This window comes from Lottia gigantea (assembly GCF_000327385.1).
Source record: "Lottia gigantea unplaced genomic scaffold LOTGIsca_156, whole genome shotgun sequence".
Taxonomy (NCBI): domain Eukaryota; kingdom Metazoa; phylum Mollusca; class Gastropoda; family Lottiidae; genus Lottia; species Lottia gigantea.
Genome location: NW_008707898.1, coordinates 184,833 through 256,921, shown reverse-complemented (window position 1 = coordinate 256,921; position 72,089 = coordinate 184,833). Strand labels below are relative to the sequence as shown.

Genomic DNA, 72,089 nt, shown 5'->3' with positions numbered 1-72,089 from the left:
ATCTTTTCAAAGCATTTCCATTTGAATTTTATTTTTTGCTATTCTGTATCAGACAGGTGGGATCCTATACATTATATACTTCATTGCACAATGTCAGAGCAGAAAATGGTAAAATTAATTGCTTCTGGAAAGCTTATCAGGAAGTCACTGGAAGTTATTTTAAGAGCAGTGCAACTCCAATGCACATTGCAGTCATCATTGAGTTAAAGGGTCTGAAATGGCAGAGTTAGGTGTAGCGTGCTTTAATAAGGGGATTATTGTTGGGTTTTAAGCATAGTTATTGAATTTCAAGCAACAAAATTAACAATTTGAAACAAATAGAAGCAATAAGGAGTACTATAAGCTATCAATTTATAGTCAATAGTTTCATTAGCCTCAAAACCCATTAACTGAGATGGCAATATTTGTTGAAGATTGTTAAATTGCTTGAAAGCCAATAAAGTAAGCATGCGAGAAGCAAAAAAGTAAAACACAACTACAAGGTTTGAGAATATAATGATAAATTTAGTATTTATTTCTAATCAGTTTGGTGTTTGACACAAAATAGAGCTACGCAGACAGACACATATAATAAAGCCATAATAATAATAAGTCATAATAATAAAAATTGTATATAGCAGCTACTAACTGTTAGTAGCCAAGCCAAGCCTTTATGCTCTAATCAATTGAGAATCCTAACTTATATTAATAATTGTTGATTTGTCTTTATAGGTCCAGACTTAATATTTCTAATAATACTTTCTATAGAATATCCAAATAAAACAGTTTTCTGAATTTTCAAATAAAATTAATAATTTCCAGTTGTATTTATTTTATGAATTGAATATCTGTGGTCCAAATGATTTTTAAATAAATCCAATTTTGTTGAGCAGAATATAGCCTGAACAATGATAACTGACTATGAAGTTTAAACGCCAACAGTGTGACTTACTCAGAGCAGGTCTGGACCTGGATACCATATTGATCGTGCACTAAGGTCAGAGGTTAAGCAGCGAGTGAATATCCTACGGTCTAATAGATTGTTCGACCAGGAGCAATAAGAATCTTGTTCAAAATTTCTGGAATTGATTTTTAAGCACTGTATCTTCAGGCACTTAATACATTTCTACTCCAACAATACAGTGTCCATCATCACATGACTATTTGATCCATCCTTTATAATGGTAGATAACATTACCCAGCTCAAAGAGATATTGAAAAAGAATTTCAAATCTATGTCCAGTACATGGTGTTTTACCAGTTTGATATCTAGTCAAATACCTCCCGATAGATTCTTATTACTCCTTAGACAACTTACAGCAGCAGAGCACAAAATCATTCAAAATGAATAGCGAACTGTTTTACAGTTTCTCATTGCAAAACGGTCTCACACAAAGCATTTCAAGCATTGGTGAAGTACATATCTTCGAAAAGGCCTGGCTGACAAAAATATCTTGAAAAAGAACATTTTATGTTCGTTTAAAAAGGTGACTGGCGTCAAAAATAAACAAATTCATTGTATATAACAATCACTCAACAAAGATGGATCCTGTGTTTTAACACCAATCCACCAATTTTTCAATTTTCAATTATTTCAAAAACAATAGATATTAACAGTATTGACTACAACACAAAATTTAAAAAAAAACCTGCCCACTCCAATTTGACTACTACTAATAAATCTAATTACAATATTACTGATGGTCTTATAGAGTTATTTACTTCAACTACAGGCTTGATAAACATTTCTCAATACTATTTAACACAATTACACTTTTCAAAAGCCAACTGTATGTTTAACCACTTGGAAGCATTTTTTCTTCTGTACCATGAATCTCACAAGAAGCTCACCATGCAAATACAGATCACCCTATTTAAGTTCCCTATGCATTTTTGACCTGCAACCAAGTGGTTATCTCAAGATATCAGTTGTCTAATGGATGTTATTAAGACTCAGCGATATCTATTTCAATTGCTAAACAGCCTGTTTGATCAATCTACAAAAATTTACAAAACATTGTTCTTTTTTTTTGTGTTGTAGCTATTCAAAATGTTCATTCAAAACAATGCCCTGCACCCATCTTACAGCACCAATTTTTAAAATATCAGGGACCGCAGTTTGAAAAAAGGGCTATAATTGAAGCGTGTCCTTTGAGGACCATTTGCAAACTACAAACATATAACAATCATAACTCTGATGACCAAATTTGTGATTTGCTAAGCTGGAGATAAGTCATTGTCCTTTTGGCAGGATATTTGTCAACTGATGTTTTAAAATAATCAAATGTTTTTAACATTGATGTATTTGTGACCATTTGATATTTTAATTTTGTCAAAATGCAAGCAATAAAAACAGAAGCAGGTTTGAAGCAGCATTGCCAGATTATCTTCTGAAACATTATATTTAATACATGTATTGTAATATAGGATCTGGCAACACTACTTAAGTCAATTAATAAAAGCTAGGCTAAAAAAAATTAAGCTATCACAAGTTTTTTGTGTATTTTTGACTAATCTCCAAGTTAGCAACCAGAAATTTGTCCATTTCATACAAGTAATATTCAATGAAGGATGGGGCAGATGATAATATATATATATATATAACATGAAAGTTTATACTTAATGTGTTACATTGATAATAACATACAATTTGTGATATACCATTCCAGAACAGCATTCAATTTGTGATATACCATTCCAGAACAGCATTCAATTTGTGATATACCATTCCAGAACAGCATTCAATTTGTGATATACCATCCCAGAACAGCATTCAATTTGTGATATACCATTCCAGAACAGCATTCAATTTGTGATATACCATCCTAGAACAGCATTCAATTTGTGATATACCATTCCAGAACAGCATTCAATTTGTGATATACCATTCCAGAACAGCATTCAATTTGTGATATACCATCCCAGAACATTCAATTTGTGACATACCATTCTATTACAGCATACAAATTGTGATATACCATTCTGGTATATACTCAGAAATCACATGACACATTTTACAAAGTCTAAAAACATGAGAATACATGGCTATTTATAGAAATATACATACAATCCTTATGGGGCAATGGAGGGACAAATAAAATAAAAAGAACACTTTTCAAATTTGAAAGAGTTGAAGGTTTATAGATTACTTGGAATTGTTTTCCAGAAACCATATTTAGAATACAATCTTGAAAGGTCTAACGTGAAATCCCAAATTGGATTGTATATATATTTTGGTATCACTAAAACTGGTGTAGTTTTTGTCAATAGTATCAACTTAAAAAATATTAACAAAATTTCAATATTCAAAACAATTTCAAACTACAATAAACCAATAAAAAACAATAATTTGTATGAGCCTAAAACTTTCATTAAAATTTCAATTGTCTAAAAGTGAATCAGAATTTTAATTCATTAACAAATTTTTACAATGAAAAAAATCTAAAATTACAAGAAAGAACATGATAAGAATAAAAACAATCAGCAGTTTCTAAAAATTGTGTCGATCTGGACAAATTCCTAAGAATGTGAATAAATGATATGGTAATTATTCATATTGAGTTTGATATTTATTTCCTCGATGACTAAACGGTATTAAGTAGGGTTTTAGGTTATCATATTTTGGTTATATTATTAATATATCATACTATAGTATGAACAGTAGAATATTGGTTTGTATCTTTTAGACTTAAAGAAAAAATATTTAAAAAATAACATAAACCATAATATACAAAGTTTGAACACAAATCTTATATAATAAATGAGACAAATTTTACAAATTTCCTTTAAAAATGAGACTTTATGATGAAATTACTATTGTATTTTTTTGAATTTTTATTCATTTTTCTAAAAGATTTAAAATCAAATTTATGACATTAAAGCTTTTTATATGGAAATAATTTGGAAAAAATTTTTGTAACTGTTAAAAATCTAAAATTGTAATTTTTCTATGAAAGTAACATAGCATACTAATAATGAACACTAAAAATTAAGTTGTTTCACAAGAAATATTGAACTATCATGTAAAGTCACTCATTTTGAAGATTCAGATTGAAAATTCAAATTCGTTTTAAAAAAATTGACCAAGATTTATATTCCAATATTACAAAACCAATTTCACATCTACCATAAAGACAACTCTCAATATAAACATAACTCTCAAATTCTAAATAAAAATGGCTATGACACTTTGAATTAAAAAACAAATGACACTTTTACATGGCACAAACTAACCATTGTCATCAGAAAAATCAAAATGATTTACATTTCCCTTGGAAGGACACTAAGAATAACAAACCTTAACAATTTTGGCTGTATATGCACCAAGACAATGCCAATAAATACATTTCTTTAAAAAGGAATTTCTATATAAAACTCTTTAAGTCTAAAATAAATTGTGTGTAGACTTTAAACAAGATGATAGCACTAATAATTTGGTAAACAATAATGTATAATAATAATAATAATAATAATATAAATATTGAATAAAAAGAACAGTAACATAACAGAGAATCCAAGGGAAATGTATACAGTGTTGTAAATAATAATCAATTTTATATTTATATCTAACAAACGTCTATATATATTATACTAGTACCTTTAACCACTATATCTTGAACTTTCCTTTTCTATGGTACTTAGATATAATTGTGAACTTGATTATGGAACTTGAATATTTTCAAACTTCCTCAAATATCTTTGTACCCACAAAATTTCATTTTCTTCGGTACTTAGATATATATTGAACTTGTCCATCAAACTTTGATCGATACTTTTATCTTCAAAATGATCATTTTTTATGGTACTTAAATATATCAAGAAGTTATCTATGGAACTTAAATTTTCCAAATAGGTTTTGAACAATTTTCACTGATGAAGTGAAATTTTATCTTCATTTGACTTTGAAGACTAAGAAATAAAGTGTACAGTACTATTCTATATAGGGTTAATAATAATATATGGCACATGGAAATTTTTTCTTAAAAAATCACCTTTAATTAGATACAAAAAATGAAGAAATAATCATCATATCTTTTTACAACATTGTCAAACAACTGTTTATATATAAATGGAACTTTTAATAAAAATGGATAATAAACTTATATATGTCATTAATCCATGATTTTGCAGTTTTTTTCTTAAAAAAACATACATTTATTAATGAGAAATATCTTGAAGCAAGGGACTCAATTAGCAAAAACATTCTGAACTTTGTTTTGATTTGAAAAGTTTTCATTATCAACTTGGAAATGCTCAAATATTTCAAATTGCCCTCCAAATTGATGATAAAGAAAGGAATCAAAACAAAGTTCATTCCTCGGCCTTTAAGCAATTGTCATATTAGGCATGGTTCAGTCATGGAAATTAGGCAAGCAAAACATTTTGTATGATAAGCGACCTATGAACTAGATTGATTCTTTTTTTAATTTCAAGCTTTGGTTTGTGCTGTGTGATATGATTTCAATTTTAGTATAACTAATAATAATAATAATAGTAATAATAATAATTATCTAGAAAAAATAAACATTTCTCATCACAGTTGAAATTATTTTGAAGTGACCATTTCATCCTTCTGTCTCACATTGTCGTAATCGCACCAACAAACGTCGAGCTTTCAGGAATGAATGGTGTGGGTGGCTTTATTTTTATCTTTGCCTTTTGACTTAGTTCTTAAGAGTTGTTTCCCTTGATGTTAAGTTGATGGTGGTAGTACAACAGGGATATGGTAATACTTGCACAGAGGGCGCTGACATTTTCCTCTGACTGAGTCACGACACACTGTAACTTTACCGTCCATTACTTCAACATGTTCTAGAAAGATGAACATTAACAATTATGGTACTTTGATGAGGAAAAAAAATACCAAACTACTAGAAACCTATTGCTGATATGTGGAGTTCACACCTTGTCAAGAGTAGCACTGTGTGTCCCAGAATGGTGAGTATGACGACCTGCCATTAGTTACTACATTTGCTTTATGGCACCTGTTGCACCAGATTATCTTGCAAGAGTTTCAAATATTTTTCAATTGCACACAGAATATGCTAAAAGATAGTCGATATCAAATAATAAAAAAACCAACATGTTGGTTTACAATCTAAAATGACACAGTACAAGGTAATTCCTGTTGTCCCAGAGAGTATACATATTCTAGCTATGAAGCTACTGCTTCAACATAAGAAAGAATTTGAGAAAATACCACTGGTATAAGGTGTAATTACGTTAAGTAATTAAATAATACATACCCTCTTGAACATGAACATACTTGCACTGAGGCCTGTCACATTGACCTGCCTTAAAATCTCTGCACACTGGGAGGGTGTCCAGCAACTGTAAAAAAATATAAATGTATCCTTTAATACGTGACTTCATTAAAACAGGTAATCTTCCACAGCTTCATTATGGTTCACAGACTTGCTTGTTTACATTATCCCCATTCCATATTATAGAATCACCTTTACAGAGACATGAAAAAACTATCAGTTTCATACTCTTGTTCTTTAATTGTGATAATTCTTTAAGATGGATTATAGATCATTCTTTTTGAGTGGAATAGAATTGTAAATATTGTGTGCAATTTATTTGTGTAAAATTCTAGTTGACTGGAATAGAATTGTAGATTTGTCGATTTGAATGAAACAGAATTGTAAATTATTCTACATGTGTGCAATGGAACTGTGGATTTATCTATTTGAGTGAAATACAATTGTAGATTTGTCTGTATGTGGGAAATACAATTGTAGATGTGTCTATTTGAATAAAATAAAATTAAAGATTTGTCTATTTGTGTAAAATACAATGTAGATTTGTCTATTTGTGTTAAATACAATTGTAGATTTGTCTATTTGTGTGAAATACAATAGTAGATTTGTCTACATGTGGGAAATACAATGTAGATTTGTCTATTTGTGTGAAATACAATTGTAGATTTTCTATTTTTGTGAAATACACTTGTAGATTTGTTTATTTGTGGGAAATGCAATTGCAGATTTGTCTATTTGTGTGAAATACAATTGTAGATTTGACTATTTGTGGGAAATACAATTGCAGATTTGTCTATTTGTGTGAAATACAATTGTAGATTTTCTATTTTTGTGAAATGCAATTGTAGATTTGTTTATTTGTGGGAAATGCAATTGTAGATTTGTCTATTTGTGTGAAATACAATTGTAGATTTGACTATTTGTGGGAAATACAATTGCAGATTTGTCTATTTGTGTGAAATAGACAAATCTATAATTCTAAATTGATTTCAAATGTTATATATGTCTTTCCAAAGATAGTCTATTGAAGTGGCTTCTAAATTACAGATCAGTCTAGTCATATGGACATTGAATTACAGATAGTTGTTTTTAATTTAAAGATTTGTCTGTTTGAGCAAAATTTAATTATAGATATGTCTATTTAACTGGATTTAAAATTATAAATCTGTCTATTCTAGTTGATTTTAAATTGCATATATGTCTCTTGAATGAAATATAATAACATAAATCTATCTGTTTAAGAGGATTTGAAATTACAGATGTGTCTATTTCAAGTAGATTTTAATAACAGAATTTTCTGTTCAAGTGGTCTTCAAATTACAGATTTGTTTATTTAAGAGGATTTAAAATTACAGATTTGTTTATTAATGAGGATTTCATTTTACAGATATTTAAGAGGAATTAAATTAAAGATGTGTCTATTGATGTTTTGTGAAACAACAGTACTTGCAGGTAATACAAGAAATATGTTTCTGATTTTGTGGAAATTGGTGGTAAAAGTTAGGAAGATATACCAATCATGAGTGGCAAGGGGTTAAAAAGGAATGAAATACAATCTTTATTGACTGGGTATATCAAGGCTCTTCAAAACAACATTCAACATTTCTATAAAAATACACAAGATAGAAGTTATTTTGTGAAAAAATAAAATTCATGCATTAAAATAAATAACTAAATAAAATAGAAATAGAAATAGAAGCATTAGCAACCCAGTAAAATCCAATAAAATAAAATACAAATATGAAATGAGGATCAAATTAAATTATTAAAAGCAACTGTTCACCATAAAAAGCTGAGGAATTAAAATTAAAAAATACAACAAATGAAATAAAAAAAATTAAATGCATACTGCTAAGGCATATTTTTTGCTGTTAGATTAAGCAAGCACTGCTCAAGGCCAGTTAGTAAGACAAAAATGCTGTTATTGTTTGTACATCAAGTTAAGGACATTCACTTCAGTTTTAGTATTTTGTTAAAAACAATCTGTTTTGTTTTTTTGAACTTTCTTGTTTGTTGTTTTAGAGTAAGAAAAGAGAAAAGAAACACTGAATTTTGGAAGATTTTAATTCAAATATTGTGACACAAATTTGAGTGGACCAATGACTTTAAAAATTTGAAACATGTTTTTGCCAAAAGGGTATTCATTGTTTCTTTTCGTGATCAACTCTACCTGTTTATTTTCATCAAAGTAATCGACACTAGTTGCGTTAGAAGGTATTGGGTAAGCGGGGGCCTTCACCAAAGTTTCAGCTGGTGCTACAACCAGCGGATCTGTCAATCAAAAGTAACCATAGTAACAAAATGCAAAATGTGCAGGTGAAGCAAACGCCATGCAGAAATGGCAACAAGCACACAGGTCAATTGTGAATTGCATGAAACAGATAGAACAAAATTATTTTGTTAAAAAGATGCAACATAAAATAAACAATATTGACAGTTTAATGTGTTTGCTTGCTAGATTCAAGATTTCAAACGTCTATTATCTTTCATCTCATGCCTAAAATAGTCCTGAGTTTAAATTTTAATATGAAAGGTCAAATATTTATTCTACAATGTATATTTCAAATTAAGCCAGAATTATTATTATTCATTATTTCAGAATATTTCTAAAATTTGCAAGCTAACACAATAAACTTTTATAAAAACAAAAATTAAATAAAGCAAATAATAAGATAACAGCACAACATGGAGAAGAAATGTCTATTCAATTTAATGAGAGTCATTACTACACAAACCCAACATTTTATTCTCTTTTCAGAATTTTGAAACAAACAAATTGAAATTTATTTATTTGTTTTGACTAGCAGAATAAAGACCTGCCTTATAGAATAATCATCAAAGAGAAACATTCTAAATCTATTTCAGATTCAGGCATTATAATTCCAACATTCAGGAGATACTTTGTGAAAAGAAATTCCCAAATCTTCAAATATATCAAGATTAGAAGTAAATGGTGATTAAACCCAACTTAAGAAATTCATGTCTTCTCCATTGTTTAAAGGAAGTGCTGTTCATCTTGGAAAAGTTCCAGAATAAGTTCCATGCCATTAATTAATAATAAAATTATTGAAAAGCACTTGCTGCAGAACTATTAATACAAATTTAATGGCTACACACAACATTCATTGAGGGGAAAATCTCGTTAAATTTTAATGTCTTCTTTAGGTAAAAACAAGTGATAGCATTATAAATACTGATTGCATAAAAGATGATCAGTTCCGGGAGAAGGCTGCTGAATTTTTTTTTCAATGATTTTGAGAAGTTTTAGTATTAAGATTGGAGAAGTTCATTTTTCTCCTATGTAAAACACTGGCCGAAGTCACAAATAAAGAGATTTGTTTTTAGTATAAGATTTTCACATCAACTTTTTTAATATAGCTGGAATGTGTCTATAATGTATGAGTTTTTAGAATGAAATTTCTATTTTTAGGCTTAAAATTCATCTTGCAAGTTTTATAATGCACCATTTGTTTAGTCTCCAAATAAACAACAGACATAAAAGTGATATAATTTCTACAAGTTTAAAAATAAAGGATGAGATTTGTAATAACATCAGATAAATAGGACTTGAGAAACATTGACTCCTTATTAGGCTCCAATGGTTATTTAAAATAAAATCAAGAATCAGAAAAAAATGTCAAAACATTAAACTTCTTTTTCTCTTTTAACTTTTTTTTATAAAGGCTCCATTGCATACAACTAGGAGTCAATCATAGGTCTATATTGGTCTTAGAAATTAGAACCTTGGAAGTTAATCAAGAACTAAATCAATTGTGTAATTAAAAGGCCTTAAAACTTCAGAGTCAAAGTTTCTCAATCAACATCTAAAATCAAACATTAGTATATCTACTCTACATAACAATACTATAGTAGTTAATATCTAAATCGTACTTACATGTCACTGGTATGAAGGGTTGCTGTTGTAACTGCATCATAGTAGCATGTTGATAGGCAGCACTCATACCCATGGAACTTGGTTGATAAACTGGAATGCCACTTTTACTGTCCGTGACAGCCATGCGCTTTATATGTGGGACCACGTTCGGAAATCCCTACAAATTAAAACAATAGCAAACTGTACCAAGTGTTAATTTTCTAAAGTTGAAAAATAGAAAGAGAAAGTTAAATTGATAGACTGTTTTTAATCTCAAAAGAAAAAGTTTAACATTCAGAGAAATTTTGGTTTCAAATGTTTCTGCTAGAGCCAAAAACTAAGAGTCAAATAGCCTATTGGAATCCAAGCACTGAATTGAGATCACTACTCTTTAGACCAGCTTTGAGATTTAAACTAGAAACTTTGATCAAGTGCCAAACTACTTGCATCGAAAATCATTTGAAATAAAGAGAAAAGAAATTAAAATCTTTACTTTGATAGTCTACTTAAATTGATTTTGCAGAATCACATGACAGTTAGGTGTTAACAATGAACCAAATTTTGTCCCAAATCACCAAGTATAAGAGGCCGATTTGACCAGAAACATCCAATATTAAAGCTGCCATGCAAGGCGTGAATTATATGATGCTGTGATTAAAAAGAAAACCAAATACTTTTTACCACAAGGGAAAGTAAATTAATAATTCTAACAAAAAAAGCAAGAGAAGGTAGCCAGGTCGTCATGTGACTGTGCAAATAATCGTATTTAAGCTTTCTACAGCTACATGCAAAGCATCATGGGAATAGTACCAGAACTAGATCATCTGCAGGGTCTCGAGGTCTCTTCTTGGCTGTGGTTAAGACCTCAACCACTTGTGGCTAATTAGTATGCGGAGCACATGATGGCAATTGCCGAAGATGGCGGCATTGGCAGGGTTGGCGGAACATGACAACGTAGAGCAAGCAGCAAGGCATGTTGGGTGATGAAAATAAAAAAAAGAAAGCACCATTGGTAAAAAAACAGTTCCATAACATGCATTGAAATCATAGTTGACATACCAGTATCGAATAAGGCAAAAAATACATTACCCACAACCAAAACAAAAACATTTAATGCACAATTAGTTACAAAGCTAAGTTAGTTGAATAAAATAAAATGTCTAAAATAATTAGATAAAATTGCATTGATAAATACAATATATATTGGCTGGTTAATATTGCGGCACAAAAAATAAAAAGAAAAGTTTCCAGAAAGAATCAAAGTTTACACTGAACTGTCAATCAAAGCTGTCAATATTGAGAGCTATGTTCTGATTGGCTATATTGGAGAAACAGAATGCCTATCAGCCTATCATAGTATAGATTAGCAAATCACAATAAGAAAAGCAGTACCTAAGGTCATGGATTTTAATTGGTTAAAATTATATCATTAATGTTAAAATCTCGATTAGTTAATTTACAAAATTTGGTACCCCATTTGGAACTTTTACTCAGAAAAAATATCACAAAGAGCGCCAACTTTCCACATAAATTCGGTCATCCCACTTCGATACTGGTGATGTCATTTAATATCCATAAATATACAACCACAATCTCAGTTCTCCTCAAAATTATAACTTTAGATTCGAAAAAAATAAAACATGCCAAAGGAAAGTAAATGTAGAGATTTTAGAATCTTCAAGGATGATTTGCATCAATTTGCATAACTTAAATGCTATAGAATATATTTAATGATGTTTTATATAATGTGATGACAAATGCCAAATGCATGTCATGCAAAATAAAATTTAGAAATATAAAGAAAGAAAAGTAAAGAAGAACTTAAGAATAGAATTTCCTCAATTTGAATTTGTTTTAAGATAGTTTTGTCAGAGAACTTAATTGTGATATGAACAATAAAATGATACAATTTCAAGAAAATTAATATTTGGATGTTTTGATTGTTTTACCCCATAATTGAATCAAGAAACTTTTTGAAATTTAAAAGAATGATGTTCGAAACCAGGAAATCTTGATTGAACTAAAGGGTGCATGACAAACAAAGCAAAATCAGCAAAAAATCTGTAATCAAGAAAAACTGATCAATGAATTTTGTACCAGAAATCACAAATATTCCATCTGAAACTGAAGGCATTATGAACACACATTATAAGTCTTGAAGATAGGGTCTTGATATTTCAACATCCACAGTAGTCTTGATCAGTGTAGGGAAAAGCATCAGGCCGAAATAGAGGGTTTATATATAAATACTAAAGCTTTTCCGTGTCCACGATAAAGTTTTAAATGTCTGTAACATTCTATTTTAAATAAATATATGTGTTTATCCTAGTAGATATCCTGATGTGTTATCAGCACCAGCAACAATCTGCTATTGGAGCACTGTTCAAGGTCCAAGATAGATCTGCTCTTGATTTCACTGCTGAAAGCACATGGTGTGGCCATGAAACAGGTACTTTTTTTTTTTGCTAAACATCATCATGAGCTACTCACTTAAACAAAACCTTCATAGCAATGTTTTAGATATACATGCACTTTTAAGTAGAAATCTTTTGAATTTAGATTCAGTTTAAGAAAATAAACCTCTAAATTTAATTTCTGTAAGATTTGAATAAAAAAAAGTTAAAATTTTAAAAAACAGGTTGTGTTTAAGAGATATTGAAATATCAAGACATTATTGAAGGTGGATTAAGAATTTGCCATTAAGCAAACACTTACCATTTGATATACTGAAACCCAGAGTTTATTGTTCCATGATCACTATCAGTTTTTTTTTTATCCCAATATTATATTATATAGTGGAATATCGAACAGTTTGATTTTATGGCCAAAAAGGTGTTGACGTCAACAACAAGAAAAGAACAGAGAAGGGACAGCTAATCTATTAAGAAGCTAAGCTCACTGAGATTAAGTCAGTTTTGATATGATGTGATTTGCAATATGTAGGCGTACAATATTGGATTTGTTTCCATGGTAACAAATTATATAATAAAATATTAAAGCAGACAAAATGTACAAGATAATATTATATAAAGTAGATACAAAAATCATGCTTGTATTTTTTATTGCAGGGTCCTAATCTTGTCCTGTGATAATGCAATATCATTGATTAGATACGGTCACCCCCTTGAAAAAACGCAACACCATGTGTTCACTGTCAAGATTAAACGTTTAGGTTCTCATGTACTCGTTCTTCGTGTAAATTTCAGGAAAAGGAAAAGGGTCAAGTGTAAAGGCTAAGGAAAGCTGAAGGTAAACTAAATTAAGGCAGAACTACGTTTGCAGAAGCTTATCTATGCTTTAGTGATTTGTTTTATCAGCAAAAGTAAGTGCAAGAAATTTGGAAATTAAAGCAGGCAAATATTTCTGACACCATATTGACTAACCTAGCGAAAAAAGGTGATGAGTTCATTCAAAAATTAAAGCAAAAGAAACCAACCAATGCTCAAGTGAGTGACTGGCATTTATAAGCTCCCTGACAAGGCTGAGGGTACAGTTAGAATTATAACTTATCATGTGCAATACTAAGACATCCATTCTAGGAAAACAGATTAAATTTCGAAACTAAAAAGTAAGGATAAAGTATTTTCTGCAAGGGGCAGTTAAGGCTGCTTCTAACAGGCGCAAGATAGGTGACCCATCTTTCAGGGACTAAGTTAAATTTTAAATAAATAATAAGGTTATATTGCTCAAAACTGGAAAATTCAAGATAAATCATGCCCCTAGAATTTCACGCAAAATGATTTAGTTTAGAAAACATTTCTATTCAAACAAATTCATGAGAAATTTGTTGTAGTTTATACAAAGTGTGTTAATCTAATTTCAAACGATCGATAGAATGATATTTTCCAGTTTTGAAAAACTAATTCAATTTCAAGCTAAAGGAAAGAAAACTAATTGCATTGTAATTAACTTAAGAACAACAGTTAGCAAGAAGTGATTGGAAGCAGAAAGGAACCCCTACCAGAGATGGGGTCTGCGTAGCGACTGCGTTAGCTCTTTGTTGTGCAGCCTTGATCTGACTCTGGAGGTGAGATGGAGGATGAAAATATCTACACGAATCCCGTATACACTTTCCCTTAACGAAATCCATACACACCGTTACATGGTTGTCTGCGCTCTCGATAGTGACATTATCAGGAGGGTGGGCATAGCGACATTCACTAGGCTGTCGCGTACATGTACCCCTTTGAAATTCACGACATACCTGCAAAGAAGGTAGAAAAGCAAGAAAAAGGTAGTGTTAGTAGCAAGCTAGTGAAGATGTGTTCACTGTTTTACTACTGAGCAAGAACTGAAGTTTGGTAAAGATTGAAAAGAGTTATCCTCCCAATTCAATAAAGCGGTAATAAATGAATAAATTGAAAAAGCCCAACCAAGGTGAGAAATATTCAGTTTTTCTAAAAAGTCTACAGAAAGAGTGATGGAAATTATAAAAAATGTGCTCAAATTTTAAATCAAGGACACAAAAACAGAAAATTAGGATGTGCAATGATTTTTGACGTCAACATAGCTTGTAGAGAGAAAAGTAAAGATAATTTTCTGTTCCTGAATCTTGACTGTTTTGGTTGTGAAAGCGATATATATAGCTAAGGACCCAACCCACAGATTTTCTCTTGAAATTGGAAGCTAAAGGACATGAGTCACATGACCTATGTCGAGCCATTACCACTACCTTTCTATTAAGCGATTAACAATAAAAAATATCTATGAAGCAGTACTTATAGCAGAAACATGGCCCCAATGCTAGAATTCACTCGTGTGAAGGCTTAGACATTGAAAAAAAGGAAAATAGAAGCCCATTGTGTGAGAAATAGTATAAAGAATCCATCCACATACACTCAGGCTGTACAAGATAGTCGACTCATACAATCTTATATTGTTCATAGCATTTAAAAAAAAATGAAAATGGCGTAAAATACGCATCAAAATACTTGCATACCTCAAGTCTATCAGGACGTGCCACCTTTTGTTGCGTTGGTTGAAGTTGGGTACAGGTTGGTATAACTCCTCCGGGAATCTGTTGTGAAATATACGAACTTCCATCATTCACTCCACTGGGGACGGTCAGGCTGTTAGGAACTGAAGCGTTCATGTAAGGATTAAAACTCACAGCAGAAGGAATGGTGCTCATATATGGTGGGGCCTGCTTTGAAAAGAAAAAGTATTCATTAGAATTGTTGTTATATGACAAAAAACACAAGGTAATATATTATGGTATAACAAAGCACATAAAATTTTAACACAATTTACACCTGTTATTATCAGATGAAAGTGTATTGTTATTGAACTGACATTAAGTTTACTTGTGCTCAGAAACATTTAGAAACCTTTCAAAAGAGCGGGACGATGATCTGTGTGTCCACAGTCTATACATGCTAGATGAAAACACTTTCTAGATTGCAGAACACATATAAATGCTACAAATAAACAGCCAAACAAGGGTCTCATTCCACTGTTAAATCTCACAATAAATTTTGTCATAAAGTGTGGTATTTCTGAATGTAAAGTTTCAGACTATGTCAAATTCTTCTCGTAAGATTTTTTTGTGAAATGAGGCCATGATTACTGACATCAGGCTTCAACAAACAACAAAATTCAGTTATTGTTACTTTCTATTTATTGTCCCTTTGAACAGATTAAAGTTTTTTGGAATTAAGAGAGAATTTCCTGCAAGAAAGAAGAGTCATTCTGATGCATATTAAAATATACCACAATCATAACCATTGTAAAATAAAGCATATTTAAACAAGATAAAAAAGCAAAAAAAATAACATTTAAATCTCTCTATCTCACAACAACACATTCCATAGTATTATATAAAACATGACAGTCAGTGTGAACCCTAATCAGCACCTAGTTAAGTTTTAAATGCACTTTAAAGTTGAGTTGTAAGAAGGGTTTTGAAGGTAAGTGTTGGCTGTTGGCTTTAAGTTCTATCCTTGCCACAGTTTTATCTTAGAAAAATTCATTGACGGCCTTGAAAATTTCCCTTACCAATATAAAACATCTTTTGTGCCGAAATATTCTTGATACATGGTATGTTACCACTGAAGTAAACAGGAACCAAAGAAAATTTGCTGATTAATGTGCTATGGAGAGATTTAGATGAATCAAGCTAAAGGCGATAGAAAATAGAGCAAAGCTTTGGAATTAACAAATACCACTAACCAGAAATTGGTATTGGCCCGGCATAACTGATTGGATGGATTGGTATGCGGCATGGGGGGCAGCAGTCTTACCACTAGCCTTTAGGGTCAAAAATAAAATAACATGCGTACGATTAGTAATAAACTTGGTGCTACACAAAAACTAGCATTGATTCTCTTGGATTCTCTCTGTATATTGGTGTAGGTAATTTAAGCCTACTCCATTATCTAAACAATATTGGTAATAAAAAGTTTGAATGGTTATTACTGGTCAATTGACATGCAGACAGATTCATCAGCCTGGCTCTAACGTTAGAATAATTTCTATTTCACAACTAGTGAATCATTGGTTAGTGGATGAGTAGGGGAAATAGAATTGCAATGATGCCCCCTTACACCATACACCAAGACATGGCTCCAAACAAGCTGTCTTAATAAGCTATTTAAGACTTGATCTTCCAATGGAAATGATTTGCATTTGGCTGTCAGAAACCTAATACATTCTTATTTTCTGCCGTGGCATCAAAAAAAGTCAATTTGATGAGAAACATGAAGAGAATCCAACAGAATCAATCATTTTAAATGACAAAATCTAATTTATCTTATAATGACTTTCCTAACTATTTGATGAAATACTTTCTGTATGTGAATATATCATCTTAAATACATTCATAGATCTTGTTGCTCCTTTCTCAACAATGGTCTGCTCCCAAAATGTATTTTATTTAATGTAGTTCAAAGATGCAATAAGGCTTTGAATCCCATTTCAAGGATTAAAAATCAATGCATCCATGATTGGTGCTTTTTCAATGTGCCTGCAAACAGCACTTACATTTTTTCAAGAATTTGGAGTTCAAACCAGCAAAAACCAAAGTGAAAACGAAAGAGAACTCCTAATAAAATCAATTTTCAAATTGTTGGAGATAGAAAATTAATGTAATTTGTCATTTTAATTTTCTATATGAAATGAAACTAAGCTTTAGGGGATAAGATAACAATTTCATTACATGTTACGCAGGAAAGTGTTTTATCAAATCATCCAGACAGCGTTTCATTGTATTTCAATTTCTCACAGTACATCAAAAATCAGTCTATTTAACCGTGAAATCAGAATGCGATATTACTTGTTATAAAAATAATAAGAATCTTTCAGCGTATTTGACAAAGTGTCAACTTGTTAGTTTGACATGAATTAGAACTCCGTCAAAACACTTCAATATCCAACCATATCATTAGATTTTGTCATTTCTCCATTTATTTGATTGTTAAGCATAAATATATTTGTAAGAATCAATGTTCCAAACTGGCATATTCTATAGATGTCTTTCAATTCTCTGAGTATTATTACTGGCTTTCCATCAATATAACTGAATAAGCTCACTTCAGTTTCTCAAAATACCTTATGATCAATTTTTGTCTTAAGTGTGCTATTTCTCTTTGTGAAATTCCACATTTATGACAAATGTTTATCATAAGATTTGTTTTCTTTAAATAAGTGATAACATAATTTGTTCAGATATTGTGTAGTAGAAAAATGGAGAAGAAGTTCCCTATAAAATGTGCTCTATTACTATGAGAATATATCTTACTAATAGACTTGAAATCTAGATTGATTATACATTACTTAGAATTGAAAGACATCATCATTGGTACTAGAAGCATAAATACAACATATAATATATAATATAAACACTAGCTATATCAAACCATAGTGATAATATTGGTGAAAGCAATACAAGAAGGTGTCCAGATAGTCCAGTTAATTAAGAGTTGTCTAGATATTACAGTTGTCTCCCTTGTCCCTTTATTGTCAACTGATTGTTAAAGGACAATGTTTAGGATAGAATATTTCTGACTATCAGATTAACAGTATATCAATGATAACTGAATATTTTCATTAAATAAATATGCCAATATGGAATGAAATTTGAAAGATTTTTACCAAACTATTATAAATGTGTTTGACTTTACAGTAGGCCTACCTTAAACCACATAAGCCCTACCTCAAACCACATAAGCCAAAGGAATGTTTCAATCAATTTAAGTTAATTTCAACCCATGGAAATTTGGAACCTATGTTTTGAATATGGATTTCTTAAATAAAAATACTAATGTTACTAGTTTCAGATAATATTTACTGTAAATTTTCTTCTTATTATATTAACTTCACAGCTATTAGACCTAACTATTTCATGAAAAGCAATTTGTCCATAAGCCTTTTGAAAAGGATTCTGGTTAATTTAATATAGATATATTTCCGTTACAAGGAAAAAGCTGTTTATTCAGCAGAATATCGAGGCAGACAGACTTGACAAGTTGATCCAAAAATCAATAAATTATAATGGTAAAATCACATTATATATTATATATTTCATCTATAATATATACTACAATATTTATATCATATCTTATATCTACATTGATTTTCACAAACAAGATAGAATTGAGTTTTACTTTTCAATTTTTTATTGCTTATTGAGCTAAATAAGAAAAGTGTTTGATTATAATGTTTAATTTTGATAGTAGGGCCCATACACAATGTTTCATCTGGGATCCCCAACACGTAGGTTCCTTAATCTTACATGAGTAAAAATTGTTAATATTGTAATAAATGAAAAAGATTCAACCTTCTATTTGCAGAAAACAAAAAATATCTCATAGTTTGTTTTAATCTTGGTTTCAAAGTGTGATTTTGGAACAAATTTTCTGTTCTGATAGCCAAGTCAAAACATTTTAAAGACATCACTGCCAAAATACACATAACAATGGAGTGTGCTTCCAACGAAAGATGAACTCTTGTGTTTTATAATCAATCACTTAATATCTTGTGAAGAAACATCCTAGTAGAAAATGTAATATTTTAGATTGAAATCAAGCTCATAATTCAAATCTTAAAGACGTTTTATTGTTTGTACATTCAATTAAAAATTACTAAAGTTTCATTCAAAGTATCCAAAATGAAATTTTGCGTATAAAACTAGAAGTCAGAATGTGAAAGAAAACTATTTAATCTTATAAATTTAGCTTTCAATCTCATGAATAGAGCTCAAATGAAACTCTTTAGAAATGAAGTCCATTATAGTGGTGGGCTATTATTGCATCTAAATTACACAATAGTCGTCTAGCCTCCGCGCTGTAATTCTCGACACAAAAAGTCAGACATGCATTTCTCTCTGGCCATCAATCACTCGGGCTTTTATTGGCTTTTTGCCATTAGGTTCAGAAGTGTCAAAAGTATTTCCATGTTGTTTGAAATAACAGGATACAAGGCAGTGTGATTTTTCTAAACTAGCCATTTTGTTTGAGGTGATTAATTTCATCCTATTTGACTAACACAATTTAACACCTATTTTATATAATAGTAAGACCTGAATTTAACAAACACCAATATTTAAAGTTTATTCCTGAAAAATAGTAACCAAACAGTGTGGGGCAAGTTTCTTTGTATTCGTCTGATCAAAAAAACTTGCATAGAAAAAAAATGTCGCAAATTTTTTACTTTATTCCTTTGTTCAGAAAAATATTCGACAGAATCAAGACTGCCTATATTTGTCTTCACTTCATCATACTCTTTGGTTATGGATTTTCCCATTAAACCACGCCCTTCTAATTCTATTCAAATTTTATTGAGTCAAATAATATCTTAGTCAAATGAATATTGCAAAAATAATTCAGGCAAATCATGTCAAAATAATTTTAGGCTTAAAAAACATTATTTTGTTCACAAGCAGGCAGCTTGACTAAATCAAACATGAAATAAACACATTTAGCTCTGGTAAGCTCATAATTAAGCTTTGAGTCAGCTTCAGCTTCATTGTTCTGTGGAAGCACAGATTACGTACTTAAGTTATGTGTTCCTTAACACTTCAGTAAATTTAAAAAGCAAAAATGGCACAACACTTGAATGAATGCAAACTTTAATGCACTTTGATAAAATAAAAACCATGCATATAAAACTCTTAAAAATCTTAACATTTCGTTAACTGGCACATTAAAAGCGCTCATCAAAATATTGCAAACATCTTTTTAATATCTCTTACATTAACATGCTACTTGAAGAGGACAAAATATTTTATCTTTGCCAAAATTGTTTTTTTTCTTTTTTTATAATTCATTGAACATTATCAACAGTTGCAAGAAATTTGTTTAAGCCAAGTTAAAATAAATTGAAAAACAGGAAAGTACATTGTTTAAACGTTTGTCAAAAGAGATGTTTTCAAAATCATTGCTTTAATTGCTACAAAAATCAGTAAGTCATAAATTAAAGCTAAAATCGGGGATCAATCTGAATCTAAAAAGAATAATTTTTGATTCAAAATACAAGAAAAAATATAGACTGAATTTTATTCAACATGCATCAGGCCATATATTCATGAGAGAAATATCTAAACCTCACATAAACGAATTTCTTCCAGCTTTGATCATTTGATTCAGTCTGATCCCCGAAATCTAAATATTGAAAAGCTAAACAAGTAGCAGACACAGAAGATTTTTAAACAGACTTACAAATGGCATCATTCCGGGAGCAGGCACATATGGATGTAATGATGTTGCTGCAGCTTGTAACTGCAGGTTTTTTAATATCAAATTATTTCGTCCATTCTGTAGTAACTGTTCCCTCAAATGTTGGGGTGGATGAAGGTATTTGCATTTAGGATTTTCTCGCTGGCATTTTCCCTGTAAAGAGAAAATATAATTCATAAGAATAAATACAGAAAAGTTCTAGGTAAGATGAAAGGATTATGAATCAATACATTAAACATGTTTCACTTGCAAGTCATCTTTTCAGATAGGTAATATGAGATATAATGTGCTTATTATTAATTCGTATAACTTTTGGTTGTGTTTGGTATTTTGTTACATTGTGTTATTACATTCAATATGCAGTATTCAACATGTGTATGTGGTATTCAATATGTGTATATGGTATTCAATATGTGTATGTGGTATTCAATATGTGTATATGGTATTCAATATGTGTGTTGTTTTTTTTTCTTACTCAAATATGTATTAAGTATTGAATAAGTATTCAAATGTGTATTAAAATATCTTTTTAGTACATTTGTAACATAATTAGTTTGGATATTATCCAAAGATCAGATAATTATCTGATTCAATTTACATATTCATAAGGCCAAGAAATGTATTTTGGTCACAATTACTGCATAAACCAATATTACCATGTTAAAAAGAAGTCTTTTAAGAGGATTGGCAGACACCAATTGAAAAGATATATCTAACTCAATTTTAACTGTCTGTCGTCAAGTTATTAAGCTTCTTTAAGACTCAGATTATCGGAAGCTACTGTCTCTAACAATAATATCAATTAAAAAATCTTGTAACAAATGTCAAATGGTTATTCCAGGGAAAAAAAACAGTGTCTGGAATGGTGAAAGTGATATAGACTAGAAGTGTTAATATAAAATCATCAGACTTGTTAATATCTATTCTCTACTAGTAGCTATAAATCCCAGTAATTTAATCTATACCATTGTCCCTGGCCAGTCAACACAGCCACTAAGTCTTTTAAAACACAATATTCCTTGATGGTGCTATCTTTTTCTAACATGAGACAGGAACAATGTAGTCTTGGATAAAATCAATAGCCATTAAACTAGAAGTCTAGACATTTTCCTCTCATTTAAGTCGAGATATACTCTACAATTAATGGAACTAATGTAACAAATACTATCTATATATATATATATATATATCAATTGCTGATTTCTACGTTCCATGATAAACTAGATAGACTAAAGGTTTGGTGTGACAAAGTCACTGTAACACTTTCAACCGCACCAATATCTAGTTCTGAACAGGGCATCCATGAAGATGATCAATTTCCTTGGGCAGTTGGTCATCACAAAGAGTAGTTAGACCTTGCTGTTGAGTCGTCAAACTTTTATTTCTTAGCCCACAAGTAAACTTAGACTTAAAACTATTTTTTTTTAAATATAACACTGGTTTGAATCTGTGACTACCTGTATGAATAAGAGGGAAGAGAACAAAGGAAGAGGAACTTTAATTTAGGACACCCTTGATCTGGTGTGTACGGACCAACTAGTTTTGTTGTGGTTGAACTCTGTGAATTCTGTACCTCTATTTGTACTAATAAATGCAGAGTCACCTAGTTAAATGCAGAGAAGAGAGTTAATGACTTAAAGAGATGAAATCAGCTTGAAATAGTAGATTACTATAGTTGTTACTACAGTATTTAAAAACCAATATAAATTCTCACCATCAAGAATACATTAACACAAGTACATGTAAAAAATTATGATATCATTGTTTTTATCAATGAATTATTAATGGTTACTAAATCCCTTGTAAACTGATATCACGCTAGTACAATATCACATGACAATCTCACTGACACTTGTTATGTTTCTATTACATTTGATACATTATAATTACATAATACTTCTCTCGGAGTACTTCTACACATTGTCACACTTTTAATCTGACAAACTTCAACAGCTTATTCCTTGATGGTGGTGCTGAAGATATATCTCAACTATTACCAGAATAAAATTATTAAAACTAATTAGCTACGGTATATATGATTAGTCAAAGAGCTTCAATAAGGTTGAACATTGGAAGATGTCAGTTTGTACAGAGTTTGATCGTTGTCTGCTACAAAATTAGGTGCCATGGGCAGAAGGTAAGACAAATTTTGGTTCCAGGGTCTCCCCTCCTGTGCTGGCTTTCAACCCTCATCAGCTCATCTTAACGATTTTCCTTTGAGCTGAAGTGACAATCTATTGCTATGAACCTCATGTAGTCATTTGATGAACTCGTGCCTCAAGCCTCACTGTATTTGACAGATCTGTCTTAATGACATCAAATTCAGGAACCCAATTTGAAATTCTGTGAAACAATACTTTGAAGGGACAGATTTCTTTCATTGGAATGGACTGAACTGAGCCTTTCAGATCTCTATTCCATACTAATATAATTCCATTACTGAAAATATTTAAAAACAGTATCTGAAGTGCTGTACTGCTCTGTATTTAAGGCATTAAGCACTTCTTTAACAATAACAAGCCTTGTCATTATTGTGATTCTATCAATAAATGATTCATAATCGCTAGTTTATAGAGCTCAAACCACTTCTGATTTTAACATAGAATTTTTATAGAAACTGCAAATGTTAAAATATTTCTAATATAACTGTATAATTCAATCAGTGAAAAACTAACTCTATATCTCTCAATCTGGCCATTGCAAGATGTGTCAATCTTCATCACAGTGGAACAAGGCATGTATTTCGGTCGAAATTTAATTAAAATGCGAAAAAGCTTTTAGAGTTGAATTTCTAGTGAACATCTCTGACACTCAATAAAACTGCAATGTATTAAATTGGTAGAACATGATTTTTAAAGTACAAGGTTATTATGGCACATGTCGGAATGACCCCATTTCAAAACTTCTGATTCTCTGCAGAATTCCATTACTTAAATAATTTCAGTTTTACAAGTGAGGTTTTTAGATAACAAAATAAGGGCACATTCATCATAAGATTAAGACAACATCTCTAAGGAATATTTCAGTTGTTTTTGAGAAACCAATGCCAAATGAATAGTCTATTTTATAAATTTTGCATTAGGTATTCTTATATATTTTGAAAGGAAAATAATTTAGTTATCAAAAATTGAAGTTAAATATGTAGAAAACAACCTAGATACACACTGTGTTATTTGACCCATTTACATAATCAGCCCCTTAAAAAATACCTTATTTCAATCATCACTACCCATGCATTATTCATTTCTATTTATTCATTGTTCAGATACACATTAAAACGGGAGAATTTATGAGCATGAATTGACAGCATTATGGAAGCTGATCTCCTGCTTTATGACTAGCAAGTGATATCTTTTCCTTTGATGATATACCAGATCATAAATTGTTACAAGAACAATATTTAATAACCTTAACACAGGTTATAATGATATCTTCCACAGGTTATAATAACAATAATTACAGGTTATAATAACAACCATGTGACCTGGAAATGTGTTGAAAGGTGTCATTTTTAATCTCATAAAAAAAAATCAAAACATTAATGAAAATTACCCAGTAATGTTGTAATATGATATTTTGACTTGTTTCATTGCATGAAGAGGGAATCAGATTAATAAATAGAAACACTCGCTAAAAAAACAGTTTTCTTTAATATTATATCATGACTATTTTCAAAGTATAATGGTGCAATAGGATTATATACAAGTAGAAGCATAAAAAAGCATGTTCCTTAATTAGTAAAGTACTCAAATTTTAGACGGGTGTTCCACAGTGTTTGCAAAGACCGTTTCCTTTCTGGCAAATTTAAATTTTATTGACCATACCACATTACTTGATAATCTTACAGATCCAGTACAATGTAAGACGATGTGTTATATTAACATGTGAACACAGACTTTGCCAATTCTACACAAAAAGAACATCAGACCTGTCAAAATAAGCTGTGAGCATGTACTCCTCCCTATGGAATCCATGTCTGATATTAAAAATAAAACCATGACAGTTGGTGTTAGATATCAAATAACCTCCATACCAAATGTATTGTCATATTGCATGATGGGAAGGTTCCTGTGTTTTTTCAGTTGTAACTTGTCACTCTGTAGAATTCAATTAATTTAATGTGCCAAGTTTTACTATCACACCATGTCACCATTTATTCTGGCTGTGCTGAAGGCGTTGTATCATTTGACATCTTCATATGACATCTACGTTAACGCCATGGAAAATTTTGCCTAATGCACTAATGTTGCGTATCATTTGAAACCCTAGAGGTGTCTATAAAGCCTGTTATATTTCAACTGTGAATATCATTGATGTAATAAAATGAATTTGTCTTGAATCTAATAATAAATTCATGATATTAACACCTAATAAAATGACACATGAACAATTTTACTATCAGCATGAATAATTCACAATTGAGACTATATCAGGGTGGTTTTACATGTATTTTGTAAGATGCATTGGTACATGTTTGATAGTACAAGTTACATTCATTGGTATAATATACATGCATTGGTATTAGATACATGTATTGGTATAAGATACATACATTGGTATAAGATACATTCATTGGTATTAGTTACATACATAGGTATAATATACATACATTGGTATAATATACATACATTGGTACTAGATACATTAGATACATACATTGGTATTAGATACATGTATTGGTATAAGATACATTTATTGGTATTAGATACATACATTGGTATAATATACATACATTGGTATTAGATACATGTATTGGTACTAGATACATTCATTGGTATAAGATACATTCATTGGTATTAGATACATTCATTGGTATAAGATACATTCATTGGTATTAGATACATTCATTGGTATTAGTTACATACATTGGTATTAGATACATTCATTGGTATAAGATACATACATTGGTATTAGATACATGCGTTGGTATTAGATACATACATTGATATTAGATACATGCGTTGGTATAAGATACATCCTTAAGGTTTAGAATACATTCATTGAGACTGACAATTTATATTGATTAAAAAATGTTGAAATAGCAACATGAAATTGAAAGAATTCTATATATGGAGTAGACATATTGTTCTTTGTTTTTTAGTTGTGAAGAAAATTTGGTGAAAATATTTCCTGGGCAAGAGTTACTTTTCTTCCTTAAAATAGCATGAATAAAACAAAAAGTGACTTTTGGTTCAATAATTCGAAGTACGTGGTATTGAGTTTTATTGACAGGCAAGATCGATAGCGTGATGCTGAGCTATCCAATCAAATACCATGTTTAATTATAACGAGGGTGTGTTTGTTTGGGCAAAAATCCAAAGACTTGTGGATTGATTAAGGTCTGCAATACCACACAGAGTATTTATTTAGTTTGCAATTCTAACTCCATTTACAGCTCTGACTATCTTAATCTTTTCTTTATCAAGCTGGAAATCGCCTGTATTGATGACATCACTAGTGTTTGAAGAACTCTCATTCAAAAGATCGTTACTGTTACAATGCCAACAAATACACATGGTCACATCTTAGATTTAATTTCTACCCAACAGTTTGATTGGGAGTTGAAACTAGAAATTATGAACCAGCTGTGAACTGTCTTATTTTCTCGTCAGTGCTGTAGCACTGATATTTATTTCTGTTTTTTTACTCTGAACTGACTCTCAATGGTACATGTTTATGTTATTCATGACATGACAAATCAACTGAGCCTTACTTCAGGATAGATCAGTTAGTTGTAGATGACAAGGTATGTCCATTTTCGCAGACTATCAGGATAATATCTTGCAACAAACCAAATTTATACAATGTCTCATTAAGCCACAGTGGCCAAGTAATTTAAAGACATTATGTAGTATAAAAGTGGAAGCCTTATGTACAATACAGAATGTAATCTTAATGATACCCACACCTAAACACCAGTTTAATATATTTTTTTAATGATACTGATATGTTAGTTAATTACCATAAATGGGATGGAGAAATGAAAACTATCAAGCAAGTTCTACATGCATTAGAAACCTCTGACTAATCTGTATACATTTAACATGGTCTTTTTTTGGATTTTTGGCGGCCATGTTTGTAAGTTGGAAATGTCATGTTTGTCAAAGTGGGTCGAACCACGATGAAAATTTACAAGGATTAAAGACTGTCAATAATCTTTAGTGACAATATTTTGTTCCCTGGATACTTTCTAGAGAGGTCATCGCCTTAAGAAAACATTGAGAGTAACATTTGCCAACATCGTAAACGACAACATGACAACAAAATCAAGTGATAGCTTTTGGAAATTGGGAGCATGGAAAGAATTCAGTGTATTTTTTCCGTAGAAAAGGTCAGGCTTGTAGGTTTATTATTCAAAGTTCTAAATTTAGTGACCTCCAATGCTGAAGTTGCTGTTGATTTTAACTCCCAACTATCCCATTTTTCTAGAAAATATTACAACTCTGACGTAACTCAATTTTTAGGGGTAATTAATCTAGATCTATACCATCATTAAAATCAATTGACTTAATTTTTTCTTTGGATTACAAAGATATGCAGAATTCTGAGAGAAAAAAATTGACAACCAAGCTACCTCACCTACTCATCGTCGTAGGGTCAACCATGCCCAATCTGTAACACACAGGGCCAGAGCATTGCAATAAGTACAAGAAGTACCATCAGGTGTTTCGAAAAGAGTAAGCTGATAACATGGAACAAGGTTAGGGAATATTAATTTATCTCTGCCTTTTCTCTCCTAAGAGTCTAAGTCTAACGAAGTAGACTGTTTTAGAGACAATTTAATGGTTCAGATCAATTACTACACGAAATTCTTCATTGATAGTCTGAACAATGGTTGAGAAATCTGATAATCAATGCAAGGACATGACAAGATAAATGAATTATGTTGGTTGGTGAATATTTACTGTCTATATATAGTCTGATGTATAAAAATAATATATTAAACTAGTATATAACTACTATTACGTATTATATATTTCAATAGTTCTATATATAAACTCAATATAAAAATGTAATTCAAAACTAAACATGTACACTACATGTCATAAACAAGTCTTTTATGACAATTTTTATTATGCACCTTGTTTGGTTTATTATATATCATTAAAGATGGCTTACCACCTGTATTTTAACACAAAGAAAACATTTGAAATATTAAAACAGAAAAGTTTTTAGGTTCTGTTGTAATATTTCTATATTGCTCTACAATTAAGCACTATTTTAACAGTGAAATATTTTATTATTGGAAAGTATAATTTAAATATTAGACCACAAGACCAACAATTAACTTCCATTGTACATTGAGTTTTGGGCCTTAACACAGGCTGATATATTATGCAACTAAGTGGTGGTTGAGTTGTATCAATATTGCAAATAAATGCTAATTCTGAAAATTCTTGTGATATCTTTCTTTCAGGCTAACAAATCTGACGTAAAGTTTTCCATTGGCAGCAGACATAATGCTTTCATGGATTCTAAACAAAAAGATTTCTTGGAGCTTGGTGCTTTTATAGTCGGCATCTAGACAAAACATTAAATGAATGTTTCATGTTTACACTAAAAGTACTTCATAAAAAATTTATTACTGGACAATTTTTATGGTTACTTGCAGACTAGTGTTTTAAAATATTAAAGCACTGAGTCCTGTAAAAAGAAATGTAGAAGCCGTGGGCTATAGAAGGTGTTTGTAGGAACATTAAATAAATAACATAGCCCACAGCTATATAAGGAAATTAGTATTGTAGCTGTGCAATTAAAAATTAGTGAAGTGAACTTGAGTTAAACTTTAATTGTTGAGTAAACAATAAATACAAACATTGGGTATTGATCAACAGACAACTTCCATACCAACTACAGATTTCTACTGTTCTATTATCATAGTTACAATGTTTAAATATAATAGATAATTATAATTCATGTCACACCCCTCTTAATGTCTTTTATCATTTTATTACACAAATTAAACTCACCATCTATCATACTGTTTATCAGAAACAATAGTGGCTTTAATTCATACACTGGCTGTTGAGTTTATGAGGCCCGTGTAAAAGCATATTTGATTAAATTATAAGTTTAATACTTCATTGTTATCTTTACATTGTTCGCACATTTTTATTATTTGAATACTTAAAACCAATTGAAAAGATGACAATTCCATTCATGAAAATTTATTAGATAGAGTGACTTTAAATTAATCTGAATTATGTCCTATTCTGCCCTCCATATAATTCATTAGAATAGTAGGGAGCTAATACCATCTATAAATTGATTGGGATTCTGCATTATGTAATAATATAAAAGATTGAATATTATATTCACTGAACCTTGACATTTATGAAGAATATAATATTGGTGTGTATTGTCAAGGTCTACGCCAGACAAAGACTTCACGACAAAGCATGTCAAATCCTCTAATTTCATTTTGAAAACAAGTCGCAAAAAATCGATTGCTCCTTTCAGAAACAATTTTCTTTAGAGATTAAAGGCATGATGTTTCAAAAATTGAATTATGAAGAGCTATCTTAAATGTCATGAAATATTAACTTAGATTTTTGAGTAACAGACTCAAAGGAAATGTCGGACCCTACAATATAATAGAAAAAATAAAACGTAAGTAAATATAAATTAGAAAAATTGTTCTTAATGAATTCTATTCATGAATAAATTACAATATAAAAGAAAGGAAATTATTCAGTTTTAACTATTATATAACATTAGAGATATCAAAATGTCTATATTTGCAGGTTAGACCTGATTCACAGCTCATTCTCTAAGGCACTGGTTGGGGTTTCAAAAAATTTTCAAGCCCTGAAATAGATGACAATGTTTAATTTAAATTTTCATACCACATCAATTACTATTCCAACTGTAATTTTGTATCAATCCTCAAACCTGCTGTCTACATAGCCAAATCAACAGCCCTGGCGCTATTTGACGGTCATGATCGATGGGGCTGCTCAAATGACCGACGGTCAGTATGCTCTATCGGACATCAAGTATAGGTCAGCCATTACATGACATTCAATGTCTGTCAAATGCAAAATTTAGTGGATAATGAAACATTGTGTCACATCTAGGGGTGTTTATGTCAGGGCACTGTAACCCTCCTAGACAATTCTTTGGTCCCTAATCATCTTCCCCATTAATGATTCATAGAAACATCAACACAACACATTGTAATAACCATCAATAATTAACACTATGTTATATGTTTAAATAGTTTAAAATATAGACTGGTATATAAGCTATAAGAGAAGCTATAGAATTATGAGGCATGTTATATAAAGATTGGTATGAATAGCCTGATTAGATTTAATAGGTTTCCTTTTAACAGCTACTTGGCACTGGTAACTTCCTGACTTATAGTGACCTTATAAATATATATACTCTTACTTCTCACCTCCTATCTCTTAATGATAAGATAGAAATTAAGGTTAGATAGCTAGAGAGACTGTTAAAATGATATTGACAACTGATTTTTAAGCCTGTTGGAATATATCATTATATTGATGCTTCTAGAAACAATATTGGCAGCAATATGTTATCAGATACTGCTCTTCAATATGTATTGAATTTAAATATATATCACACTGTGAATAAGAGATAAATGCATTTATATTATTATATTGCTGTTAGCTTGTCATTATTGAATTTTGATGGGAATTTTTTTTTCCCAGTTTCAATGTGGTATAATTAATAATTTTTGACACAATGTGTTACAAGCTGTGTACATTAAAGATTCTATGACAGTTGCAGATCAAAAAAGAGTAGGCTTATGCAGCTGTCCAGCACAAACTTCCAATGATGCACATTCTAATAGGACAGAAAAGTAGAGTGTAGCACTTTATTTCATTTCAATTCACATCATACATGCTCATGTTTATGAGATATCCTTAACATTGCCTCTCCCTTCAAGCTGGTAAAAACTATGATATCTCTTGAAGCTCGATAAATTAAACACCACCCATCAGGTGATAACTTCCTCATTAAGAGATGTTACTAATTAGTTAATTAGATATCACCTTTAAAGATGATCTATCATTGCCAGCTATGATGAATTTCAACTGTCAATCTACCTGTAGAGAGTAGGGTAATCATAATATTAGTACTTCTACTAAGTTCTAGGTTGATTGTAGGTATAAACTGATTATTAATATACAAACAGTTTTAAATACCAGCATCAGTACTAATGCTAATTTACTGCTTTAAATTTATTTCATACTTTAGATAAACATAAGGTTTATGTACAGCAATTTCTGTTAAAAAAAAAAGTGTTTTCTTCTTGCATAAAAGGCTTTACTATCTGCAAAATACACCAATAGATTAATGTTCAAAATTTAGAATTTTCCATCCCAAGATCGCATCATCATTAATTTCAGTTTTTTTAATCAAGTCATTATGATTTGTTGGATGCAGAGCAAATATTACTCCACCAAATCATAATTTTTAATTCAAAGGCAAAAATTTATAGAAGAGTTTACTCAATAGTGAAGTTTTAAAAGCTATATTTCAAGCAGAAATTTCAATATTATTGGATAATGTCGCCACAAGTACCATGGATGGTTTTTCAACTGAAGAATTTCACTTGCAATGATACATACAGACTGAATAAAAAGGCTCCAGAATTTCTTCTGAAGGCAATTCTAGTCATTTGTTATGAATGCTAATTGGCAGTTAGTTGTGTCAGAAAGACATTTCTCAACAATAGTCACACAGATAGCATTACAAATATGTAGCTTTTTCTTCGACCACACAACACATTTGTGTCATTGCCAACAAAACTTGACTGTTTTTTTAATTCTGAGGAATATTTGTGCGAGAACGTATCTCTGATGTTCTCATTAAGGAAGAGAAATCAAAGGTAAACAATGCTAAAAACAACATCTATCTTGTCAACAACAGTAAATTACAGCTCAACACATCTTTAGATTCATATTAACCTCTTAAAATAGGTTTATATCAGATGGAAAGAATGCCCCTGTTATCATCAGCTGACAATGGTAGTAGTGAGATAGACATTATGCTCATCAAGGCCACAATTATCCTTAGCTTGCAGTGTTAATGTGCAGATTTATGTTATTATTCTATTAAACAGTGGAATTATAGTGAACTATAACAGTGGACAAGGCAGAAATGCAGCTGTTATGTAAGCCTGTAATTTGGAGGCAACACAGAGTAATGCCTTCTAGTTTAAGTTTGTTCAGTTCTTCATTTTTAAACAAACTGATTGCAAAAAACATAAAAGGTAGCGGAAAAGATTCATTCAAGAGAAAACAAAAATTGCTATGAAAGGCTTTGAAATGTTTTGCTAAATTAAACACAGGATAGAGGTTGCCTGTAATGCTTATCCTTCAAAAGCTTGGTTTCTTTTCAAACAGAATTGTAAACTTTGCATCCCTAACTGAGTTGATGGATAGCTATTATTATAAATTGGTTGATAAATAATGAATTTGATAGATAACCAATTCACACAATGTCATATTTTTGGTGTCTGTATTGTAAAAGTGTCAGTATTCTATTTTCTGGACTCTAACAATATTCTATTGTGTCATACTGGAATGATGGATGTTGAATAATGCTAACATATCACCTTACCCAATCAATTTACATAAATAATCAGAATCTTACAGCCTATCACTATTCACCACAAATCTTAATTTGCATTCTAGGATGAAAAAATTATAAATGCTCACTCGTGCGCCTTATCTGTATATCGCTCTTTGTGTTAAAACATGAATTTCATTCGCATCAAATGGCACAGAAAAATGGTTATGATGGTGGAACAAATAAGTCTGTGATGTTATTATGCTTCACTATTAATCAATGGCTTAAGGGCCAACATGTTTCATAGCCAATATGAGGCGTAAAAATCTATAAAGTTGTTAGAAAATTATTGAGCAACTTTCGTATTAAATATTTTTAATAAAATTTTAATTTTGATATTTGAGTCAATGAATCATGAATAAAACTTGTCAATATTTGAAATACTGGTGAATAAAAAAGCAATATAAGTCTTTTATACCAATAAAAGCTTTATTAACAAGCCACCAGATGGGCACTAGGAAAAATACATTTCACTATTGAATATGTTAATTTGCATGTAATTAAAGGGAAATGAATTTAATTCAAAAAATTTAAATTTTAATGTATTTTTCCAAAATATTTTTTTCAGAATTGTCAAAGGCTGAAATAGTTCATTATATTTTCAAATTAAAATTAAGAATTAAAAGGTAAGAAGAAATGGTGTAGTCTGTAAGGAAATGAACTAGCAAATGTTAGTTAGATGATCCTATTCATTCAATATAGTTAATCTAGTGATAATCCTTTAATCGATTGCTGGGTCAGAACTCACTTTCCTTGACAAAATCTCGTATCAATAATCATCATACTAGTATTAATATTTTAAACATTATTTTTTAGTTGATCATCAAGTCTGAACACTTTTGATGTGCCTTTACTTATATTGAGCTGGTCAAATGAAGTATAAATGTGTGGCTTTCAGATCTGACACCTCTGAAAGTATTTTGAGGTTTGTTATAAAGGTCATCATGTACCTATCCCATTAGTCAAATGAATGTATGAACATTAAATGGATCTCTGAACAAGCAAAGTTACTTCAGTATTACTAAGCATTAACAAAATGAGAGTAAGCTCTTCCTTCATCCATGGAGCACAAGGTTTTACATTTTAGTTCATGATGGCAGGCATTTAAACAGGAGTAAGCAAATCCTGCTCCAGAAAGTCGAGAGGATTTAACCGTGACCTACATATATGCATGTGCATAATGTTGAGATATGAGCCAGTGATTATACCCATTGGTATTCAGTAGTAAAACATGTTAATGTATATACCAGAAGTTTATGTTATAATGATTGTTGTCTATACTCATAGTTTGTGCATTACAACTCTCATAAACCATTCTTTATATCAACAATCTGAGATAAAACAAACAAGATATCACCACAAAAACTCACCCAATCCAGGTGGAAAATGTATGCCAAATACTCCTCAATCAATGCAGTCATTTTTTACATTGAATTCTTATCATAATTAGAATGACATGATTGACTCAATGTTTGTTTCTATGTCTAGAAAAACTTATAATTGATAATTTATAGCATTCATTTCATCAAAAACTAACTGCATAAAGTCTAACAGGTGCAATTTTTATCATTATGTCAACATCTAACAATTTTGAAAGCAAGCAAATAACACAAGAGAATTCATATATCTTACCAATTACATAAATACATAGCAAAATCTGTACACCATGAATTTGAAATTTTTCTCATCTAACACCTTGGGGGGTTAAGAAACTTCTTCCAGTATTAAATGAAGGACTGCCTTATTATAAAACTGATTTATGTTCTAGTCACGTTTCTGACAAGTTATATATTCTGAGGATAAGGAAAAGTTGCATTACCACCAAATCTTCTATCCGTAAAATAATGTCAGAAAAATCCTCTATTCTTTTAATGTTGCAGACATACAAATTTCAAAATGCAATCTTCATTTGAAAAGGTTTGATCATAAAGAAAATCAAAAGTATTAGTCAAAGGTATGATATAACAAAAAGTATTAGTGTAACCTTTATTCCCTTAATTACACAAACTGTTTTGTCTTCAGGTCTATATTTGGACCATTGAGGTATCAGGGATTAATCAAGCAACAGAACTAGTTAAAGACATGGTAATTTCTGATAACAGGATGTACCAAGGAATATTAAGTAATTAACCTAATAAACCTACCACCTTTTACCTGTTTCTTTCATCACTCATTAGTTTAATTAATAGCAATTATTAGACTTAACATACTAATTTGTTTTATCATAATATTATGGCATAAACTCTAAAATACCAGACATTATAGATACTAGTGGGAGGTAGAGAATACCTAAAATAACTGTCTGGTAGCCAGAGATTCCTGCTAATCCTACAGCCTCCAGCTGTGGACAAGATATATGGAACAGATTTTAAACGAAAAATATATTGTGAAATATTATTTAAGAAGAAAATTAAAATTTTCTATGAAGCTCATGACCTCAAATTAACCCAGGCCTGATGTGCTTAAAATGATACATATAAAGATTACTGGACAGTAGGAAATAGCAAAAAAATTTCAGACAATTGAAAAATAAAGCGAGGCTTCGTGTGATACAATTTGTACAAATTAAAGATCCCTTGACAGTAAGAAATTGAAAAAAGTTGTCTTAACGGTACAATGCATTGCCCATCTTCATTAGCACAATGAAGAGTAGAACAGTCGGGCATTGAACTTCATTTATTCCTTTCATTATTTGTACTTGCACTGTCTATCTTCATTAGCCTGCATTAGGAGCTACAAAGTAAGACATTAACCTCCATTGCATTTTCTAGCAAAGTTCTTCAAGGTTTCTTACAAAAATGTTAACACACTGGTCAGTGAACTGATTTGCCAGGACATGACCCCATTCTTATATCATCAGAATCTGAATTCAGGTTAACAGGTTATTATGACATCCTAATCAGTCTGTAATATATTGTAATAACTGGTTTAGGAGGTTAATATAGCTTCATGACAAGGTCAGTTATATAACAGGTTTGATTCAATCTTATCACTATTATCATGCCTTGATAATTCTTTTAGTAACATAATGACATAGTCAATTATAATTTATAAGTAACTATGAAACGGTTCTTAGAACAGAAAAAAACATGATGTAAACAGCAACCGTTCTGAGTTCGGTATACTGTGCAGGCCTCATATGCAACCGAATTTTGTCCTTATTGAGTCCCATTGTTACATCCGGATGACTTAAGTGACCTCTTTCAACTTATGTAAGAAGAGTTGCAATGGACATTGCAGTTCCTGAATGCACATCAATATCTCTTCTCTCTTTACATACAATTATATATCCAATATAAGAGTATTTATAAAACAACAAATATAAGCAGGTGAAACTCTTATTATTTTATGAGATAATTATATAATAGAATATGACATATTATTATTATTATTATAAAATGGCGGGTAATGTCAGGTGAAGCATGGTAACCAGGTCATGACCTACTAGTGACATCAGAATATCATTAATAATATGTTAAATAATAGGTATTATAGGTGTATATAGGTCAAACGGTTATGAAGTATTATAGTGTATTATTTACTGTCTACTGTAAACAAATATGTACCTTCACCAACTTGACTAAGAACTAAAACTAACTTAAAACTGTCTGGAGGTTTAGATGGGTTGAAATATCATGGCCTCAAGTGCTTAGTCTTAAGTCTTCAAATGAAAGGCTATTAAAGAAAAAGCAAATTTGCACTGGTGTACTTGAAGTACTCGCCTGATTGCATGTAATACGGATGTGGCTGTCGCCGTAAGCTGAAACAGAACAAAATTAATTGAAGGAACCCAATTATATTTCATTTGAATAGAAGGATGATCCATTGCTGTACTGTTAACTTATTAAGGCTTGTTGTAAAGGATTGAAACTTCCTGATCTGCAATGTTATGAATTGAATGATTATAATAAAAATTTATAAAAACAGTAGAAATGATAAATGATATCCGGTTTATTATGAAATATTGACAAAAACATCATTGATGTGACTAACATAATTACTTGTTTCTCTTCCTTGTATTTATAATGGTGGTTCCCATATAGATTACAACCAGATAGATACTTACCATGATCAACTTTGGTAAAAGTAGTGGAATGATTGGTACAATGATATGATACTTGTCTGTCATGTGATTTGGACATGTGAGCCTATCAATTGTTAATTGGTGTGGTTGTTTAAATTCTATCTGTCTGTGCTTAATTTCAGCTAATACAAGAATTTTTCGGAATAAAAATGTTGAATTTTCACAAGAGACTTTAGCAATTTGATGAGATATTGAAGTTGAGTTCTATTTCCAATTGAAGCTGTCCTGGTGGGGTTTTGAATCTAAAACACATGCTGGCAGCATGAGATGAGCTGTAGTCACTTAAACTATAACCTAATAGCTGAAAATAGTTCATCTCTCACCACAACTGATTGTGAATTTTTCAATTTAAAAGGCAGATAACTGACCATTCTATTTCTATTTGTTTAATAAATTTGTGCTATTTGCTTCAGTAATTGACATGCAAATATTCATGTTTTAATGTTATCTTCAAAGCTATTAAATATTCTTTTGACAAACTGGGTTAGTTTCCTCAGAGGTCTGATTTCAATTAAACATGTACAATCAATATGTTCATCCAAACGCTTTCTGATCACTTTATTGATGACAGGCAGAGTAAATAATAGTACATGTTTAAAACATATTGACTCTCATTATACTCTTAATATCTCCATCAAATAATCATTGAGTTCTAGTTAAATAATATCATTATTACACTAGTATTACACTTGTATTATACCATAATATCATATCATAGCATTAGTTCAACCTCTATTTAACTTCTTTCATTTATTAACCACTTTACTACCAATTAAAAGGGAAATTACTCAATTATATGATAAATAATTATACTGAGTTCAGTTATTGGTTATGTTAAGGGTTAATACTCATCCTGGATCTGTCAATAATAGACTGATCATCAATATCTCATAATACTATTGGTCTTAAGGCGCTAATTGATGATGTTCAATTGATAATGTATGATCATCAATACAATTAAAAATATATAATCCCGTATGCATCCTGTCCATACCCATACCATACCATACTCCCATTTCCGACTGTATTGATATTCCTGCACCGTACAACCACATAGGACAAGGATGTCTTTTTGCAGCTTAAGAATTTCTTGATCTATAGCATATTTCGAAACAGAGTCAAGGTTTTAAGGATTCAAAGGCACAAGACTGTTCTCGTTGCAAATACATGTTTATTATACCTTGGTGCCAATAGTTCAAACCTTTTCTCTTAATAAAATTATTAAATAAATATTATTTGTAAAGTGGATTATTCGACACCACCTCCACCATCATTCAATCTAGAATACATGAGTCCAGACATTAATTTATTAGCTTGATTCGAACTGACACAACATCATTCAGACCATGATCTTAATTCATCATGTTGCTTGTCCTCACATAACCTGACCATCTGTTCACAACAATGGGCATCATTTATACGATTACAGACACACAATACTCAACATTACTGATTTAATAGTACTTTAATAGTACCATAACACTTAACATAGTTATCAGTCCAGCAATTAGACACTTCATTTACTCACTGATTAAATAAGATAATAATTAGGTAATTAATAAGTCAGTAGTGTAGAGGCAGTTATCAGAACATGATAACCTTTCTTAACCTCTCTTGACCTTTGACCTGATAAAGAGCAGAAGGGAGTAAGTGATGATATATTAAGTTACAGAATTGTAATCAACAGAGATGAGTAGCAGACTCGTAAAGTTTAAAGATGAGGTCTGATATAATAATTTGATGCCTGCCGAGTCTACAGCTGTTTATGAAAACATAAATTTATGAAGATATCATTTTCATAGACATAATGTCAATAGCACAAATATAACTCGATACATGCGAGTTATCGCGAAAATTTATTTTTGCTTTCAATCTAAATATAAAACTGATGTAGCAGAAACAGTTTAGAATTATTTTTGGAAGCTCTTCAAGCGATAAGTACCTCGATTAATAAAGAGGATCTATAATTTGCAGACGTGGTTTTGGAAGCAGACGGAAAGTGAATAGTTTCTCAATGATTATTGATTAAAGAACATGTACACATGTATTTCTGTTACCAGTCTACCAACCCATCAGTCATTAAAATAAAAATATCAGCAGTGTTTAGTTTGTAATGTCTGATGAAGTAATTTCTCAGATTGGTTTTCGATGTTTAAAGACGGGAGTCAGGCCAACTTGATCTGTGAATAATTAAACTCCGATATTTCTATATTTTTAACTTGTGTGTGGTTACTGATCTTATCTCTGTACAAGAAATGAGCAATTAACTTGATGAGATTATTGGAAATAAATTTCAAGTGTACTGGAAATAAATGGAAATCGATCAGCTGTATCTGAACTCATTTAAAATACTTGATCCTGTTATCTCCAAGATTCTTGCTCACTCAGAGCTTTGTCTTAGTAAGAGCCAAGTCTTGGTAGAGCCTCTATAGCAGCACTTCTCATGGTTCAACATGATCTATTTATAAAGATTATTGCTCACTCAGAGCTTTGTGATCCTCATTGAGAAAAGAATATACCAGGAGGATTATGTCTATCTAAGCAGTAAAAGAAACATTAGGACATTAGGAGAAGCTTTAGCAGTCTCTTTATTTCAGATCATAAGCAGCATACTTTGCTTTATGTTGAACCTTCGATCAGGAAACCCTTAAACTTAAATATGGCAAGTTGGTAGATAAGATAATGTCCACTTCCAGCAGAAGCTGATAATGCAGACTAATTTTGTAAAGTCTTTTCACAATATTCTGTGGGTTGGTTGTTAGATGACAAGTTAACCTCCGAATCAAATAATTCTTATCTGAATATTTTCTGTAGGTTACACCTGTACCAGATTTAGCTATATAGGTCAATTCTGGTGGTCAGCTGATAAGATAAGGTCAAGGGTCAATGAATGATAAGGGTCATGTACTTGAGGTTATTGTTTTTTGACCAACAGGTGGCTACTATAACAAGTGTTCTGACTTCCTATATAGATTACTAACCATAATAGATTACAGCCCCATATAGATTACACTAACAAAGTTTTTATGTCAATCTTGACAGTTTGGGGGGATCTTTCCTGGGTATTCATTTGTAGCAGCTTGTTCCCATGCACATCCTTGTGAACCTGATAACAGCACTTCTGCCAGATGCCTTATGAGAGCACTAAGAGTTTGTCATTGCTACTTATTACTTGCAGATAGGAGAAAAGCTCAGAACTCAGTGTCTAAGCTATGAAAAAAAAGGAAAGGAAAGCAAAGCAATGAACATTGAATTGTTTCAACAATCTGTATAGCACTCAAAGAACTCAATCAAAGCACTATGCTGTGAGAGCTTCAGTACAAGATGTTATGTACCTTTGTCAGTTAATTGATTATATTTTGCATTAAATTTAACAGCAGTGAAGAGCCACTCACTTAGAGAATGTCTGAAAGTATAATGTTGGGTGTGGTAATGACTTAAGTTATTGGGACCAATCCAAACAATTATTTCTAGGCAATTATGTAGCAGATTATTAAGAGGCCGTCTGTATGTAAATAATCAATGTTTTCAAACATCAGCACCTCAGTGTTATCATTTCACATAAATTCTAATTCATCTTTAGAACTGTTAGATGAAGTAATAACAGAAAATTTGAATCTGATTTGTAAGAATAACATTGGGTTATCTTTCCTTATCAATGGCAGAAGTGTGAAACAGGCAGCAGAAAGATGTTTTGGCAAAAAACTAAATAAATATGACCTAATTATGTAAGATATTTAGACCATACAGGAAATTAGCCAGATGGCTTTCATTGGCCACAAAAAATCATTTTTTCTTTTTTTAAGTTGTTAACCCAAGGTTCTTAAGTCCTACTTGAAAAGATTTAGGAGATTTTCTATGAAAATATTTTGTTAATGATGTTAACAGTTTTGCTGGTCAACTGTGGCATTATAGTCTTAACATGTTCCATTCCTTTGATCACGTTTTTAGTTCCAAAAACCTAACCAATCTTGCTGTTTCATTATTTGCTGTTAAAAAACAGCTTTCTAAAAAACCTTTAGTATTGTTTGATGCTTTAAGTTATATTACAGAGCAAGATTAGTGTTGGTTCTATCTACAAGTATTTTGCATACAAAGTGACATTAGACAAACACTATTTCTGAACAAATTATGACCCAGTGAAGTGGCTGTCTCACCTTCAGCCTTCTCCCCTTCAAATTTACTATCATTGATTCCTTAAATGCTTGATGCTGGGAGCCCTTCCAACTAATAATTCAGAGCAACGATACTAACAATGACCAATATAAACAAAACCCAAAACAACAAAATTCAAATAACCTTATCTGGTAAATATCAGAGAAGGTGTTTACTTATTCAGTATGTCACTTGTCAGTGATATGACACATTATAATACTAATCTAGTTACTGGCTATGTAAATTACAGGATTATCACTCTACCAACTTTTATTTGTTTTAGCACAGACAAAAACATTAATATTCTCCTAGCAATTACCACAAATAACCCAAATCTCTTTATATTATTCAAAATATAGCGAATAATCACCCGTTATCTGTTTTTATGTAATATAAGATCATTATGGTGAGGAAATTTTAGACTTAAGAGGACCATTTGTGGTTTTCAAGGATTACCAAGGTAATCACCAAAGTGGTTCTGTATTGTAGAAATGTCTTCCAGACACTCTAATCTAATAGTAAATACTATTCAAATGGACTGGACAATAGAACAGTCTGATCATTATCGTTATTATCCGTTCCAGCTGTTTCCAACCAATTGATTTGAAGGGGATGAAACATGGCAAAAAGTATTAGCACTAAACTACACACAAATGTCAATTTTCTTCATCTGATAATCGCAGCAGAAACATACACCAGAAGAGCACACTCTTCACCAAAAGCCAGGGATAAACAAGAGTTGAAAATATTGATGGTTGAAATGTAACAGTACAATGTTTGATGGTACTTAGCCAGTACTTAAGACCAGCCATTACTGTGAAGTCCACCAGATTGATTTAGAGAAGTAGCCAGTGTCTGGAGGAGTAGAAGGGTCAATGATCCTTCATTAAGCTGCCTCATTAAGCTGTGGAATGTGATTAGATCTAATTTAGCAGACCATTATTCCTTGAGCTGTGGTATTTACTACTTTCTAACAGTTTATTTATGGTAGTTTTATTGGGTATAAAGAGATGATATTGGTACTACATGTCAGTACTATTAAAACAATGTCTTGTATCTATCACATATACTTCTCTCAACTATTAATCTTTATCAGTGTCAGATGCCTTCAGTTTACAATACCATTAATCTTAGGATATTATCAGCACTGCTACAAAACAACAACATGAATATGTACCTGTGTGGTCTTAAATAAAAGCTACAAGTCAGTGCAAATATCGAACCCAAATAATCTTTCTATTACTCTTCTTTGGGTTTTGGTATCACCCAATGCTTCAATGTTAAAAGAAATGGGTACTACAAGACAAGCTTTGGTGTGTCTCTTGACAAAAAGAATTTTAAACAAGAATAGCCAAATTTTCCCTCATAGCACACAACTAGGTGATCAACTGTAACTATTTAGGCCAGAGTTGGACTTTGACAATTGAATCATGGTTATGTTGGGTAGCCTAACCATAAGATTTTTTCTTTGAACGATATTTCAACCGATTGTACCAAACATACTAACAGAGCCTGGTTACTTAATTTATATCAATACATATTTGGGAATCCAATACGAAACGATAATGATAAAAACATAACCGAGATTTCATTCAACCATCTTGTGTGAATAATGGAAGCCAACATAAACAGCGTCTGACTAGACAGTATCGATATGTTCTAATGAATTCCTTCAATCTATTATCCATTAGTTAGTAATATTGCTATAAATTATAATCTGGCGACACTGTGTCTGTGGAATAATTGTTTTTACACGACAAATAAACAGGCAATCTGATCATGAATAATATTTAGTCATTTATCATCATTGACAGGATAGTCATTATAGCATCTCATAATTAATATTCAATAATTCTCTATCTTCTTATGTCTAGTTTTTACTCAGGCTTAGTTTGATTTGTTCAAGATATCTTTTATCTATTTTTTTCCTCTGGCTTAGTTTGGTTTCTAAATGAAGATCTTGTAACATGCTTCTATACTGAAAGGCTACAAGACGAGTCTTTTGAATAGAACAAATGAATGGTTGTAAAATTTTTGTTTGATATCAACTTGGAAGGATAAGTTGATATCAAAGTAAATGTTTTGTATTTTTCTGTCAAAGAATCTTCTGAACAATAATGACCTAGGCTGTAGCACTTTCCAAATTGAGGCAAAGCGGAGCCCAAGTGGTTTTAAAATAGACAAGTTTTGTCATGTTTCAAAAGTAAGGCATTTGCCTCCATCACGCTACAGCCTTGTTGATTTTATTTTAAAGTACATCATAAAAAGAAATTTGAAAGCTTTTCAGTTAAATACCAAACACAGCCAAAAACATCAACCCCGACTGAGAAGGAGCCAAACTTGAGTTGCCATCTGTACTTTTGACCTAAGGGGGTAAATAATGTAAGAGTGTATTCTGGGAAAGAAAAAATAACAATAGTAAGATTGTGTTCTGTTGAACTAGGAATGTGACATATGAATAAAATTGCTGTCATATGGTTTCACCTAGTCTATTGTTTCAATTTTATTATCATAGGAATATTTCTGGTGCATCACGTTGTTATGTTGTGCATCATTTCTTTTGCCTGCAACATACCATTCTACATTACTTGTCATATCTAATTTGAACACAATTTTGAACCAAGGTTATTGCAGAACCTGAACATGCAGAACCTGAAATATGGTGCATAAAAAAAATGTAAAGTTATTCCTCGTTGTCAAGCAATGATGGAGTCAAAGTGGTCATTTGAAATATCATATATGCATCATTTAATTCTTGAGCATCATTAGTTTAAATCTTTTAAAACACATGGAATTTGCAATTGTCACCTGTACTTGTGGAAGGCCTGATGTCTTCTTGTGTGATCTTTAATAGTCATTGTTTTTAGCATTTTAACTTATTGAACATTTCAAGTATGAATTAGATTATGTTAGTCACCTCCCATCCCACATTGGGTCCTTTAAGCCTAAAATACCTCGTTAATTCAATATAAAGGTATGGAAACAGTAGGTGTTAAGTATATATCTATAACATAACATCAAATCATTCAACATGGTTTTTATATCTCTGGCACTTTGAGAAGAAACTTTATATTTTGTTAATATTGAACAAATCAAATGTGTGCATGAACCTGTCTTTAAAGGCTTATTGTATTTCAATGCATATTTAACAGAGTTACAACCGATCTCTTTCTATTTACATTCACATCTTAAACTAGTGTTTTGTGTTACTATTTGTGCTTGTTTCAGTATATCTATTGTTACTGGGATGTAGTAGTATCTATTAATACATGGTGCATGGCTGCTCGATAGTAAGCGTTGATCATCCATTGTTCTCTATGTTTACAGAAGGTGAACAGTATTGAATCTTGCTTGTGGCTTGTTTAAATCGCATGTATCATTAAACATTTTCCTAACCTTGTACTTGTCTTTGTTTATAGCCTGTAAATTTTCATACTTTAAATATAAATTTTCTAGAATTAGAATAAATTTAAGTTTCTAGAATATAACAAATTCTCTGTTGCACTTTTTAGAATAACAAAATTTCTTTAGGATATAATTAAATTTTCTACAAATTCATACAAATCTACAAATACTACAAATTTTTTTAAAATAAACTTAATATTTTTATTTCTGTAACCTTTTATTCTAGATTTTTAAACATCATTTCAATCCATTTCAAGGCTTTATCTATCAGCACCTAACTTTATTTTTCAATGAAACATAACATTTTCAATTTTTACATTACAAACTTTAAATAAAATAAAAATATCATCATAGTTTTTTAATCCAAGAAAATGGAAAAGCTTTCATCTTGTATTTTATTGACAGAAATGTTGTTAATGCAATAAAGGACGGTATCACAGCGCAGTGTTTAATGAGGGAAATAAAAACCTAAAACAAAGAAAATCTATAAAGAATAATTTCTGCCAACGTAAATGAAAGCATGTAATACGTCAAATAAATATAACTATTTGTGAAAAATACAGAAAATTATTGAGTAATTGTTGAAGAATTGAACCCATTACTCAACAAAAAAACAAGGAAATTTAAAATAAAATGTCAGACTGCTCTAACTTTAGAAAAGAAACAAACACTACGTGACATTAAAAAAACACTAACTGACACTGGAAAAGGAAACTAAAGGGGTCTATCACGTTCAATACCATCAAGTAACCTGCATCTGTTTATCATATACAATGCATGTTAATACTGTCAAAATATACAATGAATTAAACCTATACGATCATGTTACATAACATCTCAACATTACACAGCATGATCTGTAATCTAAATATACACAATTATCTTCTCTCTAATATTTTAATTTCATTTCTAAATAATCACTTAACTTTAGATACACCAGTCTGGAAGTAAACATGAATTCTACATTTTACTATAGGTAAGGCTTGACTGAGAATAAGATAAGAATGTTACAAAAAGTTATGTTTCAGACACGGAATGAGGTTGGCCCCCGAAAAACCAAGGATATGAAAAAACACAGACTCTGTTGTGAGTGATATTGAATACTCTGTACCCAGAAAGTCAACAGATTTTTACCAGCAGTAAAGGACTTTTTGGATCCATTGTCCTAACAACTTCAGTATTTGCTGTTCCCCTTTAAAATGATCAGAAAAATTCATATAAACCACAAGTTCAGAGGATTAAGTTCATTTGGCAAGATTTTTGGTGAAAAAGTGATATTGATAATGGTTACAAACATGTTTTAAATACAGATACACACATGTGGAAATATTTTAGGAAGTATATAATGCATATGAATTGAATATAACTATCATGATATTTCTAGAATAGATTTCACCCCAGACAATCTGTTCGAACTTTCATGACTCATACAATTCCTACCAAAGTGAATGTTGATGTTATTGTTTTTCTACAAGAATTTCTCATATCTAAACTTCAAATTATGGTGCAGAAACACTTAACATGTCCTGTCAGAAATGCATTTTAAAGCTTTTAAGTTAACTAGATATATGAGTCAGTTTTTTTTTTGCACTGCACTATTCATTCTTACTTTCAATTTGTCTGTTTCCAAATGACATTGATAACTCAGTTTAAAGTCCATTTCGTGTCAACCACTGTACCACAATTAGTCTAATAATACATCCCATAATAGTAACAAGGGAGTGTCTGTATGTGTCTGGTTTCTGCGTAACGGTGATAAGCAAATTTAACTTTGTCATGTCATTTTTCAAACTTTACCTGGCTACTCCTTTTTAAATCATATATAAACAAACTTAACCCAAGTCATACAATTTTTTGTTGAAGTGCTTAATTTTATTGGTAATCATTTCCTGTACTGAAAAAAATAATGCTACTCGAAACATCGTGCGGAACATGACACATTGTATCTGATTGGTTAAGTTAAGTCTCCAATCATAACCAATCAAAGCATTGTAAAGATGTAGTCATAGAGTCCATTATTGCTAATCACTCAAAGCCATGGAGGAAAGAATCAAGGATTGCTGAAGGAGATGTGTAAACACCACCCATGTTATCTAATCTTGTTATCTAGATAACACAATAAATCATGCAACCCACAATAATCATAACACAATTTATTTTCAATCTAATCCTTGACCTGTAGGCCTGCACCTACCTGGGCCTACACCTACATGAAGATATAGAAGTTTTCTACAAGGTTATCAGGTACACGATTCTTGATCAACTTGACAAGCAGGTTCAAATTGTATAAACATTAATTATAATTTAAGTAGAGATATTAATTTCATGAGACTTTAATATCTGTGAATTTTCAGACTATAAATTTTGTGCACACTTTTTCATCATCTTCCGGTGATTTGAAATGCAAAATCATTCATACAGTTTTGCCTGCATTGTTTTTCTACTAAGCAAAACCAAATGGAGCTACACCATGCAATGTGTAGCATAGCATAGCCCTCTTTGTTTTCCGACTGAAAAGAAATTTTGAACATGCCAAGTCAAGTACAATAGGCTTCTAGGATGTCTAACTGTGTGCAGAACACATGACAATCATTCTTTGTGTTTTAGTCTCTACAAGCTCAAAATAAAAATAGGGCATACAAGATATTATGGAATGAAAAAGCCAGGTAATTTGAATTTGCCAGAACAGCAGTGTTAGTCTAACCTTTTTTGATTTCCAAAGAACATTCACTGCCAATGGGCCTTCAGGAATTCAAACTGTGTGCAGAACACATAACATCTCAATTTGAGATCAAGTGTCAAAATAAAAATAGGTCATTCAATATGTTTTGGAATGAAAAAGCCAGGTGATATAAATTTGATAGTTTCCGCTGAAAGCACAACATTCTGCAAAGATTCACAAGGTCTGCAAAATAACATAACACCTCATGTAGCAGAAAATTTGCCATAATTTAAGGTTTAAACAGCTCTTTAAAATTGCATTAGAGATTACAAAGAGGGAAAAAAGGAAGCCATCAAACTCTTTAGGTGTTCTATTCTCAATCTTTCTACCATGTTTAACATCTGGTTCTAACATCTATATCTCTAAATATCTTTTTCAATTTGGCCTTACAGGTCAGTTATTTGAATAATGACTTAACCAATCCCAAGGTATGAATTTAAAATTAAAAATTAAATCTTGAACATGATTATAAAGATTGGTACCATTTCATTTCTCTGGTCTCAATCAGGACCAACCCTTGATGATAAAAGCCTTTGTACTAAAGATCTACATTGTTTGAAGAGATGGCTACTTATGGATTTCAAGGATAGTAAATTACGCAAGTTAGCCCCAAAATCATGACCATTCCTGGAGGGAATTTTAAAGTTTGATATTGAATCGTACAAGAACAATATTAGAATGGTTATCATTACAGTCTCTGGTCTTGCTGAGTTCCATTAAGTGCCAGTGACACAGTTCTCAAGAAAAAAAAAGGTCAGCACATGAGTCTTATTTTATTACATAAAAGCCGGATGTGTGTTGATAGAAAAACCTTGAAACTATTTTTATTTACCATCCATGGTTTGATTTCACTCAGTAACAAGGGTGGGGTGGTTATAAAAACAACCTGAAATTGGTCTCAGATGCCATTTTACAAATAGTTTATATTACTCCCTTATCACATGGACATTTTAAACCACCCTCAATTATAATGTCATATTGGCCTTCATATAACAACAAATATCTTCTTTTTATGAAGTTCAAACTCACCTACACAAATCAAGATTTAAAAATATAGATGTTACAAGACTGCCACTCAGGAACTTAAATCAATTCAGCATTTCTGTCCCTTCTCCACAAGCTATCACTGGGTAATGTGATTGAAGGTTTAAGTGCTTCATCAAAATATGACTAATGTGATCAAAAAATTTACAAGTTCCCTGAGTATTCTTGGAGAAACTTCCAGAGTAGCTGAATGTTGGAAATAATCAGGAAAATTCTGGAAGGACTAAATGTAATGTGTACATTTGGTGTGCTATATTTAATTATCAGCCTCTTTTAGCTGTAAATGTAAAATCTCCAGAGATGAAGAGACAGCTAAACAATCATATTCTTCCAGTTTAAATTACAAATTAGTAGAGAAACCAAGTGTAACTGTTAATCTCTTTATTTGCTTTTCATTGAATATTGAGATAAAACCAGTTGAAGAGTGATATCAGGTTACTCTATCTGAATTTCTAATGTAATAAGAAGAGATTGTGGGCTAACATTCTGCTTGTTCTATCATTGATTTTTACAGATTAGATTCCCTACAGTCACTAATGTTATTTGACATGCAGGAATTATGCATAAATCCATCGCCACCGGGGTTTACAATGAATAGTGAGTTAATTCTAGTTTAAGGTTGCTTCTGATGTTTTACTGATATCTGTCCATTATTGGTCCATTATTGGTTTGTCAACTTGGTATTCCATTGTTGCAAGTACCACTAGTACATTCAACTGACGTGGTTACATTATTCAAATTCTATTCAATAGCTCTAAGTATTGTGTGTACGCCACTTTTCTCTTGAGTTCTACTGTACAAGCTTTCCAATTGGAGCAAATTGATATTGCCAGCCTCCAAATGTCACAGTGATTTGGTTTTTAACTATCATTTTGTTAAGGTCGAATTTGTACTTAAATCTTCTGCTGAGAAGGTTCAATCAAATTACTGTACTTATGATAATAAAATTTACATTAATACCTAAATCACTCAAGTTTAATTTAAACCAATTTATAAAAGGCTTATTGTTGGTGTTGTATAATTTCGGTAAGGATAATTAAACAATGTAATAGAGGTGGTTATTGTAAGTAAATAATTATAAAATTTTCCCATATTTTCTGTACAGTCAATTAGTTCATTATAATATCAAACAAAGCAGAAGTTGAACAATATCATCATTATAATATTTTAAACATCTTTTCCTCTATTACCAGGTTTAAAAATCTAGCCTTGGGGCTTCCTTTCTCATGCTACAGAATTCTTTCCACTACTTCTATAAGATGCCTTACAAGGAAACTTTTATCAATTAAAACTTTTTTTATTTCCGTGCTCGTACTGTGAAAATTCTATTACACTATTATTCAGAACGCGCCTCACAGCTTTATGTTGAAGATGGCTTGCTTGGCTTGCGGTGATGAGAGCAAACTGATGTCACAATGACATAATCTTTGTTAAGATTGATTTTCTGTGTCATTCCTGTTCAAGTCTACCACTGTATTGTAGTGCAAGAAAGCGAACGAGGCGAGAATAAGAAAATCAACCAAGCCTACACTGATAGTCACTTGAATCACATTGTACAAGGACCATTTCATTCCAAATCTTTCTATTATGCAACTTGTATGAAAAGGAGATGAATTTGCAATGTAGGCTATAACCATGGAAATGATAAATATTGACGAGCAAAGAGAGAGAATAGGAAATCAGCCAGGCCTATACTGACAGTTACTAGAATCACATACTCTTACCTATTGTGTGTTATATAAGAGATAAACCAGAATTAAACATCTTTGAATAAAATTGAATGATGTAAAACCATGGCAATGATAAATATTGACACTTGTATCTAATTCATAAATGTTCTCATGATTTCTTTAATGCTTCAAAATCAAAGCAAAAAGTCATATTATTTCATGCAAATAAGGTCTTGTATCAACAATAATAGGAAACTACAATCATGATCACATGCTATATAGTAATGGCATCTCAATATTCATACTGGTGATTTTGTACACAGCAATCAGAAAAATCATCTAATATCTATTAGAAAGATAACCAATGTACATGTCAGTATGTATTCTTTGTCAAGACCTTGACATGCATTATTTTGTCTATAAATATTCATTACTAGCAATAGAGATACCAACTTCTACACTAGTACATGTTTGTTTATCTGTTATCAATGTGGTCTTTACAGATTTCATTTCTTAACTGAGAGACCTTTGATCTCAGGTTCATTTATTGATGGTAACTAATACATGTAGGCTACTTCTTGGTATCTCTAAAAATATCAATGAATTTACATATCAAAGCATATCAAGCTTGAAGCAGATCAACATATCAATGTATATCTGGCTGGGAGCAGATTCAAGCACTGTAAACTTGAATATAATAGTCACAAATTGTGGTGAGATCCAAAGATCACTAGCATTTTCAAATTTATCCAACCTTCATCTTTTTGTTGCAAGCGCAAGGCAAAAATTAAAATATCTGACAAAAAGTGGGTGTTATTATATAGAAATTAAAGATTTGTCTGCTGTTTCTTTTCAAATGTAGGAAATAACAGAGTCATAATTTGTAGTTATTACAAGCTATAACACTATAAAATGTTTTAATATACATGTACAAAAAAAACCTGAAAATGATTTGATGAAATCTGAGTTTGCTCATGTGCACTGAATTGGTTTCATTCAAATAAAAAAAACTTGTCAACATATCATATTTCTTAGTACCAGTAAATTGGCAATATATTTTGATAAGCTCAAGTCAGTAGAATTGGACCTTGTAAAAACATATTAACATGTTAAAAATAACATAAAACAAGAATTAAGTCCTCATTTGAAATTGTCACTGTCCATGCATAATCCTTACAAATCCAACATAATCTATAACACCATCACATTTATAATAATAATTTTAATATCAACTAGTTTCAATATATATTGACAAGGTATATATCATATTCTTAATGGTGTTTTTAACATGTAATTATAACTTCCTACCAGAAATTTAAATTGTCAGTATTCATTCTTGCCCTTACAACTCCCAACATAATCTATAAAATAATAACTTGAATGTGATAGTATTAATTTCTGATACTTTTAATCTATTTTGACAAGTTATAATTAGAGGATATAATTTTAATATATATTTATACATTTAATAGTATAATATTAACAATAATTAGCTGTCACTAGTGTATATAATCATATGTTAGAACTTCATTCATATTAAAATATAAAGAATATCAAATATCTATAAGCTAATAAATTATATCTTCTATTGTTTCTAGCCAATCAGAATGACTGGATCCAAATAAATTATGGTCATTACTGCATGTATTGCCTTTGACCAGAAATGGTGTAAAATGTTGTATTTCAAACTAATATACATATGTTCATTTGCAAGAAGAATATCAGACTGATATTAAACCAGGTATGAATACCAATAAGTGTCAGGTTTCCCCCAACCCCCACTGTTCTAATAATCCTAGCAGATTATCTGGATTGTCCAACTGAATTCATGTTTATTAATTCTATCAATCAAATATGAAATTGTTATTTATGACAGTCTGTGTAGAAAGAATATGAACCTACTCATATAATAAATAAAAATTTGATTAAAAGTTATAATAAGAAAATATTATAACATATGTTTATATGGATATATGTCATAGATGTATCAATAGCTATGTCTAACCTTGGTATCACAATATTCTTTGAATATTCATAAAAATATTTTGATTGTTATTCTTAGAATGCTCTATACATTATTTCTTATTTCAGAACTTAGTGATTGTTTAAAGATTGGATAAGCTTACTAGCAACAGAAATAGAGCAAGTAAAAGTCAGTGAAAATACAGTGTGATATCAACTTTGGGAATGCCAATTTCAAGCCACATATAAAATTTCACTTTTACTTTTTATTTTCAAAGTATTGATCTTTTGATGTAAAGATGATATATTAGTATAAAAAAAGATGCATTCAAAAAATATTATCTACTGATACATATATATATATACATTGAGGGAGTTCAAAGGGTAAATTGTCTACTTCCTGGTTGTCATAATTATATATAGATTTCACAATATATTTACTCTTTTTTGAAAAGTAAATTGGGGCTGAATTATATATTGGTCTAACAATAGCAGTTACAATTTATATTTGAATATCAAACGTTATAAGCGTTTTCTTTTTGACTTGATTTTTTTTTTTACTTTATTTCAATAGATAAACTGTCTTACTAATGAGCCCTTTAATTACTAGTATCTTATGTTGATTTTGGATTGTTGATCAAAATTGAAATTGTTTTTTGTTATTCATGTATATTTATGTAGTTAAAATAGTTAATTTTCTTATTTCCACTCTATGTCTCTCTGTAACAAAATTTCACCATGATTTAAAGGTGAAAGTCAATGATTTGACTTGTTATTCTGATTACATCACATCTGAACTCATCCACAATTCTTTCTTTTTGTTTTCTATTGCGAGGCCAACATGACATTTCAATGGTTTTCTTAAACATCAGCTTTTAATTGAATCTAATAAAATCAATAAAAGTTTGAAGCTGGTGTATAAGAGAGATCAGGAAGAAATTAAAAAAAGTGAAAACAAAGTAAAAGCGTGATGTATTTAATGTCGGAACTCGGCAAGGTGCAGCAGGAGACATTGAGTGACTATCTGCCAGAATAATGAATGAGTCGCTGTATATTGAACATGTGCATCCACAGACTGTATTCACCACTATTCACCATGTTACAAATCGGCGGAAGAAATGTCATATTGAATGCACCATCATTCGTCTTCATTATCATCCAGTCTTTCCTCTTGTATTCAATAATGTCAATTGATTCTTACTCCTAGTTTAACATTTTCAGACATTTCAAACAGCTTCCATTGAATTTTATTTGAGACATTATCATCTCAGCTTCATGTTTTTAGCATTGATGTTTCTATGGTTGGGCCACAACTTACAAATTTTTTAATCATTGAACATAGGCAAAGAATTGCCTGCCGATAAGCCCCCTTTAACAATTCTGTGGCCTCTAAACAGCCATCTTACCAATGATATTGTAATAGATATATAAGTAGTTATTCCACTTGATACAGAAGATAAGATACAACAATAGCTTTAAGATTCTGTCTTAATTTAAAATAGATCTTGCAACAGATCTTTACAAAGGTCCTAATATCAAGATATAATCTTACAACAGTTTACTGAAAAAAGCCTACATAGCATACAATTTGACAGAGCTGTTTGTCCACCAGAAGACCTTTACAGCCTAGAAAAATAAAGTCAACACAGTTCATGACTTGCCAGAACGAAACACCAAGAAAATGATGTCATTGCGGACATTAGGTGAAAAAAGTCAAGCTGTATAGGAGGTTTTTATGTGAGGGAACACCCAAAAATAATTCTGTCTGGCTAAAACAAATAATTACTTAAAATAAAATCAACAAACCACCAAAATGGATTAAATTTTACAGGAAAATGAAGGAATTCTTTTTCTTGGAAAACAAATAATAATACCCTTTTATATTTCCCGAAAAAATTGTTTTGTACCAAAAACAAATCTCATGATAACTTGAGCAGTGGCGTTTCAGCAGGGAGCCCAGAATTAGGCACAGTTTCAAATTTCTTATCATTCAGTTGATCAATGCATGGTGCTGTTTGCCTCCATTGACAAATATGTGGCCCTACCACCTAATGATTCATATAAACACAACTGTAACATTGAGATAATAACAATACCCACTGCAGGCTTTAACTCACGTGTGATCATCATAAAAATTCCACATAGAATTTCCAGAAAAAAAATTTTAAGATATCGAATTACAATTTAATTACTCTAGTCAACTGCTATCTGATGTTGTTCAGAACAAAGGGAATTTCACAACGCAGTTTCTTTAAAACATAACTTGATCTGGACAGGTGCAAAACCATATCAGCTATCTCACATCTAACATTACTGTACATCAGCTAGTTAAAGGGATTGTTAGAGGTTTTAAAAGCTTTTTTGTGTTAATTGCAGACACTAGCAGCATCAATTTGCTAATTAATCTTTTTTTGGGTGAAACGCAGATGTCTGGTAATGAATAGGTACTACAAGCAAGAACTTTGATTTAAGTTTTCATAGTCTGTTAGACCAATTTAATACAATTAGACACAGATTTTTCTATAAATATTGAGATTCCCGTGTACAAATTATTGATTTAAATGTTTGTGTCTCATGATGTTGACGCAGAACATGCCTACTCTTTTTGAAACATCTGATGTTACTTATCTTTGAGGAGACCACAACCATACAATTGCTCCCGATGTTGTCATGCTTTAGGTGAGATTTTTGGTTACCAGAATAGTTTTGTACAGATATTTATTAAACCAGATGTTTAAACCTATTCAACAAGGAATTGAATAAAGATTTTAAGAATGTTACTAAAAGTCCCTTGAGTCATTCTGTCATAAACTGGTTCATTTACAGAGAAAATCAGACAGGAAATATTGTGGACATTCTAGACGGTATTTCCGTTTTATTTAAATAGCCATCCTTTGTCTACAGGAATTCAAACAAAGCTACAAAATTCCAAGATAACTTGTTATTTTTCATTTTAAATGGGATAATTGCAGACATTTGTAATAATACAATTATAAGAAAAAGAAATTTGTTTACAGTTTATAACCAATGATCTTTTAAAACTAATTTATGAGACATGATGAGGAAAATGAAAAAGACCTACAGTTACAAAAAATAAATGTAACAAAATATTACTTTTTTCTATACCTTTTTGCACCAACAAATCAAATCAAGTTGTGTGCAATGAGGTAAATTTAGTCCCTGTATACCATACTATATAAACTAGAAACAGTGATATTGATAAAAGAAAGTAAAGAGTTATAATGATGGTTAGAGAAAATGTTTTTATTTCAGTAGTTGAAAGATAAAGGGTGATCATTGTAATCGGATATGATTATTTTATAATAATAATCTCAGTAAGAAAGGCGAACAGTTGAGATTGATGATTAAATCCCACTTAAAATAGATTTTTGACAAAGACCAGCAGCTGTAAAAGTAGGGAGCATGTTTTCATGTGTTTAAATTACAGCACCTGAAACCTAACATAAATACAAAACTGTCTGAATATATTCAACATTATCATATACATAGCTCAACATTTCAAATCTCTGTCTACCTGCCATCAAGATATCTTGTCAATACGTCTTAAAATATGGCTTCCTTCATCGTTTATCTCAAAACTGACACAGGAAGAGGTTGTTTTGAGGTTTTTCTGGGAGGGTGTTTTTCATGTTTGCTTCAGATCAGCATGACAACAGTTGTCATAATTATTATCAGGTCAAAATATCAACCCACCAAACTAGATCAGGCACTCTTATCTTTGGGAGGTACAAAAGATACCAACTCTCTTCAAAGTGAGGAAGAAAAGATATCCAGCTGTCTGTGAACAATGTTGAAATATATTTTACAAAAAGATTAATTGTGTGGTATCTGACTACAAGTAAAAAAGGACTTTATCATTGAAGATGGTTCAATTCTACCTTCCACATTTTAACCTAATTATTTTGATATTCTACAGGATAGACTTTCTGGTCATTCTCAATTACAACTAAACTAACCTTTTTACACTCAACCTGTCAGTAAGAAAATAGTTAATGGTGAAGTTAATTAGATACAATTGTAGTTTTTTTCCTGAAAACTGTAGTCTACACACTGTATTCAGATTCTTGTCAATATCTTTTGATGCTTGTTAGCCAGATGCTGACAACCAATTTGAGTCATCAAACAATAATTTGTGGACAAAAAGTCTGTAGTTTGAGTCAGACTTGAACCTGTACATCACCAGGAAGGAGCAAGTAACTGATAACATGTAACATAAACATGCTGATTAATATGAAAGATAAAAATTCAAAGCCTGAATTATTGCTAAAAGAAAAATGGATATAGGTTTTTGCTTGCAGCACCTGTCTGAAGATGTTTAGTGGATAAAGAGTTAATGTAACTATTGAATTCTGCCAGTGATAAGGTAAAATAATCTATCAGAAGCTATTATTATAGAAGAGTAATAAAGGAATTTAGCTTACAGGATGATTAATTAACTAACACCAGAACAGATTCTGTATCTTATTATATTGATTCCATAGCTTTATCCATTTACAATACCCAATTGTTCTCTGATGCTTGTTAGAAAAAAGATCAAAGTGTGTTAACGTCTGGCCAATAATGACCATCTATATATGTCTATTTTTGGTATTCTGAGATCAATAAGTTTATTATATCATTATATGAAAGGATGTGTTTCAGACTGGAACTTATTTTACTTCCATTAAAACTGATTTAACTTGACAACATTCTGCCACGTGTTATACCACATAAATCACCTTTCTTGTCCATTGGAGGTTAATGACCAGCACTTAAACAACTTTCAGACAAATTGACTCTGGCTAGAAAAAAACTTGAGTGCTCATTTGAAGTCTGAACTGGAGCTCATTTGAAGTCTGAACTAGAGCTCATTTGATGTCTGAACAAGAGCTCATTTGATGTCTGAACTGGAGCTCATTTGAAGTCAGAACTAGAGCTCATTTGAAGTCTGAACTAGAGCTCATTTGAAGTCTGAACTAGAGCTCATTTGATGTCTGAACTAGAGCTCATTTGAAGTCTGAACTAGAGCTCATTTGATGTCTGAACTAGAGCTCATTTGAAGTCTGAACTAGAGCTAAATTAAATGGGTAAAAATCAGAAATTACTAGTAAATGCTGCAAAACCATGAATAAGAAGTGATCTCCACCTCACTAAACCTTCATGTTCTATAAGCACCATCTGAGACACGGTCACAAACCAGTGTCAATTTTAATGTCTAAGATGCTTTGAAATTTAATAAAGGAAGGAACCAGAGGAATCTGTTGTCTCAGAATATTTCCATAATGACATGCTTAAGGGTTATTTAACCTCTCCAACTATGTCTGGAACCTTGAAACACATCAAAAGCATCTGAATACAGCCCTGGGTTATTACATGATCATCTTATTAAAAGAGACTGGGAAATGGGTTTTTAGGTAAAATTATCCTCAGGATATTTATGAATCTCTTCAAAATGTCAAAAAGCCAGACAAAGTCTTATATTACATGTCTATTACATCATAATGTGATTATAATTCCTCTAAAACTAATCCATCAAATCGGAACATTGGCTTCAGGAAGTCTAGTACATCAGACATAATGATCGGAAACGGGACTATTTCCATATCTGGATTATCAGGAATAATCACATACTATACTTCAGAATTGCAATTCAACATCTGCCAAGACATTTAAAGTCCAATATTAACAACCTAGCCACCATTTCCAAAAATACTTTCCTAACTCTGGAGAATTTCAATTTACCAGAATCCAGTCTAGTAGCCCTAGTGGGTGGTAAAGGTGAAAGTCTAAGGAATTTTACTTCCAAGTTTCCACAACTTTTCAATTTTGACAAGGCATACAAACTTACAGTACAGGAAGCCTTGGATTCCTAACACATATCTATATAAAAAAAAAACACTCTTGCGGATATAATCCTTACATAAGTATGGTATCTACTGTTCAAGGCAAGATCAAGATCTTTAAGAGATTTTCTAGCTATTTATGGCTTCTATTTGCACCAATTTACTATCTATGGTTTCTGCATATGATGTCATTACAAAAGCTTTGAATAATATCTAAGAGCCTTTGCCTTAGTTACGTCATAAAACACTTAGGTGGAATTAGAAGACCCACAGACTTCTGAAATGAAATGGTGCAAATCAATGATATCAATGTCCCTGATATACATTAAAAAAATCCCTTTGAGCCAAGAGCTGGAATCAAATAGCCACAAGTTGTTGAAACCATTCAGTACACATGATTGGAAATTCACTTTTCAAATTTAGAAAGTGAGAACTTGTAATAAGCAATAAACAGAAACATCAAAGCCATGTATGTCTTTTCAGCTGCCATTGTGTAATATAAAGTCATTGAAAGACTGCATTATATCAAGTCTAGGTCAATTTGAACCTTCAGTAAGAGATATTGCAGATATAATTGAATGGTCTGAAGATCTTTCTATAGATCAATTCAAAATTTATTTTTCAATTGCTGTTGTCTTCATAGAAAATCTCAAATCAAAGCAACATAATCTTTTCAAATGAACAATGAATGAAATAGAGTTTAATGGTGTTTTTTAAGATTAACACAGAATGTCGGAGGTATATAAAGTCTATTTCTAGTTTATAATCTTATCCATGAAATTATAAGATATGTATGGTTTTATTACTCATAATGATAAGATATCTGTAGTCAGATAAGATAATGTTTATATATGTTTTATCAAATACTGGTATATCTTGTCACATGTAGCAAATGGATTTTAATTTGAGTGAATGAATACTCAAATGCATGAATAAATGAAAGATTGAATAGATCAATGAATGAATGAATAAATAATAATAAATAAATGAATATGTAGATGGATGAATGATTAAACACATGAATGAATGAATGAATGAATGAATGAATGAATGAAAAGATGATTACAGTAACCAAATAAATAACTACATAGATATATCAATGTATGATTGAATGAAAAAAAAATAAACATGAATGAATAAATGAGTGAAAGAAAGAATGATTAAACACATGAATGAATGTGTAGATGAATGATTGAATGAAAACATATTAAAATTCTAGAATTGAGGTAATAATTCTTATAAATGCACATATCTTTCTTTCATTGGCCTTGACATTTCTTCTGATCTCAGAAACTGCCACTCTGTAAGATTTCTGTTCGAGATCTTAAGAAACCTTTGAATTTTCTACAAAGTAAATTTTTTGTTACATTTCAAAAGACCTCATTTCACATTAAAGAATTTAAAGTGAAGAATTTTTTAAGAATTTTTTGTCATGTTTATGTAATATTTGGAAATTGTTTATGCAAGACATCAAGACAGTTAGGTGTGGTTTTAACTTCTCAACCATTTGAAACTGTTTTTAACAAAGTGATCACTGGTAGTAGAATGTCAAATGTCATGCTGTTTCTCTTATTACAAAGTGTTTGACTTCTTCTATGATGTGATGGACATTTCCTAACACATGAAGTGTATGTTTAATTGTTGTCAGATGAGGTTTTAACCAATATCATGTCTTGGAGGAATGGTGTAATGCGTATGTGAATATATATAATGCTATTGATTTCCCTTATAGTCATAAGGCAGGTAATGCTGACTTCTAACTAAGCACTACATGCAATATGTCTCTGAATATTCAGTTGGCTTTGAGTGAATTTATTTTTATCATGTAAATGGATAAAGTAGAGTATGTTTTAGCTGGTGTTTTATATCTATTTGTGAAAAGTTCTTACTGCAGTGTATGATGTATAAATAGTGCTTGCTTGATAAAAAAAAAAGTACTAACCTTGATGGAATCAAAGCAGGCAATAACTCGACCATTCTGTACTTCAACATGGGGCGGAGGATGAGCAAATTTACATTCTTGTTCTGTTCTCGTGCATTTATTCCTTTGAAACTCCCGGCAAACTTCCAAAGTGAGCCATCGTGAGTCCTTAACATTTGGATTATTAACCAAGTTTAACATTGGATTAACCATGGCCATAACAATAACCTTGGATTACTTTGAATAAAAAGTTTGAAAGACTGTGGCTTTAAACACAAAACAATAATAACAAGCGAATAAAGTAAAATAGCACTAGTGTTTATATAGCCTAAATTAAGCTATAGTTAACTTAAATATAACACTAAATATATCGTATATATATGATGATTAATACAAATTTTAAAATATAATGGACTCCACTTGGCAAAATCCATAAAATAGTCAAAAAGTTTCTACACAAAACACTAGGTAGATGTAAACTGTTGACAGTAATAAGCTGACTCAATTAGGATTTGTTGTAATTCCTCCTAAACTCTCTTACCAATCTGAAAATAGACAAAAATAAACACATAAATAAATAAAAATTCAACCTTAAAACATACTGTATATTTGTGGTATAGTGTAGGTTTTTACCCAATGAAGGGCTAGTCAAACTGGGGGTGCACATTATAGACGGTGACAACAAAATTTCAAATTTTCACTAGAGGTTCCCAGTCAATATTGACAGTCCACCATTTTGTAAGAAACTGTGAATTCAACCTCAAAACATAAGCGAATGTAAATTTCAACCTTAAAAAATGTATTTAGCAAATTCCAGTAGATACAACATACTTGTATAGCTTAAATGAATCAAATATTTTTAAAAGTCTTTGGCATATTCCTGCAGGGGCATAAAAAGTCCTAATGTTATTTGGTGTTTTTACTGCAAGTTCAAAATTCTACAGATATTGAAAAGTGGCTCAATAACATGAATGATAATAAAAAAAAAAATTCTGCTGAAAATATTCTTAACTAAACAAAGATATCAACAGTGCAGAAACTATTTTAATACTTTCTGACATTGCTTATCAAAACTGTCATATATAAAGTGCAACTATTAGACAAGATATATCAATATATGTCATAAAATTCAATTTAAAAAGTAAAACAAACATTTTATTATTGACATTTATAAACCGATAAAATTAATCGTCATAAAATATATGGGTAGGCGTTCAATTGTTAAATGTTTTCAGAATTAAAAGCTTCTATTTATTTAAGGTATCATCAAGTATACTTCAACCGTTTCCAACATTTATTCCGTAATTCTCAATTCAGCAAGAACAAATACAAAGAATAAAACAGGACAGGAGAAAAAAAGGGAAGAAAAAAAGTTCTAGCAGATAGTTATTTTTCTACGATTATCTGAAAGTATTTTAAATCTAAGAAGTGCTTGACCGGTCTCCCAGGGTTTTAAATACAAGAACAAACAAATGATACTGTAATAAATATTACAGCAGAAATCCCACCCAAAATTTTCAATCTTCATGGATGAATGCAAAGTTGAGTTCAAAACACAGGTAAGCAAGTGATACCTGTAACTATCAAATTTAACTTGACCTCTGTCTTAAGGTCATTGTTACAATCCACATACAAGAGGCCTAAACATCTTCATTTCAGTCAAATAAACAACTAACAAATTAAAAAGAACAACCCAGGAGGCCTTTTGGATTATTGACAAAATTTTAAAACTTTCAAATTCAAATATTTTCTTGGACAGCAAAACAACAATTGAAGCATTGATTCTTGAAATTTGACCTCCATCTTACAGGTCAGTTTTATACAAAGTAAACATGTTGCCTTGAGCATTACAATTTTATTGAAATATATACCACAGTTTAGCTGATAAAGCATGTACCAAACTATTGACCTTCATTTGAAATGTTTATAAAAATAACACTCCCATAGGTTAAACGCTGATACATTACTTTTTATATATACACGCTCAAATTATGCACAAAAACCTGCACGATGACCTTAAAGGGCTATCATGTGATATTTATTCATGTTCTCAGGGAAAAAAATGTACCTGCACTTTCAAAATAAGGGTGAACAAGTGAAAATAATGATATTGATGGAAGGATACTAATTACTTGTCAAATTCAAGTTAATTAATCACCTCTTTCATTAATTACTTTTATTTTTCTCTCAATTAAAAGAGAGGTGTGACTTATAACAGATAGGTACAGACTTAAACTTAGCTTAAGGCAATTTCATTTTTTTTCATTCAAAATATTAATACCATTATTCCTTCTATGGTATAAATTTGACATGAACGCATAAACAATAGGGCAATAATAATAATAAAACAGTTTTTAATTTCAAGCCCAGACTGTATTTTCTTGCATAAGGAAACTTCAATGTTGCAAAAGTTTTGCAAACAAGGATATGACTTATTTCGCAATTTCAAGTTTTGAAATCGCGCTAAAAATATGTCTCCTACATCCACTTTAAATATCCACACCTTGTGGGCCAAGTTTTAATTAACCGGTTTTATTCACCGACTTCACCTTAGTTTATTCCTCAACATGATATGTTATAATATTATAATATGTCATAATAACAAAAATCAGATAACTTACTGCACTCCCTTACTTTACTGATTTTAAACACCTTATTTCTTAGAACGTTTTATACTTGCAGGGTGAAGCACATCTGTATATCAATATTCATGAAGTAAAAAATCTAAAAACCTCACATTCTGGTGATGCCTATTTTAGAAAGTGTATGTTCATATTGCCATGTTCCCATGTCATCCAATCCTGTCAAGAATCTATTTGAATAAAAAAACAAACCTTTAGAAGAAATTTTGAAAAATATTGTATGCATCTATATCATCTAGATTAATATGCTATTGCATGAATCAGTTTGGAAAATATTACAGATATTTTGGTAAAACCCCTGAATTACCCTAAACAGTTGACCTACAGTTGAAATGTTCCCATGTCAAAGATATATCAGGTGATAGAAATGTAAAATGTCCTGGATGTAATTAATGTGTCATTTTATGTAAAATAAATATCTGTGATAAATAATAGATGCTATTTTTATGTCACATGCATTCAACATAAATAACTTGCATGGCCTTTTTGTAAGAACAGTTGAAGTATTGCCCTTTTCAAGCAGTCATAGTGACATTCATAAGCACTGTATAAACTTCTGTTGGGAGAACAATACTATTTTGTATTGTACAACACCAAGATTTGATATGATACATAGTTTTTGGAAACTTTACATGACTTCATTTGCAGTCTTAGCAAAATGTTCCTCATTTCATCCTGCATGACGTTGCCTGCCTCCATTCGCCAAATGGTGCAGAAAAGTAGGATGTAAAACTCCATTCATTTCCTTTCATTTATCCTAATTCCCCTACGCTAAATGGGTTTAGATTATCCAGAGAAATGGTCATTAATTTCCATCCTTCTTAATAACAAAACCCAACGATATTGGTGGAAAATTACAATGCAAGATACGAAGCTATTTTTTATGAGTAATAACATATATCACACTGATATTTCAAGTTCAAACAGAGTCAAGCTAACATCTTTTAATTATAGAAAATGTCACAAAGCCACAGTGGCGAGAACAAAATATATCACATAATTTTCCATTTCGAGAAAGTTAACACAACACTGTTAAATCTGATCTAACAAATTGACAAAAAGTTTAAATTAAAGAAACCAATTGTCCTTTTCTAACATCAAAGCAAATCCAAATTGAATTTGAAATTGTTATAGAGATTTACTATAAACACTTTATATGAATTACTTTATTTTGATTGTAAATTTTAACACAAGATTACCAAATAAACTTTCCACCCCACCATGTATTACTCTCTTCCTCTTTGATGCTGTTAATTATTATTATAAGTACAGGGTTAACTTTCTAATTTATGAGAAATAGATGGTTAATTAATAGTAATCAGATATAATCTATCTTAGGTCTATATATTTGTCTATGTTGTCTTGCATCATCCAATTTGAACCAATGTAACTACTAACTACCTAGTCTGTGATATCAGCATCTGCTGGAAGCGAATGTTAACTTGTCTTCTATCTACCTACCTACCTTTTGTCTTTGGTTATTATTAAGATAATCATTGCCACTAACAGATAATATTCACTGATGTCTATTGCAAGCCAGGGAATGCTCATTAAGTTAAAAGGTAGAAAAAAAAAGAAAGAAACAATCACTGATTACAACTTAAGTTCATGAGGATCGTTTCTACAAGTGGTCTTTGACAAAACCTCTTTTCTAATCCTGGATTATCTGTATCTACTGGGGGGTTGACTTAAATAATGACAAACCCTTCAAATAAAAGTTCTGAAACCTCCTGCACAAACTCAATTCATTATTTGGTGGAGTATTATGTTATCTAAGTTCTCCCAAATAAGAATGATGTTTTTGATGGGTATATCTCTGTTTCTCCTTATTATAACATAACACTTGTGTTTTCTAACCACACAAAGGTGGTATATTGTACACCAGACCTCGATTGACCCCCGACCTATTATGGTAAAGGTTAGGTCATTTGTTTGCCCAAGTTTCAACTACCTTGTATCAAGAGGTCTTTATTTGCTCAATGACATCTGACAAAATAATTTTTGCGGCGAATTTTCAATGTTCTGTTAAGAAACAAACAGAAAAAATTTCACTGGTTTGGTTTTATTTGATCGATGAGTCAAATAATGTGTAGAAAATGAAGACATCCAATAAAATTATAACATCTTATCAAAGTGGAGGAGTCTTGAAGAGGAAATCTACATATTGACAAGGCAACAGGATAAATACAACAGAAGTACACAACTGAAATATTGACATAAGATAAGCCCACCAACTCTTCAACATCAGTCTCTGAAAACGTTATCCCATCAAAATATTTCCTTGGTTTTTGAGTCTTTGTTCCCTGATAATACTTTCCTAATGCTACTGTATTCAGTATAACATTTCAAACCAAAGTCAGAATTACAAAATCAATCCCAAATCCAGATGACATTAAATAAATCAAAAGGCATAGATAGATTCTGATTTGCATCTTCAGTCAAATAAGACTTCGAATTGATTTCCTTATTTAATTTCATATTTCCTCATGCAGTTTGATTTGTCAAGTACAAAGAGTAAAAATAATATTTTTCTAAAATGCACCTGCCATGCTTAAATTCATCTCCCAATTCATTTAAACAATAGATGAATAAACATAAAAACCATGAAGGGTGATCAAAGCAATAATATGTTTTACATATTGCCTGCATAAGACAATTATTGCGGCCTAAACATTCCAAAGCTGGTGTCTATAGCAAAGCCAAGAGAATCAGCAAAAGTAACAATTACATTGTCTATTTCACAGTTTCCTTAAAATCCTAAAGATGTCAATTGAAATATACTGCTGTAAGTAAATAGTGGATATCTATTGTATCAGATCTGATAATATCTATATATTACAATAAATAAATATACACTTTCCACCCCTGTATACCCTAACTCTTGCTTATATATAATACATTAAACTACTTAATACAAGAAACTGGTAACTTACGATATCACATGTTAGCTCTTATTCTACTTAAATGACCTATCTTATCCTTTTAAAGTGTATAAAAAGTGGGGATAATTCTAATCCACGTTCTCATAACCCTGAACACTGTAACTAAATCTATTTATAGTGACCAGTCATTTACACAACTCCACAAAACCTCAAGTCGTCTTTGTCAAAATTTCCCGCCACATTTAAACTACGACCTACGCATTTATCACTTTTTCTATTTAATAAACATAATAAGATCTTTTTTAGCCATATTTTATTGAATCTACTTCCTTAGATACGCTGAACCTGAAAGCTGTATGGTTGCATTATCTTGTCAACTAGAGAATGAAAAGAGCTTGGTGGGACATGAATATGATATTTTTTAAAGACAAGAGTGTGTAAACATATGAGTTAACAATATGAGAGAAAGAGTATTAAAACTAGGACGTCCTGACATAAATGATGACTAATATTGTCAAATTTAAAAAGACAGGAAACGGCAGATTGTGTGTCGCCAATTCTTTTGTGGTGACCATCTTTAAACACCTAATATACTACTGATTCTTGGAAAGCACAAACATTTCCGTGCGGCAATATAATTATTTTATCTTTTCAAATTTAAAGGGTATTTTCTCTGAAATTCAAGATACAAACCTTGACCTTTTAACACTTGCATCAAATTAAGGAAATTATAGGATTATTATCAACTTAAATATTTCCCTGTAATATTTCCCACTATCTGAAATGAAACCCCAATAAACCTTTTTGGCAACCTTTCATTTCATGAAAAATAACCATTTTTAATAAATGTATGAAATGTATGGAAAAAGCTGCTGTGCATACATATACAGTTTTCTGACCTTGCAAAACTTGTCAGTAAACCATAATGAAAAAAACATCTGAACTTGTGTCATCATTGTTCTCAAGAATTATCATTAAATTTAGACAGTTGCGATGCACCCCCTTTCACAAACAGAGGTCATATTAATAGTAAAAGATGAGATCCTGTCAATCAGTTGTCCATGAATTCTACAACACTGCCTTGTATTCCTGTAAAGGATGAGAGGGAGGGAGGGGGAATAACAAATATATAAGTACTTCTACCTCCCACACATCAAACTGTTAGAGTAAAAGATTTACTACATATATCACATTATAAGGTCATGATTCAGGTCAGAGAAAGATCAAACAATTTTCATTAGTGAGAAGATCAAGTGGTAAGATTGAAGTTAAACTAGTCTTCTTTATAGGTAGATTACTTAAACCTGTTTAGAAATAAAAGTTTTAATCTCAACTGGTTCTCTGGCCATTAAAATAAATTTTCATTGATTTTCCACCAACATCCATTTCACCGTGGGTCATATTTTAAGAGAATGGATAGACCATATATATCTTACTATTATTATTGAAAATTTCTAAAACCTTAGTAACATAGGATTGATTTTTATAAAGAGCTACTTTTGATCATAAGAAAGAAAATAAAACAAAGAAACTATACAATAAAAATGAAATTGAAAAATGTCACCAGACACAAGATGGTTAAATATTAAAATTAAATGCTTACATCTGAATGCTTTTCTCTTTGAATTGTAGCTTATTTGTGAATTGTTTTGTTATTTTTGAAGAAAGAAAAAACCTGAATCAAACAAATCACAAGCCTGAAGCAAATGCTACAAAGGCTTAATAATTAGTAGATTAAAAATATAATGTTATAACATTTTCTACATCATATTCAAATTGCACTCCTGCATAATTAACTGCAAATGATAATAAGAAACATTAGCATTCAGACAGTTAACCTAAAATAATTAACCTTGCCTAAAGGGTCTGTAAATAACATTATTATACTTGTATGATAAACACTGATCTAATGTTTTATGATGTTATTTGTTTAAATATTAACAATAAAACAGGATGTTGTAACACTCCTCATTGACAAGTTTTATCATAAATCATTCTTATAATAACTGTTATAGCTTTTATCAATTTACAATTTGTATGGAATATTGTATTTATGATACCCAAATAAATCATGATATGGTAAAGATACAGCATAAACATGAGAGCAATTGGAATAGTCCTCATCGTAGCTGATCTGTCCATATATGATACATACTCATTTTGAGAACTTTTAAGCTTTCCTCACCATAATTTGTTCTACAAATTTTAGCCAAAAATAATACAATTCTTTTTCCATGGAGTCCAACAGTTGAGGATTTCTAAAATCTGAACCAAGCAACAAATTAAATTTGAGGTATGAAAATTAGAAAGATTACTAGAAAATCTAAGTAAATCCATTTTAAAATTAACGACATTAACATGAGCCTACATAAGAACTTGTTGAGTACAAGCTTGACATTTGAGACATTAGGTATATTAACTATATACTATAACCTACTGGTATAACCATTGGGTTGTAAAATAAGTATCATATATCTTCTCTTAGTCTCTTTTATACCTGATTAAATTAATATTTATAACTAATCATTTATTCATCCTTATCATTTATATAACATTAATCATTTATTTTTAGGTTACAAGTTACACTTTGACTGAGATATATTGGTTGCTTTATCATGAAATTTTAATTGTCAATATTTTCTGTCTTACCTTGGCCACCAAACAATTTTCCTTCACCTTATTCTTCACTTGAAAATAATCCTTAAGCAACAATATGGTAACTTTGTCATCAGTGCTAATACCCATTAAATCATGAACAGTTAGGTCTTAACACAGAAAAACCATTGATTTCAATTCTGTGATAATGCTCTGTCATTCCATATTAAAGTTAAAATGTATATAAAAGATAGTGGAAATGACAAGAATTACAATTCTTTGATCAATAAATCAATGATATAAAATGTCAGTATGACTTTAACTAGCTTATAAAAATATTTTTTTTATAATTTCAAATACCTAATATTGATATCTTTGCAAGGTTGAAATATCAAACAGCTTGTAACAATGACATCACCTCTGCATCAGTAGACAGTACACTTCAGTTCTAAGGCAATATCGCGCTGATCTCTGTGTTCATTGCTGGAAACATGTGCAAATTCTAAGCTCTGTACATCTATTGATCACATAATTTAAGTGTTGATTTTTTTTCAAAGCTTTAAGATTGATGTATTGAGCATGTATCAAACCATGAAAACTGATATGGGTGCGTCTTTGCATCTTAAGAGAATACATTTCAGTCCTATGGCAGAGTATATTTGATTTCATTGAATTGATATTTTTATATACTCTAAACTCAGCGATAATCTTTTCTATCCCATAATAATCATACCCATTGCACATATAAACCTACCCTATAATAATGATAAAAATTATCTCCTAGATCAAGCAAGATATAATCAAATTTCTTGTAAAGAATACAAATTCAAGCTTGTCTTTCAAAATATACAAAGGTCAATTTTCTAACACCATGATATGTTTTTGACACATTGTAATTTGAAACCATATAACATTAAAATTCATTGCCCAAACTACTCAATGAGATAGATTGAATAAATGACTGAATACATTTGGCCAGTGACAATTTTAATACAGTACTTTATAAGGATATTAAACTTTGTGATGTGTGACTGGAAAACCACTCTATTTCGTAATCTTGTTTGTCAAGTCTAAATTACATGTATCATTTCTTTGTTACTTCTGGTTAAGGGGTCCAAGTCCATGTTTCAATTATATAGGTAAACGTTTTTCCCTAGTTTGATTTTGACTTTTATAATCTAATTCACAAAAGCAAATCTATCTATTTTTTGGGAAAAAATTACCATTTGAAAACATTACATATATAACAGTATATAACTTCAATTCAGGCAAGTACGTATTTAACAATGAAATTATTCATATATAACATTATAATATTACACATGACTTAATCATTTTGTTGCATGTATGTTATATTTAACAAAGAGATTAAATAGACAGGCAATATTTATTCATTGCACTTTACATGACAATCAAATTGCATAAAATGATTCAAAATGTCCATCATAACAATGAAATAAATGTTAGGGGTTTATATTTACTGTATGACAATCAGTTCTTTATAGAGAAAATGTCATTGTTACATGTGTACCATAAATTCTATTCTATAACTGGAAATAAAATATCTGTTATAACACCTGCTCTGTCGAGACTCTTGTTCTTCAACTTTTAATTGTGTATCACAAGTCTGCAATTTCTGATCCCACAATATCCATAAGCTTAAACTAAAACCTTTACATAAATACAATTGTGTTTGACACGGTCATATTTTTGACATGGTGAAAATCCAATCATGTGCTTTTAACCCACATTTTTAAATATAGATGCTTTTGAGTTTAAAAAGACTTCAGTATGTCAAATTAGTAGGCAATATCTGTACAAACTTACAATTTCATGGATAGCCACATAACAAAATGACTTGGATATTTTTTTCATGTAACAAAGAGCTATGTCAAGTACTTCTAACTTATTAACAAGATATCTGCAAGTAGCAGCTAAGTATCTGCATAAAACAATCAGTAACCTCTGAGAATTACTTGTTGTCAAGTTGCAATCTATTCAAAATCTCCAACTGTCCCAGAAGTTGAAACCGTCAGGTCTCAAGCAACTTGGCATATATTCTGTATATCTAGATGAACTGATAGTTGTAATGTTATTATAGTTTGTAAAACAAGACTATCTTTATCACCATCTTTATTATTTCTACAGCAGACTTCATACTTTCTACATGCCTCCATATCTTTGTAATGTAATCTTGCTAAAATCTTGAGGGAGAATTATTATTTATGGCATGGAGTCTCTCATGCTATTTGACATTATGGTATCCAAATTGGTAAACATTAGTCTATGTCTTTTCAGCTATTTGGTCATATTTAGATATCGAATTTCCTTAAGTCTTGTCCTAATACAGAAAATTAAATCATTAGAGCAGCTTAAGATAAATAACATTATAAAGGAAACTGCAATTAATCAAAAACCTTCAAGTTATGAGAATCAAACTGTCTGCGATTTTTACTCTGGTATTGTAATAAAATATTCGGTGCATTTGAACCCAGATAACAATAAATGTGATAAAAATAAAATAAGATTCTTGGCAAAGACAACGACCAAAATTAGCTCAACATAACAAATAAAAACCAACATGAGATCTGAAGTGAAATTTACAGACATTCCACAGAATGACAGATGGAAAGATATTTTCTCAAGTTTGCATCAAAATAAAATAAATACAATTCTTTGTTTTTCAAGTGAGAATATGTTTTTTCTGTTGTCAAAAATTGTCTGATTTCTATCTTGAAGTATGAAGATCCTATTTCTTCTGTAAATGACAACAAAATAAGTGAACAGAGTTGATGTGGGTTAGGAAAACAGTAGAAGAAACAGATGGTAAAAGATCTGACTCAAGGAGATGAGGTATTCAGGCTCAGGTATGTGTTATATACAACATTCAACAGAAGTGAGGAATTTGATTAAAACTATGTTAATATCATGAAAAGGTGCTGAAGATTTCTGACTTATTCATGCACATCTAGAATGTTATTTTAATTACAATGGATTCTCTTTCTCAGACTTTGAAATAACTTCATCCAAAAGGTTGTTTATGCTTTCTAATTGCCTTGAGCTAGATTCCAAGCAGCTGACTGACACCCCAATGAATATGTCATTCTGTACCACTGGATGCCCTTTCCCATTTATTTACTCATGTCAGATCCATTATTTCATCTTAGTTCCACAGCCTTCCATTTCTTTGTTTTGCGACTTTGTATTTATTGTGATTGCTGGTTGGGAAAAATAATTACCATCCCTGTCAAGTCAAGACGAAAATGTCGATGGTTGACTAAAAATAGATCATACTTAGATTTACTACTCTATCAGAAATATACATCACAAGAAGAAAACAGGTATACAGCCATCAAACAAACAAAAATCAGAAGTTACAGCTCAGTAAGTTTTAAAAACAGTAGTCTGTGTTCCAGAAAAAAATCTTGCCATAAAAAGTATATAAATTTACTTAGCTTGAAATTCAGTCATTTCATTTTGATTATTTGTTCAGTGCACAGCAGCAAGGAGAATCATCTGTCAATGTTTAGACAAATTAGTCTACCAATTACAAAGCTTAAATTTACATGAGTTACAGTTTGACCCAATTTTTATTACAAAAAAAAGACTACAAGAAAACTGCACTGCTATCTGATTGCTGAGCACAGGACAATCTAACTCCAAACTGGACGTCTTACTATTGTTGATGTTGACAGTTTAAACACAAAATTGAGATCATGCCAAATCGTTCCAAGGACACTTTATTATTATAGCTCTTCTGTAATTTAAGTGTTTGTCCTTTACACTATTTGTTCATAAAATTATTCTGGACCAGACTGTATGAAAATGTGAGATGTGAGCTTGTCTCGAAACATGTGCTAACGTTTGGTATTTAGTTACTGTAGACAGATGTAATACTTATCATTGACTTTCTTACCATCTTCTTTCTTTTCAACTTTTCTTTCTTATTGGTATCAATAGGCAACCAAAATATTAAAATTAATACCAAGAATCATATTATTTCCAAACATCTAAATTTCTGATAAACTTAAGACAATTTTTCTAAGGAATTAAACAATTGCATGTGATTCAAAAGAAATTTAAAGATTTTATGCTCATGAAAGTAACAATTAATTATGTAGCTTAGTCAGATATGTCTTGTAAGTGCACCTCTCTTACACACATTCATTTTCAAATAATCTACATTTCAGATTTTGAAAAAATCAGTGAGAATCTTTGATAAGAATTCAATCAATTAAAAAAATCTGAAATGTGTCATTTATCATTTTAGACATTTCTGGATTACATGTAGAGAAAAAGAATACTATATTCTATGGAATATTATCACTATTTTATTCTTTTACTGTACATTTGTTGTTTCATTATTTCATCTTCAACAAGAATTGCATAGGCTGCTTCTGAAACCATTTTTAACACCAGCTTAAATTTTTTTACATGACAAAATCCTGACTTAGCTGCAGACTCAAGTTGAGCGTAAACACTAAGTCAATCTTCATTTATACAAAAATAATCAAACAGGATACAATTCTGATGCAGGCGAACAATGCAGCAAAAGTTACCTCAGAAGGTGGAATTTCTGTTGAAGAATTGCTGAGCTGTTGACTTCTGTGTGGGCTCGATTTCACCTCCCCTAAATGTTTGTATATAAAATACATCTATTTCCGATACAGTTTATATATTGTAAAGTGTATATAGGAGACCTCTATCCCCTTTATTGAACATCCCTATATTACACAGCTTATGAACAGTGTATATAAAATACCTCTATCCCCTA

At 30.9% G+C, this 72,089-nt stretch overlaps 2 protein-coding genes across 2 annotated transcripts; both read right to left on the bottom strand.

Moving 5' to 3' along the window:
• Positions 1–5,671: 5,671 nt before the first annotated feature.
• On the bottom strand, positions 5,672–6,351 carry LOTGIDRAFT_141088 (hypothetical protein; the record flags this gene model as incomplete). Its single annotated transcript, XM_009050812.1, has 2 exons — positions 5,672–5,790; positions 6,225–6,351. 2 exons carry the CDS (start codon positions 6,349–6,351, stop codon positions 5,672–5,674), a joined length of 246 nt encoding a protein of 81 aa, XP_009049060.1.
• A 7,675-nt stretch (positions 6,352–14,026) lies between these two features.
• On the bottom strand, positions 14,027–59,397 carry LOTGIDRAFT_141124 (hypothetical protein; the record flags this gene model as incomplete). The annotated part of the gene is made up of 4 exons (XM_009050811.1): positions 14,027–14,320; positions 15,056–15,262; positions 20,769–20,939; positions 59,218–59,397. 4 exons carry the CDS (start codon positions 59,395–59,397, stop codon positions 14,027–14,029), a joined length of 852 nt encoding a protein of 283 aa, XP_009049059.1.
• Between the last annotated feature and the right edge of the window lie 12,692 nt (positions 59,398–72,089).